This window comes from Oenanthe melanoleuca, chromosome 12 (genome assembly GCF_029582105.1).
Source record: "Oenanthe melanoleuca isolate GR-GAL-2019-014 chromosome 12, OMel1.0, whole genome shotgun sequence".
NCBI lineage: Eukaryota > Metazoa > Chordata > Aves > Passeriformes > Muscicapidae > Oenanthe > Oenanthe melanoleuca.
Window position 1 is genome coordinate 3,290,028 of NC_079346.1, and position 70,973 is coordinate 3,361,000.

Sequence of the window (70,973 nt, forward strand, 5' to 3'; positions counted from 1 at the left end):
CTTAGTCACCACTGAGAAAGTGGGAGAGCACAGTGAAAGAACGTCTGCGCTGCAAGATGTGTGGCTGTACCAACTTTTTTGCCTTCACTCATCATTCCTTTGCTCCATCCTTCCTCAGCTGCTCATGGCCCCCATGCAGAGGAAACAGCCCGATGTGAAAGGGGCTCAGCAGAGACAGTGACAGCTCATGCCTGGCGTGTCAGCATCGCAGCCAGAGCTGCCACAGGCCCTGGGGAATCTCAGGGCACGACTGCTGCTTTTTGGGAAGCGCCACTTTGTGAGAACGCCACTTTTTTGGGAACGCCGCGTTTTGCCACCTCAGGAGTTTTGCAGGACCACAGCTCGTGCTTGGTGGAGTCGCTAGATCACTGAGGGATTGATGGGAGCACTTCTGGAAGCAGCCCTACAGCAGCGCTGTCGAAACACCTTGGCCTCTGGGCGGGCCGCTGCCCCGACCCCGAGCCTGGAGCCAACTCACGGAGGCGGCAGCCGAGGCATCCGTGAGGGCACCGACAGCCCGTCCCCGGGTCAGGGCACGCAGCAGGAGCTGCCTCCCGCTGCCCGGCCCCTCCGCTGCTCCCAGCGCAGCCACCGGCCGGGCGAGCCGCCTCTGGCCGCCCTTCCCCTGACGGAGCGGGGCCTGCCGCCCGCCGTGCGCCGCCGTCCCGCCCGCGGCAGCCCCGCTGCTCGGGGGACAAGCCGGGCGACGGACGAGCCCTCCGAGGGGGCAGGGACGGGAAGGGAAGGGGCCAGCCGCGGGCTGCGCGGAGCCCGAGCGCTGCCGGCGCGGAGGAGCGGCCCGCGGGGGCTCCGTGCGGGCGGGGGTGGGACCGGCGGGGCGGCGCAGGGGGCGCTCCCGGCTCCCCCCCGCTCCCTCCCCGGCAGGGCCGGCGGCGGGGCCGCCCCCATTGGCCGCGGCGCGGCAGCAGCTCCGCCCGCCGGAGCGGCGCGGCGCGGGGAGGGAGAGAGGGAGGAGGAGGAGGAGGAGGAGGGAGGGCGCCGGGCTGCGCTGCGCTGCTAGTCCGGAGCGGAGCCTGGCAGCGGCAGGAGCGGCGGCGCGGGGTGCGCAGCAGCCGGAGCCTGCTGGACGGAGGCAGCCCCGTCCCCCCGCCCTCCCTCCCCTCGCCTCTTTCTTTGTGCGCAGGGCAGGGGCGGCCCCGATCCATGGTCATGGGTGACAAGAAGAGCCCGACCAGGTGAGCGGGGGCGCGGGGGCGGGCGGGGAGAGGCAGTAAGATGGAGGGAACGCGGCGCGGCCGCCTCTGCCCCGGCCCCGGCCGAGGGGATGGCGGCGGGTAGGCCCTGGCTGGCAGCCGCCGGCGTGTGCTCGGCCCCGGCGGGGGGAGGCGGCGAGGGGCGCCTAAGATGGAGGGAGCGAACGGGGAGGGGGCGGCGAGCCCGCGCCGCCCCGCCAGGTACGCGGGGGGCCGGGGCGAGGGGGGGGAGCCGCGGGCGGGGAGGGAGTGAGGGAGGCTCCTAAGATGGAGGGAGCGTGGAAGGGCAGCAGGAGGAGGAGAAGGAGGAGTGCCGGTGTCTCCCAGGCTGCCGCCGGTGCCAGGGCTGGTGCGGTGCGAGCGCAGCCATGGCGGCTCCGCTCTCTCGCACTCCCCGCTCCGCGCACTCGCCGCTCCCAGACAAAGGGAGGTTTAACAAGGTGGAGGAGGGAACGCGCCTCCCAGCCCGCAAACTCGCCCACCCACCCTCCCACCCTCCCGCCGCGGGCGGGGGGACGCGGGCGGCCCGGCCCGGCCCGGCGGGTTCGGCCCGGCGGGGCCGGGGCGGAGCTCGGCGCCCCCCGCACCTCTCCGGGCCCGGCCCCGGCCGGGGTTTGTCGGCTGCTCCCGGCCCCGCGGGAGAGCGGCGGTGCGAGGAGGCGCTGGGTTTCGGGGCTCTGTAACATGGTTTCTCATGTGTGTGTTTTCTTTCTCTCCTCCTCCTCTCTCTCTCCTCCTCCCGCCGCCTCTCTCCTCCTCCCCAAACACACACGTACACACACACGCTTCCCCTCTCCCTCCCCCTCCTCAAGGCCGAAAAGGCAAGCCAAACCTGCAGCCGACGAAGGCTTTTGGGATTGTAGCGTGTGCACCTTCAGGAACAGCGCCGAAGCCTTCAAATGCAGCATCTGCGATGTCAGGAAAGGCACCTCCACAAGGTACGTCCGCACCGTCCAGCGCGGCTCCTGCTCCGCGCTGGGCTTCGCCGACTTGTTGATTTTTTTCGCTGTTGCCTGGATATCGGCTGGTTGCATCCCTTCTCTGCCCCGATGAGGTCCCTTCTGTCCCCGTTCAAAAACTTGTGGATTTTAAAAATTCTCTTTCAAGCGTTTAATTGGAGCTGGAAGACATGTTTCGTGGATGTGGCTGCAACCTGAATCTTTTTGTTGTTCTGTGCTTTTTTGTTGTTGATGTTGCCGGTGTACAGAGAAGCTTTTGGAGATGCACAGCCAGCCAGAAATGCTCTGACTGTGGTTTGGGGCAGATGATTTTCTGTGGTTTCAGTGGAGGTTTACCTGTATTCTCTACGGGAGTAGAAATGATTTAGGGAGCAAGAAAAGAAACGGCTGAAATTAAAGATGCCGTGAGAACAACTCCCTCCCCGAGATGTTGATCTCTGCTGACTGTTGTCATCAGAAAGGAATCGGCTTTGTGCTCAGTGTGGGAATGGTGCGGGTTTTTGAAAGCTTTAGCTGTCAGGTCTCTCTGATTGCCTTGCTCTGAGAAACTGTGGAGTTCTTTGTGAGGTGGTGAGTCTGACATGCAGTAGTTAATTTAATCTCAAAAAACTTGCTATTTCTCAGTTAGAGAGATCGGAAAGTTTGTCCTGGAGGTATCAGTTGGTGCTAAAACAGGCATGTGGTGCTCTGCTTTTCCTTTCTTTCTGTGATTTGTTCTACCATGTTGATTTGTGATTTTGTTAATATTGTGCCTTCCAAATTTGAGTTCCCATTGTGGTGCTCTGCCAAAGAAATAGTCTGTGAGGTTCCTGTTATGAAAGGCTTCGTGTTCCTTGAGTGCAGCTGTGTATTGAGGTGCTCTCATCAGCAGGCTGTTTGCATGACTTGGCTGTCTTGGCTTGATTGACAAAGGAGGTGAAAGCGTGTTGGATTGTTATTGTTCGCACTGTGCTTTGGACAATGTGAAGTGCCTACATTTTTAATGGGGAGCATGTTTTCGGGCCATTGAAACTCTGAGTTACAGTGTTTTGTGATGCATGTCAGCTACAAGTATCTGTGCTTTTTACAAAATGTACAGAGGTGTTGAACTTAAACCAGTTGTAAATAGCGTGGTTAGAGCGTTGAGTAAGGTCGGGCTTTGGGACAGCAGTGTTCTGTGTGCACCTGGAGCTGATTCTTGACTCCTTCAGTCTCTTTGAGTCGTGCAGCTGAGCCTTCCCAGCACGTTTGATTCCTGGGGGTTTCTGCCTCCTTGGCTTCCCCGTTGGTTCAGGTGGAACGTGTCGCTCCTGCAGTCCCTGGTGCTGAGCTGCTCCTCCGGAGCGTGGCTGGCAGTCCCCGCACTCACCCGGTGTCACTGCAGTGCCCGGGTGTCAGTGGGAGCACAGCCCTAGTGAAATGTAGGAGCCCAGATGGGATCTATCCCGTATCAGACACTGTTATTTTCATTGGCCACCATGCTGCTGTTCATTTGGAGAGCAGCAGCCTGCTCTCACATGCCCTAACGTTTTTTTTTTTTGTTTTTTTTTTTTTTAAAGATAATTTTCAAACTGTTTGTTGCGGTAGTAGGATGGTTTGTCTTTTAAAGGGCCATTAAGAGCAGTAGCAGTCGATGATTTCAGGTTAAGAGCTGTAGCCTTACTTGCAGATGTGATCATCGGGTCTAGAACATTGTAATTCTGTTTAGCTTTTAATGGACCCTTATGAATGGCTTCTAATTTTAATTCATTTAATTCATCAGCTTTCTATTCATTTTTTGCTGCTTTTAAAATTGCTTTTGTTTGTAGAATTTGAGAAAGTATTTAAAATATTCAATGGCCCATCATGTCTTCTTGCATATTTGTATAATTTATGAATAAATATAACAGAAAGCAGGAGTGATTGGGTGTTGTGAGAGAGCATTGTGTGTTGGAAGTTCTGGGAGGTCACAGCTATTTGTGGTGTTACTTTGAATTTTATAGTATGTGACATACGAGTCAGTGCTGGGAAATTATTCAGGATTTTTTAAATAAATGACTGATGTAAAGATACCTAATGAGTTATGATGGATAATTTATTACTTTAAATATAAGGTGTCTGATGAGCTTGACTTTTAAGTTGCAATTTGACAAGTTGATGATGCTTTTCCACAGTTGAAACTGCCTTGCTTCATTGTGACTTACTTCAGTAACACTTACAGAAATTTATCAAACTCACTTTTAAAAGAAACCCAACCAAGTAGTGAAAGACATGGTGAGGCAACTGTTTTTCATCAAATTATTGTGTGCTCTCACAGCATGCCCAGGGATTTTTTTAAGATCTGGTATGACCTACTTCCCCCCTCCCTCCACTGTGAAGCCAGTTATTTGTTGTGGAATTTACTTTGGCTGATAAATATTCTCTTATTTATGAACTGGTGAGGCCCTTAGCTAATTCTCACCGTGTGTATATTTTTTCAGACTCAATATAATCTGTTGGCATGTGGGAGGGATGGCTGGCAGCAGTTAGTTTTATTTTCTCAGATCCAACTATCCCCTTTCCCTAGGATCTTATAAAAGGAGCTGCAAACAGTGGTGAGTTTTAGAGTTGACCTGCTGAGTCAAAATCATTGTAGAGGCTAAACAGTTAAATTGCACTCAGCTCTTTTTTCAAGGAGCTGTTTATAAATATTTCAGGTGCACTTTTAAATAAAAATTAGGTCAAATCCATCTCTGAAGAGTTGTTGTGCAAAGACTGTGTTAAACCTGTAGCACTTGAATACTGGATTTGTTACAGTATGTCACTAACTTCCTTTTCTCACCTGTATTTTTGCTATTTTATGGTTAAACTTTTATTACTTTCTATTTAGGCAAGCATGAGGTTTTTATACTGTTATTCTTCTGTGAGGATGGTGGCAGACACCAGCTCTGTTCAGCACAGAGCTCAGCTGGGTGAGATGATGATTTAGCTGGCTGCAGAGTGGGCAGTGGGGAGCTGTTTGCTGGTGTTTACAGTGCCTTACTCCTTTCCTGGGGATTTTTATTGATGTCACAGCACAGAAAACTGATGCTGGTCACCACTTTCACTTATGTCCTGTGGTTCTTCTGGTGGTTTGCTCTGGTGTAGCAACACCAGCTCCTGCACTCAGGAGAAGACGGGAATTGAAACTTCTGCCAGGAAGTTTGCTCCACAGAGGCATGTTCCTTTCCAATATCCATTACTTCTTCAAACACGGAAGGAAAGTTTACTTTGGATTTCCTAAGAATGTGAGGGCAGGATTTGGCCTTGTATTTCCTGTGAGTTCCTATTTGGGGGTAGGTGATGGCTCTCTGTTTCTGTTTGTTTTTCTTAATGGCATTCTTGCTCCTCTTCTCCTTTGGTTCTCAGATAGTTTACATATATTGTGTTCCTGTACACCTCTTGTAATTTCCTCTCTCCTCCCAGACAGGGCTGTGAAGTGTTTCTACATGGGACTGTTTTCAGGGAAACTGGTTTTTGAAACTTTCTTTTTGGATGAATAGGCAAATGGTGCAATGTGGTGCAGCTTCTCTGATGTTAAATTTATTCTAAATTTGGGATGAATGCTTTTCTATATCCTCTTACCATGAATATGCCTTGAGTACAAAGAAATGCACTTAAAGTCAGTGAAAAATGTGAAAGCAACAAATGGGTGCCTGATATGCAAATTAACAACATGATGGGAGCTTTTAGTACAGAATTGAGTTGAAATGTATGTGTCCTCTGCAAGGTATAAACTGAGCAAGCATTTCTGTTTTATTTGTTGCTAATACCTATATGACTGAAGTGCAGTGTTTGGAGTTTGCATCAAGTGATGTGAGTGTACACTTCATTGTGGAGTGCCCAAGGAGTGATGACAGTAGTGCTTCACCTTTTTGCCATCCTTATTTCTGGTTGGAGGCTGAGCTAAAACTGTTTATATTTACAAACCGAATCTTCTTATAGGGAACAAATGTCTCAGATATTGGCCTTTGTTTCCCTTTAGTTCTGCAGAAAATTCTCATGTTTGCAGGATCTGTACTACCACCTTGAAGGATGCAAACTACTGTCCATGTCACCATGGAAAAGTATTCTTTTCTGCATCTAAGTTGGGCTGACCAGAATAGGCACCAGATAGTCCTGCTATTCCTGGAATGAGGAATCAGGCTTATGATCTTGACCTTCATACAAATAATATGTGCCCTGCTTATTTGCCATGTGTTTGCAGGACTATTCTGAAAACTCTTGCAGCAATGTGTGGCTATGGTGTAGGTTGGAAGCCAAGTGGTTTAGTTTGGTTCTCTCAAGTTAGTTAGCTTTCACTTGAATTAAGGTGGGTTTTATTCAGCATCATAGCTGGTCTTTATGTGGCTTAATTTCTGTAAAAATTGAATATGTAACTTGACTAAAAAAAAACTTTTAAAGCAATGTTGGTGCTTTTACTCTGGTATACTTGTTTTGTTTAAATCTATTGTTAAATCACCCCTGTTTTTCCTGTTGATTGCTGAGTTTAAATGGCTGTTGGATTAGGAGTGAGGCATGGGCTGTACTAGCCTGGAGTTGTGGCATTGTTCCACTGGACCATCCACATCCTGAGGATGTGTCTCCTCAGGGACTGCTGTTCTGGTAGTGGAGGGTGCAGTGTAACTCTGACTGGGTACTGCTGAGTGCTGGAATGCACAATATCTCTTTGCAAAATGTTTGCCCACGTGCCAGGAGTTCTGGAGATCTCTATTGTCTCATACCTTATTCACCAGCATTGCCTAAAAGTAAGTGGCTGTTACTTTGTGGATTTGGGGAGTGCCTCTGCTAGGTCTGGCAAACCCACCAGGGCAGAGGAGCCAAGGGCAGGAGCAAACACCATCTGACAAGCAGACAATGCTGATGGTTCACAGCAAACCCTGAATTCTGAGGCTGTGGTTTGACAACACACCAAGTTTGAATCTGTGACTTGTATTGCAGAACCACATGTGTCTCAGCCACATGGCTTGGAGTATTGATCCATTATGAGCTGACTTCTGGTACACATTCATGCTACACTTATTTTTTAAACTGGCATGGAGTTAGTCTGTGAGGCTTCAACTGAGCAGATGAAGCTGTTCAGTTTCAGATCAGCTATATCTGTCAGCCTGGTGCAAGCATAACCCTGGCATAAGATCTGTGTCTTGTACTTTGGCTGTTTGAAAGAAGTGAGAGTTGTGTCCTGATTTGCTCTTTGCGGTGTTTGGCTCTGATTAATGATCTCATTACCATCACCCCAGGATTTCTCTTAGATCTCAGCACCTCTGGGAAATCATTCTCAGCAGGGAGAATCCTCAGTGTTAATGTGCAGCACCAAGGCAATACCCCTTTGCTATGGTTGTCAGATTTGGGTACCTGAGAAGCTGTGGGTGGCAAATTCAATAGGGAGTATGGTAGTTCCTGTGACTCACTTTGCTTCTGCCACTTCTTTTTTTTCTGAATGTCCTACTAAGGAAAAAAGCATGTTGTTTTCCTTTTTTTTTTTTTTTTTTAATTAGGATAGAAAGATCTTTTTGGTTAAAGTAAATAATAAAACCCTCAGCAGGGGTGTAGTATTTATGTTAAGTACCCGTTTGGGTTAATTATGGGTGGTAGGGTTTAATATCAAGCTCTGATTTCTGAGTGCAGACTCTCTGAAGATCTGAAAGATAAACTGCAATGCTGAATGTGTTGATACATCATTGGTAATATTCAGTGTGGATATTATTCATTTTTCCCTTCCTCCCTCCATAGGCTGCTTTTCTGGGAGATGGGAATCCAAATCAAAGCATGTGTGTGCGTGTAGGAGGAGAGGGCACACAACTCTCTCATTGCTGTGAACAGACATTGCGTCCACTGGGATGCCGACCCCTGGCTCCCAACAGGTCCTCGTGGGGAACTGGTAGGCAGAGGAATGCAGAGCAACCTTCTCTGCATGCCTTTCTTAATTGCCCTGATTGTTTCATGTTCCCATCAGCTGCTGCTGCAGAGAGGCTGCTGCCTTTGCACGGCTGGTGGGTGTGTTTGCACCCTGATGTGGGGCTTGTCTGTTAAGGGGAGTTGGTTAAACTGGAAATAAGGCAGTGTGCAGTGTTGCCTGGAGTTATAGTTGAGAGGAGGGAAGTGGTAGGTGCAAAGTGTGATTCCCTGTGGCCATCCTCTGCTCCTGTGGCCATCCCTGCTGAGTGTCCTGTGCTCAGTGCTCCCCAGCAGTGTGCAGCACTCTGGGACTCTGTTTTGGCTGAATTTTTAGGTCCCTGAAGAAAATGCATGAGACCCAAAACCCTCAGGGGTGAAAGGAGTCAAGAGATATGCTGTGGGCTGGAGGGATTGTTCTGGCTGGCTACATCTGGCTTTTGTGCTGTAACTTGGACACCCTTGCTGTAACTCCAGGCGAGTTCACTGCTGCTCTTGAATTGTGTGTCACTCATACTGCTTTGCAGTATTGATAGGCTTACTGTTCCTTGCTGTGGCACTGCTCCTTTTCTTCCTGCTCCATTGTTCTTGAACAAACAGACAGGTCCTTCCAGGGCCCCTCAGTGAGGAACACAGAAGTTCACAGCACTTCTGGGGAGTCCTGCTGGTCTGCAGGAATATGGCAGCAGAGTGAGACACACACAGCTCCTGCGTCAGGCAAAGCGTGTGCTCTGCTTGTCCTTTATTTCATGTGCCTCTCTCCTTGTCTGGGGAATTTTTCATAGGAGGAAACCCACTGACCTATTTTATGGGATTTCAGGTGGTTCTGTAGGTTAGTGGGTTCCAGTCCTGCAATGTAGGTCACTCGCAAGGTGCGCTGCAGTTCCGTAATGCGTAGCTCTGACCTGAAATAAGATTCACACAAACTCTCTCTGTCTGTATCTTGCAGCTGTACTTTCTCTTTGCACAATTCTTCACAAGGTAAAAGGAGAAATTTGGCCATTTCCAAAGGGAAGGGATCTTACAGGAGGGTTCATGAGTATTTATTTAAAGTTGTGTCAGGCAGGTAAGGGCAAATTTCCCTTACTGCACTTTATATTAAGGGCACAGTAAAAAAAGCAGACCAGGAACACTGAGTAGCCCATCCATGCTACCCTAAGCAGATGTCCAGGATTACAGGATACAACAGAAATAATGTGGAAATGCCTCTATTATGTTTATGTAAGTTCCTTTTGCAGCTGACATATGCTAAATACATTGATTGTCTCTGTGCACACAGATTTCCTTTACATCAAGCAGAACTTCTTTTGCACTTTTTTGGTACATCTGGAGGTACAACCAGATCCTTAACATTGCTCTTCCCATAACCCAGCTATTAATTAGGAGCATGTTCTTTGTAGCAGAGAGCTAATTGGTACACCAACAGAATCACTGCCTGTTGAACATGGGAAAGATAATAATTCTGTCTGGCTCAAATATAAGTGAGAAGAAAGCAACACTTCTCTTTGTTGGCCCACTGGATTTTGTTTGACTGTTCAATAACTCATTGTATTTCAAATCATGTGAATCTCAAGTTCTTAGTACAAAACCCAAAATTAATTGCTTAAAATTGGGTGTTGCTTTGATAATATTTTGTTCCCGAAGTTCTCTGTATGTTTCTGAAAGTTAAAATTACACCCAAAGCCCATCTTCTGTTAAGTAATACTGGAAATTTACAAGGAACAGGGCTTGTAGACATCTGAAATATGGATCTTGAAACCAGGAGACCTGATTTGAACTGTGTGTGGTCTTTTCTGGGATTGTGGAGTATACCCTTATGCCACAAGGATCAAGCTATTAAAAATTTGGAGAGGGAATTTTTACAAGGGTGTGAGGGGGCAGGACAAGGGGAATGCCTTCAAACTGGACAGAGGGCAGGGTTAGATTAGTTATTAGGAAGAAATTCTTCATAGTGAGGGTGGTAAGGCCTGGCACAGGTTGTCCAGAGAAGCTGTGGCTCCCCCATCCCTGGAATTGTTCCAGACCAGGCTGGAGCACCCTGGGATAGTGGAAGATGTCCCTCCCCATGGCACAGTAGCAGGAACAAGGTTTTCTTTAGAATCCCTTCAAACCCAGCCCATTCTATGATTCTCTGTTCAGAATTTCCAAAAACTTTAGTTTTTGGATCTTACCAGGTTGGTTGTCTTGAAATAAAATGGAAGTAAAACAAGTCAGTTTTGGATTTTGTTTAGGGCTAAACAAGGAATAAATGTTTAGACATATTTTCTCGAGCAGATTGTTTATGGGGATTTCAGAGTTATAATGAATTGTTTGTAACATGCAGAGGTGCTAAGTGAGACAAAATATCTTGCCTGAGATAAAGCTGCCTTCTTCAGATTTATATTTTTGAGTAGACAGAAGTGAGACTGATCATAATCTAAAATATTTTATCTGAACTAAATTATTTTGTGCATGTGGAACTGTCTGGATAATTCATGTGCAGCTCCACATGGTCGATTTGGGGAGGTGGACAGAAGATAAAGAACTGCTGGGATTTGGTGGCTTCAGTGATGTAAAGTTGATCAGAAAGCTGCCTGATGAGTGGTGAGTGTGGGTTACTCCCTGCACCCTGGTCCCATATGTGCAGCATTTATAAATTATAAGGATATTTATTAATGGAATAGGATTGCTCTCTTTGGTCATCTATGTAGTAAGTAAGTACATGGAAGGATTTATATTTTCTTTCATTTCTGTTTGCAGGTGACAGTGGGGCTTGTATGATGTTAATGTGATTTCAGCCTGTGTAAAAGATGCTGGAATTCACCCTTTAGCAAGTCAGCTAGCTAAATATCCTCGGGATGCCATTTTTAATCTGTATGATTGTATTCACTGTCTGTGTTATAATTTGATCAAGAAATTTATGCCTATGGTACGTGTTTCATTCCTTTGTTTAATTAAAAAGAAAAAAAGATCTAGTTTAGCAGAAGGACATAAATCTTACTTGTCCTGGGTGGACAAAGCATGCTGATCTGTTCAGGTTGCTGGAAATGTGTGTCTCTGCTGAAATATTTTGCTCTCATTATATATCTTGGAGCTCTTATTCTGAAAGTGCTTTCACTGTTTTTTTCGGAAGTGGCACAGAGCACTTTCTCTTCCTGAGATGAGATTTCAATAAGAGAGGCAATACATTGATGGATGATGGCCCTGTGATGGAGTCAATCAGCCAGTGCAGTCATTTGTCTCCTGGGGATACAGGGTAGAGCACATCATTAGCAGCAGAAGGGGAGGCTTTCCTCTGTAATGCTAATAGGGCCAGGGAGCTGGTTGGTGCCTGTTTGCTGCCATTGCTCCCTTATTACAGGTGCCTTGTGAAGAAATAAAACCATTTTCATTTGTTATCTATAGGTGTGGATCAATTTAACAGAAATATTTAATAAGCTTTAGAAAATGTTTGTGATTCAGCATAGTATTAGCAATTTGTAAACCTGCATCATGTAAAAATGCTTCCCATAAAAATGGTGAGTTATTCTGGGGGAGTTGTGTGTGGCTTATTGGTTTTACACACAAGTAGCTTGGCTGGTGGAGAAAAGACAGGCAGCTGGCTGATTTGAAGGGTGGTGGGCCTTAATTGGAGGAGAAGTGTTGAAAGGGAAGCCTGTGGGTTGCAGAAGTTACTGCAGCAGTCTGGTGGCACTGGGTTCTGTCAGAGCAAAGGGCAAAGCACGAGGCAGTGAGGGAAGGTGGCTTGTCTGAGGGACAGCTGGGACTGAGCTGGATCCAGGGTAGCCTGGTGTGCTGGGCATCATCCAGCTTTGCCCACAGAGGATGAATTAACCTGCAAGCTGCTGTTCCTCCATGGCTACATTACTCCTTTAATGGCTCTTGGGAGCCACAGCAGTGATCCCATCAGGAGCAAGCATGAACTTCCCTCAAGGTGGGCAGGAGTGCTGCTGTTATGGGGTACAGGGCTGCAAACCTTGTGTAAGCAGAATCTGTGTCCAGAGATGGTCAGTTCTGACAGAGCACACACAGAAGTTGTAAATTTGGAGGGAAAGGTTGTTCTGAGTGGCTGGTGGGTGTTCCTGTACCCTCCAGCACTGTGAGCAGGGGGCTGGCAGCTCAAACACACAAAAAAAAGCTTTAACTTGCTGTGAATCTGGACATTAGGTAAGTCACTTGCATACATTTACCTATCTGTAAAGTCAATGCACTGTGAAGTCCACATACAGCTTGTAGGAGGTAAAGTTCAGTTTTGGGAAGCAATTTAGGTTCTGAATTGTCTTCTCAAAAACTGCAGGTGATGTTAGACTTAACAATGTTTATCTTTCTTTCTCTGAACTGTATAGATAGTGGTTAAAAAAAAAAAAAAGAGCAGGGACAGCCAGAAAGCAAGTGATGTTGAGCTGCTGGAATGGTGTGGTGGGTGCTTTTGTACAGTTCTTTTCTCCTGTGTACAGTCTTTGCTCCTGAAATATGGGAGGAATGGCTCAGCTGTGTGGTACTAAAGGCATGGACTTGTCAGAGTTGTGCAATTTTACATAGGGGTTAGCAGAGTGAGGAACATGCTTTGTCATGGGTGTGGAAATACAGGGCTCTGGCAACAATTAAGAGTCATTAATTAGGAGTACTTATTGCCGGATGTGAGTCAAGTTAGTTGCAAGTTGCTTAACTTTTGAGGTCAAGAAGATCTGATGCATCTGAGACATGCTTTGTTAGCATCCATGGGACTGTGGGGCTGTCCACAGGGACAGGCTGGAATAGCAGAGCACAAACTGGAATTTTGAGCTTCATTAGATGACTTACTGACAGTGACAGTTTGGCAGCACCTCTGCCAGCTGGGACCACACATTTGCATTCAGAGCTGTAGACCTGTGAAGGGTTCCTTGAGGCTCCTGGGTTGCATCAGCTGGGAACATACAAGTGCATGCCAGGAATTTACACTGCTGGGCTGAGACACACTGAATCAGCATTTAAAAAAGCAACAGTGAAACTTTCTGGTAAGGAAAAGCTGTCCTGTCTCTATGAAGAGGATAACATTTTTTTTCCAATTACAAGTTTAAAAAATGGATAGAAAAATTGACAAACAGAACATGGGTAGAATATCATGCACGTGTGCTGCATACCTGCTCTGTGAATGCATGGGAGATCAAACCTTCATGTTCAACCTGTGCACTTATAAAGATGTAAAGCACAGGACAGTGCTTGTGCTGCCAATAGCCCAACATGTCAAGCAAGCACTGGAAAAAGATCTGTAACAGTTTACCTGTTATAGTTCTCAGGGTTTTCCCTAATGTGCAAGGACAGTGAAGGATAGCACTGAGCAGTAGTTTGCCTTTATTTCCATCTCTCTAGTTTTTCCTCTCTTGCCATTTTTTTTGAGTTTTAAGCCAGACTAACTTTCCCACTGGCACTCTGAATTCAAAATTCTGCAGTTGTACAGCTGTGTACTGAACTTACTTGTTTATAAAAGCTGTCACAAGCGTGAGTGGTTTATTTATTTTTTTTTCCACAAAGGTGTAGTGTGAGGAGCAGGTTTACTTAGTCACGGGTGTGTGAGAATACAGACATTGTGCTTAGAAATGAGTTTAATAACAGCTGGTTGCTTTATTTCTGAGTGTGCTGGCATCTGCAAGTCTGTCTTGGTTCAACAGGTAGTTGATGCTTGGGGAGAATGTGACCTTTTGCTCCTTGCATTGATTTTTTGAGTCATGTCCAGAGGCTGCAGAAGTCAGTGCAGCACTTTGCTGTCAGCTGCAAGGGCTGGTTCAGGCCTCTGGGACTGATGCACTGAGAAGAAAGGGAATAAGTTGACATGAAACTTAACATGGTTGTCTTTTGTCATCTTGCTTTTTTTCCAAGGCTGTTTATTCAGGTAGATGTTTTTAACAGATAAAAAAGATATGAGAAATATGTTGAATGCAGTCCTAAACAAAGACTTCAGGGAACAGCATGGTCTGTGTCTGTGTAAGCAGAGGGCTCCTCAGACTACTCTTTGCTCTTGGTCTTCCTGGAGCCTCTAAAGTCTGAACAGGGCCTGAGACTGCTACAATTCTAGATCTGATTCTTTTCTGTTTGTTTTTGGGTTTATTTTTTTTTAAGAGTTTGCCTTGGTGACCAAACATTTTCTGAAAGTGAAACAAAATACCCAGAAAAACCCAAGAGATTCACCAAATTTTGCAGGGCTGCAATTTTCAATGAGCCTCATCTGTGTGCTCACTTGTATCAAAACGATTACATTCCTTCTCCCTGGAGTTGTATCCATGTCTTTGCTTGTATAGCCGGGATTATTAGTAGGTAAGACAGGTCGATTATCGTGGCTTGCTGCTTTCCCTGCTTGTGCCAGTTCAGGGTATTACTGTTAACAGCTTTTAAAGTAAAGTTCCTCCTGGAGGAATTGCTGGCTCCAGACAGAAAAAGTTTTCCAACCAGTTCTGAACTACTAGGACTGTTGAATTTTTTGAAATGCTGTTCATTGCTCCACAAAACTGCTGCGAGTACACCTTGAATCATGCATAGCCTAAAGAGCATCCTGGGGGTAGGGAGACATAAATAATTGTTTAATTGCTCTGCTGTGTAGCTTACATCATGTTGAGTGTATAGAAAGGACTGAATCTAAACAGTGTTTTACTGTATCAGTTCTCTGAGTCTGAAGATGAGCATTTATCCCAGTGAAGTTTAATGTGGTGGTAAGCAAGACATGCAAATGTGTCTTGACTTAAGTTTGTTAATAAAAATGTTGCCAATCTCTCAGCTTTCAGATGTTTGGTAATTATGGTAACTGAAGTCTTGAATAGTTTTAAAAGGAAAACATCATTCTATTGGAAGGAAAAGCTTTATCATTAACATGTTCAAATTGTTAATAACTTTTCATCTTTCATTAGATTAATGAGAAAACATGTCTTCTGTGGTTGTTAGCAGATAGGGCAGAAGTCAGATAATATACTTACATTGTTTTAATTAAGAATACATTGATAACTCTAAAAATTCACTTTTGACATCCAGCTCTTAGGCTTGAAATTAATGTCAAACTTGGGCTTTTTTATACTGCAGGAAAATACACTCTTTTCTCAAAACATGCAGCTAAAGCAAGCTCATGAAAATCAGTAAAACAGAGTACAGCCATTGGAAAATATCATTACAGTAGTTAAGTAATTAGCCCACTGCCTGACTTAGCAGGAAGGATAAATAATGCATGTAGAGCTGTGCTGGAGCTTGCAGGGAAGGTCCTGGCTGGCAGAGTGGCTGGGAAGGGCACAGGCAGAGCCCGTGTCAGAGGGGGGTGTCTGCTGGGTCCAGGAGCTTTCAGTGCCTGTGAGGAAATGCAAACCAGACCTCTTTTCCCCATGAATTTGAGGGTGACCATTGGGAAGAAGCCTTCCTTTGCTGTGTTAGCACAGCTTGGCTCCTGCTGCTTCTCAGAGGTGTCCCATGGTCAGCATGTCCCAGCCCCTGACAGAGCTGTGGGCCTGGTCAGCAGGAATATTGGCTCTTCTTGCAGCAGGCAGATGAGGAGTTTGATTTGTCTTCCTTTCAGCTAGAACTGAATATTCTGAATCTGTCAGTTGCTGTCAAGAGGATTGTACTTTGGATTAGTGAGCTCCTGGAAGCAGTTTGAATCATTGCAGTTAAAAGCACGCCGAACAGCAGTCTAATTAATAGTTATATAATGTACCCAACAAGCTTAGGAAGCCAGGATGTAACTTGGAAAGAAACACAGCCCCGTGCAATCCCTGCATTGCCTGAGGATCACTGTGTGTTTGTAGGGTGATGCTTTTTGTGCCAGGACCATCATGGTCAGGGCAGGTTTGTTGCTGGTGTGTCAGTTCCACCACAAGACTTATGGGGACATCTTCCTGCACCTTTCCCCTTCCCTTCATTTTCTCTGATGCCCTTTTCATCAGGCCCTGGTCAAACCAAGAACATTGCTCATGTTAGGCTTGTTGGAACTATTATTTGCTTCTGTGTTTGCAGAAATCTTCATCTGCTGTGTAATTATGGATGCCACATAAAAACTCCCCAGCTCTTGAGAAAAAAATACATTTCTGGTGTGGAGTTTTTCAATAGACATTTCAGGGCAATTATGCAATACCTTTCTGCTATGCAGTACCTGTCAACCCTTAACCACTTGTGTTTTTAGGGGAGCTGAAATGGCTATTGAGCCTTCCAGAGTAGCTTCTGCTTTGTGACAAGCTCAGACCTGTCAGGCAAAGCTGTGTATTTCAGCAAGGCAGCAGGTGAGTCTGTGCACCTCAGACCACCTGTCTTGTAGGGATTGGATTGGAGGTGTAATGCTTTCAAGTTTTTTATATTAATGTCTGTGAATATCTTATGCACACAGAGGTGGTGATCGAAATTCTGAGGTGTTGCTCTAATTCTGGGTGAGTTTGATAAAAAATTAATGTAATTTGCTTCCTTTAGCTGTCTGCTGAACACTTCAGTTGCCTTAAACCTTTGGACTCCAATGTCTCAAAATGTTTTTTTCTCTTAGCTGATGTGTAGGTGTGGTGTTTGGAGGCATGGTTTAGTAGTGGACCTGGCACTGCAGGGTTGGACTCTATTAAAGATCTATTCCAACCTATGGGATTCCCTGAAAAAGGGAGAATTTTGCTGGTACAGAATTTAGTATTCCTGTTTCTAAAAAAGTATCTTATCAAATGTGATTGGTTGATTGGTGATTAATTAGAAAGTAATTTTCATCTGTAAAAAGAACTACTTTATTTTAAAATGGAATACTACTGCTAAGCAGTAAGTACTGCCCCCCTGGTTTCTATCTACATTGCTTCCCCAAGTCAGTTTGCTCAGTATTCACTGCCACTGACCTTGGATAATTAAGAAAAAAGTCTGCTGTTCTGAGAAGATAAATGCAGCTTCTGTTTGGAATGAGGCTGATTAGCTCAGTTGTGAAAGTGTAATTTAATGTCTGTAGTTTCTGGTGGGATGGATGCTGCCTCTGCCAGGCTTGATGTCCCTCTTCTGCTCCCTGATACCCAGCTGAAGCTGTTGCTGAAAATCCCCTGGGCCTCCAAGATCTGAAACTTGCAGTGGACCTCTTCAGTTTTCAGTGAAAAGGAATTAAAGGCTTCTTTTCCTTTCTGAATCACTGCCACTTTCAGCATATTCCCAGTGCAGCTGCAGTGGTGCAGTTTTGCCCTGGGTGGGGATTTGAGATTCCTGCTTGGAGCAGCAGCTGGGGCAGGGGCTGGTGCACGAGGCTGTTCCTGTTCCACAGCAGGGTCAAGGTCACTGCCAGCCCTGTGCTCAGGGAGACCAGAGAAACACCAGTGGAGAGAAAAGGCCAAGTCACACAAAAAAAAAAAAAAAAAAAAAAATAAAAAAAAAAAAAAATTTTTTTTCAAACCTGTGGAAATATTTGTCAAAATTTGTCTGTTGGATAAATCCCTTGCTCTCTTTATTTTTCTCTGTGCTGCTGCTTGGGCTTCATTTGTTACTTCTGTTTTTGCTCTCTTAGTTATTTGCATTGTTTGTGATTTAAAATACCTACTTGTTTACAGTGTGAAGGCTGTTTGTTTTTTAAACATCTTCATGATGATCATGCAGTTGCATGGTATTTTAGTGGGCTTTTTTCTTAGTCTAGGTTTTCCACGAGACACTTACTACTGTATTTACTCTGGTACAGTACTCCAGGCTGAAGATGGTTCATAAAGTTAAAGTTATGTTTTAGTGATGTTTTTTGTTTTTCTTTAGCTGGTGTCAGCCTCTTTAGAGAATATAATCTGGTGGTATATTGTGTAGTTTGTCAGGTTGTCTTCTGTTATTACACTGTGGAGGACTGTTCCTGTGAGATCTTTGGGTCCTGATGTGGTGGCAATAATTATCAATAAGATTTTGAATGGCATGTGGAGTCTCAACATTTGAAGCCAGATCTGCAGCCTTGAGAATCTTCAAGTCATCATAATCTTCCCCCCCCTACAAAGGTAGAAACTTATTTGGGAAATTGCATAAGACTTGTTATGCAAGCAGTCTCTTTTTAGCCTCTGTGTAAAGTGTATTATAGAAAAAAGTGTTAGGTTTTTTTCAAATTCAGGCAGCAAGTGGTATAAAAATCTCACAACTGAGATGTTTTAATGAAGAGAGGCTTTAATGAATGTTGTTTTGTGTTTGGAGTAGAGGTAAGGCAGAACTGCACACAGCTCCAGCAAATGCTCACACCTGTTCCCACAGAGAGATTCAATTCCCACCATGCATCCAGTTCCAAGGAACAGTGATTGAGTGGACAGACTGTGGATAAAATCAACATAGGTCTGTTAATTGAAATGCATTTTTCCTGGAATGTTGCTAGTAAACAACTTCTTAAATGAAATCTATCCTTACCTTACTTTACATCTCATTTAAGGATTTGCTGCTTACCCTGAGTTCTAGGTCATTTTTCACATGTCTGTGCATGTCCTGAAGTAACTCATTTTGTAGACATCTCTCCCTTTCCTCTGCAGGCTGGTGCATGGCTTAGTTTTTGAGTTTCCCTGGGAATCTGGTTTTCAGTAGAATGAGTTGGTGCAGTGAAGTGTTGCTGAGGTTGTAGGAGGACACTGACCCCTAGTCCATTTTACACCTTTAGCTCCACAGCATTAAAACACAGTGTGGCTGCTTCCCAACATCAAGGACCTTATGGGTTTTACATTCCGGTTCTAGCTGTGTACCTTGAATAAATCTTTTTAGTTGAGGAAGAGTTGTTTCATGTAATATGTGTGAGTGGAAGAGTTACTTGAACAAAAGAGACTTAGAATGAAGCTGTTAATTGTCACAGCTGGTGACTTTTTCCTGTGCATTGCTGCCAGCTGAGAGCACTTTAAACTCCCATCTGAGGTATGAGAAGGCCCATGCCTCTTATCTGCACCTCCCTGAGTAAGGAAAGCAGTTGTTCAATTATTCTCTATAATTAGTGTGCTTCAGTGGGTAGGCAGGTATTAGTTATTCACAGCCTCTTTCACTGTCTCTTGCTTTTCCAGGAGTGTTTGCCTACCAGTCTTCTTCTTCCTTCTCTGTCCGGAGGCATCTGGATGAACCTTGCCTGCTAAGACCTGGGTAGTGGGTGGGCTGTTCCTAACAGTTGTGAAAAGGGGGAAGTTTAGATCAGTACAAAAACCAGTCCAGCTGATATAAGAATGTCTTACCTAAAGAATTTAAGAGATGCTGTGATTGCAATAATGAATAAAATATTTAGAATAACTTTTCCAGTTTTCTGTGGTTCCCATGAAAGGAGTCTTGCAAGTCTGAAGACCTATTTTTCATCTTCATGGAGTTGATTTAGACTAAGCTTTTATCTTCCTGTAGGTATTATTGAACTTAAACCAGCAGATCATCACAACCTTACACTACTGTTGCTGCTGCTTTCTATAAAATGCTTATTATGAAGTATTGCAAGATCCAAAAGGTTTCTCATCACTTGTAATCAGTGAGGTTTGTTGTGCACCTCTGTGTGGTGTGGAGAGTATGTGCATATAGAATTAGCATAGTTTATCTGCATGGAGAACTTTATGGTCTAAAATTCTGAGAGAAAACTTAGACCCTGTGTTATGGGAATGATACTCTCTGTGACTGAGGGGGAATATATGACCTGATATTCTTGCTGATATGAACAAAGAAATACAGAAGAAGATTTTGTTGCTGGAACCTGTGTTATAAAAGAAGGTGAGTGTGAAGCTGTTGTGGTTTTTTGTTTAGGCAGTGAAGAAATAGCTTATCAGAGGCTTTGTGTTCTGGTTTTTCCCATTAACAGGTCAGCTTCTCGAGACTTTATCATTCAAGGTTCTTTTATAAGCTTATCAGGTATTTTGTGTCATCACATGTCAGTCATTGAGATGGTGGCCTTTGAGACGACATCAGTTCAGATTAAAAATCCACTTTCCTGAGAAAAGCCTTTTCTTGGAGACTCCTTTTACCAGGTATTTTGATGGGAATGTCCCTGCTTTGGTGAAACTTGTGTTTCAGCTCCTGCTGTAAAGAAGAGGGGCCCATTGGGGCAGAACAGTGATGGAAAAGCACATTGCATTTTTGCTGGCTGGGTGTACCTGAGGCTGGGAGAATGAGGGTTTTATACCTTCATACAAGCACACCATTCCCTAAGGAAGTAGAGCAAAAATGAGCACTGTTGCAGGTGTGAAAATGAGCAAAAAATGTTTAGTATCCAGGTTTTCTGCTAAAAAATGTATTTAAAAGGTTCATGTTACTGTTCCTTCAGGCCTGATCCCTCAGTCAGTCTTTGCCTGTGTAAGGCAAAGAAGTTTGCTTGAACTTGGTAGAATTGGTGTCACTGAGGTTAAACTTCATTGTGGGATGTATTGTCTGAAACACCACCAAAGTGCATTTGTCTGTGAGCAAAGAGGCCAGATGCTTCCCAAGCATTTGGTATCTGTACCAGCATCTCTGGGAAATGTCTGCAGCCTCCAGGGAGGGAGCAAAGGATTCTCTTCTAACTCACACTGGTAGTTTTTTAACCACTCTGTTAGCAGCATTTAAGCTACATCAAGCTTTGACTGTGTAACTTGTTGGCTTTTCCCTCTTCACCTCCACCACTTCTTTGAGCTTAATGTGACACTTGGGGTCAAACATATGAATTCTTTTCAAGGAAGCCCTGAGGTGATTTGCTACCTTTTCCTATAGAGAAGACTTGAAGTTTGTTCCAGGTTCACAAGGACATGACTATCTGTGTTTCAAAGAGCAGCATGGAGTGGCTGGCAGGCTCAAGGGCTGCTTGTTGGTTTTGGATGGAGCTTCCTGCACGTGCTGCCCTGGCTGCCACCGGGAGAGGGAAGAGCTGAATAAACAGGGAAACTGTGAAATAAACAGAAACAAAACCAAACCAAGCCCCTGCCTCGGGGTGTGGGCTCAAGTCAGTCAAGCAGACTTTCTTTTGTTAAAAGGAAGCACATAAAAGCTTTTCTGCTTTTGTTTTTGTGCCATAATGATAATTTCCATGTGTTTTTCTGTGGTATTTGATTGCTTTCAATTTCTTCCATGAAAACTTAGTGGAAAAGCAAAAATTTGTGTTGCTGCAGGTGAAGGAATTGCTTCAACCTTTCTTGCTGCACATACCCCAGTGTTTTTTGTAGAAGGGATCAATTTCAGGTAGTCAGCTTAAGCCTGCATGTTTTTCCAAGTTGCTACTCAGCTTTTAAAGATGTTGTTAGATGTTTTGGATTCCAGGTCAGGCCGTAAATACTCATTCTGGGGCTTCAGTACTCAGAACCTTCCTCACAGTTCATCATGAGTGACAAAGCTGCCACTGCACTGATGCCAACCCCTCTGGCTTTGTGGGTTCCTCAGGGGGGAATAGGTGGGTTTGGGAAGCAGGAATGGCAGGAACAGGCAGAGCTGTCTCATGTAGGCAGTGCAGACAGATGGGGGAGGCTTGTTTGGTTTGGATCCTGGCACTTGCTGCTGCTCTGAGTGACTCCGGAGATTATGAAAAGAGATGGTGATGAAAAATATTTTCTTGTTTTTCCTCTAGATGGTTCATATGTGTGTAATTGCTCACAAGGTTATGCTAACCCCAAAGCTTGTGCTCTTTTACTCCCCAGTTTTGGTGCAGAGTGCGGGTAGGAGCTCCTTAGGAAGTGGTTGCTCAACTCCGTTTTCCGCAATGCGTTCGCGTAAAAACAAGGTTCTGTTTTTAGCTTGCTTTAACTTGGAAATTCTAGTGATAAGCATTTAGCTGCACAAATCCAGTAAGAAATTCGAGGAGGAAGCAGCATAACATAGTAGAATCCCACTGAGTCATTTTTGTAAATCTCCAGAAGCGAGTAATTTCTCTAATCTGGTAGATGTGTATCATCAGTGGGGTGTAGTCCCAGAGCTCAAAAAAACTTCCCCTGTAGTTAAATGGAAATAAACCCAAACCAAGGGGTATCCTAATAAATAGACCTGAGATTGGGGTGCTTGGGTATTGTGATGCTGCAAGCCGGATAATTGACTTAAACCAGAACCCAACCTAATGTAGCTTAGTTTTGTCTTTCTTTATTTTGTTGCTGTGTTTGCTAAACTAAAATAGTTGGTATGTGTTTGTTAGCACAAAAAAAAAAAAAAAAAAAAAAAAGTAACATTGTCTAAAAATCCCTGGTTTTGGTTACATAGTTGGTAATTCTATCTTTCCCTGCTCAATTCACAAAAAATCTGTCACGTGACATCAGATATAAAGTAGAAGATCTCAGTGTGTCAGGGCAGTGTGTGTTGTCTGAGGAGGTTGTAGAGGATGTGCCATGTGCTGTTCTTGAGCTTTCTGTTCTCTTTTGCTGTACAGAGGAAATGAAACTTCAGCTGTATTCTGAATATTCTTTTCTTCAATTTCCAAGTAACATCTCTGCCAGCGTTTGTGTTTCATTCATCTACAAACCAGTTTCACTTTCATGACACTTCTTAGTTTCACATGATGGTAAATTTGCATTTATTTGCTATTTGCACGTTGTGTGGTATTTCCTGTTGTATATTCATCCTGTCAAAATTTACAGCGGGATTTACAGGGTTGATGCATTGTCTCACACCTAAAAATAAATCAGTATATCTTTTATACAGAAAAATACCCAAGCCTCATTTCTTTCTGTCCTGACTAATTGCCAGGCATAGAGACAGTTTAATACCAGCCCCTTAAATCCATAAGTGACGACTGACATGGTCACAAATAATTTTTGAGTCCATATCTTTAAATTTTCACTGTCATTATTTAGTTTAACAGAAGGTAGGTTATATAAAAAGAAATTACTCAGATCTATATTCTTCATGTGTAGCTTTTGAGTCATTGCAAGACAACAGTCAAGCAAGGACGGATGTTTTGTACGAGAAAGCCTCGTGTTGACTCTCCAGCCTTTGGTCAGAGGAAACACCCAGACACTCATTTCTGTACCTCCTTTTCCAGCAGGGCTGGGAAGTGAAGGAGCTGGAAGTGTTGGGGGCCGTGGGGGCCGCTCTGCCTGTGCAGATGACAGAGTGCATTAGGCTGACAGACCCACACGTGTTGCGGGTCAGGCAGGCTGCCAAGAGCTCCGCGCTCGGCCGGCAGGGAGAGAAGCATTAGGAATCCCAATAATCCACACATCAGTCTGTGTGCTGCCTGGTCAGTGGAGACCCAGCAAGTGAGCTGTGGAGAGATTGTGGGTATTAAGTGGGATGGGTAATGAAAGGCTGTGCTGGCGCTGATGTGAGAGTCTTTAAATGGAAAATGACTTTAAATGATGGTGCCAGGGCAGTTGGAGTGATTTGCCGCTGGCGCAGGATCACAGTGTAACCGGTAGTTTTCAGTGAGACTAACCACTTCTCCAGGGTGGAACACCAGAGTTGTTTGAAGAATTAAGAAGTGGGGGGAAAAGAACTCTTCTCTGAATTTGCTAGCTTTCCCTCCTTGGGACTTGTACCAAATTGATGTCAATTCAGGATTTTGGTTGGGTGTGTTCATGTACGTAGAAATAAGCACACGCCAAATGAGTAGATACAAAGCTGCAAGGTAGGAGTCATCAGGATGATAACAGTAGTAGGACAATAAAATCAGCATTTAGGCTCAAGATTATCTTATCTGAGAACTTTCTTGAAAAATGGTAGTTTGTCTGGACAAGTAGATAGCATTGTTATCCATAGATCAGAAGTTGGCTCGTGGAGAGCTCGGAAATGTTTCTGTTGTTGTAATTAGTTATTCCTGGCTTTTTGTTGTGTAGGAGAAGGCTCTCTGTTCTATTTACAAAGGTAGCTGTGTTGCCCTGTCCTACAACACTCTTGGCACGTACAGGTAACACATGCTGGTACTCCAAGTGGGAACCAAAGTTTACTAAGTAGCTTCTTCTAAGGATTTCTAGCTAGTGAGAGGAAGAGCTTTCAAACTGAGTATTGTAATATTGCTTCCTGGCAAATTTTGAAACCATCTGGGTCAGTTCCTCACGCCCAGGAGTAATAGTTCTGAAAGCAAAAGTTTCAGTGCTCTGGAGCTGTGTTGTTCCCACGGTGCCTGCACAGCAGCTATCGACAGCAGCCTGACTTTCCCTGCGGCTTTCCCGGGCAGCAGCAGCGTGTGCAGGATTGCTGGAGCTGGACACCCCCAAATGTCACTGGTACATCTGTGTTCACTTATCACATTGTGTTCAGAGAACACAATGGAGAAAAAGAGCTCCTCTGAGCACATGGTGGCCTTTTGAAAACGCATGTCTGCTTGCCCTGCCCTTCAGAGCTGCTTTTATTTCTTGGCGTGTTTAGAAAAGCAAGCTGGGTTATTGAGCAGTGGGGTTTTCTCCAAACCACTGGCAGTGACCTTTTCACTGCTGATGGTGCTGGGACAGAGGTGTGAAGGGGTAGGTGGGGTACCACTTACTGGTACCAGTGGGGCCAGCTCCCTGTGCTGCTTCTGGGCAGTGTCTGCTCCACCTTGCAGCAGCCCTGATATCTCTCAAAGTGTGTGGCTGCTGCAAGCTGGGGTTTTGTCATGAAGCTGCATTCCTGGCTGTTCAAGGGCTCTTGAAATGCTGCTTTCATATGAAAGGAAATCCTACCATTGATGTTCTTTTAATAAAAAGGAGGTTTGGCTTGCTGGAAAAGCTCAGTTTTTGCTCATTTAGGTAAAGCCTTCAGTGTCTGATGTAGCTGAATTAAAATTACTGCCTCGCTCAATTGGTGCTTTTCTCTTCTTTTTTTATGGCATCCCTAGAGATTTAGGGCCTATTAAGTCTATTCAGAATCTGTTGTAGAAATGGTAGTTTGTCATTTTGCTTCTATCTGGACTTATGCTGGTTGGTAAATGATAGAGAAGTCTGCATTCTTAAGTGTACAGTATTCCAGTGTCATGCAAGCATAGCAGAATTTTGCTCTGATAAACTGGCTCACGTATTTTGGGGGCACTTTGCAAGCATTGCTTAGTAGAAATTCTTTCATTGTTTTTAAGAAAAGCCATTGTGCTTCTCTATCCAGTGATTTGGTATTCAAGTGATTTGCATTTCTCAAACAGTAAATATTATGTGTGTTTATGCACTGTTCTCCAAATTCTGGACTGGTTATAAGGGAAGGATCAGGTTGAGAATTTAACTGACATATCTCTTGTTTTTGGTAGGGAGCATATTTTCTCTGCATTCCTCCTTTTTGTTACTTGTTTTTCAAGTTTGGTCTCTCTCCTGCTGTGATTTTGAAGTGTGAGATTTGAGTGTCCCAAAACCTGGAGGCAGATGCTCACAGATGGGACATGTCAAGCTGGATTATATGTGACAATTTCCATATTGGTTGGTATTTCAGTGTCTGAAACAGAAATACATGTATTGGCTGCAGTGATAGGGTACTTTTATAATACCAAGCCTGGTATTCCTAGTTACTAGCTTTAGTGCTAAAAATTCTTACTTTCCTCATATTTTTGTTATTTGAATTTATAATATAATAACCATGAGCAGTTGCTTTGGGGAATCTACAAGTTAAATTTTTATCAGACTCATTTATCCCCTCATACTGCTCAACTGCACTTTGTTACTCACCAGGAAGTTTTGAGCCAGTGTGCTTTCCTTAGGATTACACATAACTTAATAAACAGTTAAAAGAAGTATTTTAAGTAATTGTTTTAGTTGTAAATCCATGTATTTTATGATACACATTTTGGTTGCTGTCAGCTTTATGAACTGTTTTCAAATTTTTGCTAGTGAGAGCAGCTTATTTTTGTCAAGCAAGTAAAATGGTCTTAGTTTTATCATCATTCTGGTGCTTGTAGGCAAGTAAATTTTGTGCTGAGATCAGTGATTTTCCATAACAACTTTGTAAGTCTGTGTAAATCATGGAACATTTGGTATTTTGCAGTAAGGTATGGCCATAGATGAAAACACCAGAAGCAGCTGCATGATAAATTCTCCTCTTTGGGAATATGAAGTAGTGATTGGAATTTTCAGTGATGGATTAAACTGAAGCTCCAAGTGGATCTGTGATGGGTCAATAGCATGAGCAGGGCAGTTCAGTAAGTTTCCAGAAATTAAGCTTGTGCAGCACTTGCAACATAGAACTAAAATTATTGGTGACCAAGGCAATTGGCATACCTAAGTGGAATGACTTTGGAGTCTCAAGGCCATCTTTTCAAGTTTGAGCTCGGGATGATCTTTACATTTCCAGTTGCATCTCATTTCAGTTATGGTTTTTGTGTATACTCACACAATTTTTCTGCTGCTGTAGAACTTCTTCCCTGTAAATGCAATAAATGAATAGGAAGCAATGCTCTTTCTGGAAAGCATAGGCATGTACCAAACCAGTGCTGGTGGCAGAGGGCAAGAAGGAGAGTTGTAAAGTTGTTTTTGTTCAGCTGGAATTTAGGGTGATGTTGCAATTGGAAATTGATGCCATTTTAATCTATTACATATTGCAAGTTTTGTTTTAAGCAGAAGAGATGTATTGTGCTGTATTTTCTTAATTTATGATTTTTTTTAAATGGACCATTAAAAATCTTAATTGATTTTTATTATTTTTTTTTAGTAAAATAATAGAGCAAGAAATCATCTGAAAAGCTGTATTTCTGGCTATGTAGAGCCATAGAATCCTGGAATGGTTTGGGTGGGAAGGTATCTTAAATGTCATCTTGTTCCACCCTCCTGCCATGGGCAGGGACATCTTTCACTAGCTCCAGGTCGCTTAAAGCCTCATCCAACTTGGCCTTAAACCACTCCCAGGAATTGAATGTTTTCTATACAGTCATGAATCAGAAGGAGTAATTTTATAGTATTTGTAAGCCTGATCAAGTTATGATCACTTGGGCAGTTCTGCTTTCTAATCAAATGAGAAAAAAATGTTTTAAAACATGGTAAATTTGGTGTTTTGCCAGTTTTTTACTAATTTTATACTTAATTGTGTCAAACCCCTTATTTAAGGAAATGTTACTTTTTAAATGAAATCAGAAAAAGCTGTTTCACACATTTCCCCACTCTAGTCCTTAAAAGCTGTTCTGTTGGAAGTTAACTGCAGCAGATAAACACAGAGCAGTCCTTAGATAGAGCACACAGCTCTTCAGCACTGTCCTGCTGGGTGTGGTGTGTGAATAGATTTATTTATACACACCCAGAGCTCCTGCACTGCTCACTGACAGGGAGCTGTGGGGGCTGCAGCTCCAGGGATGGGGCTGGGACTGGCTGGGAGCATCCAAGGAAGCGTTTTCCAGGGATTTGGGCTAGTCAGAGACAGCAGTAGTGGGATGAGCCTCTGCTGGGCAGCCTCGGGGCTTTCACTGGCACTCATTAATACAGATTAGATATGAAATTATCTGCTTAGATGGGTGCTACAGGTGAGCAGGCAGGTGAGGCTGCCAGCACCCACTGTGCTTCCAGGCAGGCTTTTCCTCTGAAAGGAGGAGCAGCAGCCTTTCTTGCAGCACTTCAGCATGACTTTTGTTTTGCCTCCCGCCGACACAGTAAGTTAAATTTCACGGTATTAGTGCTTAAGTAAACGTCAGGCTCTGTTCCAATAGCTGATACTCAGCATTGTTACTCATCATCACTGCTATTTCCAGTCCTCACTCTGGTAGCAAAGAAGCCTGAAGAACAACTTCTGTTTAACTCTTGCTTCTGGCTGGCTGTTCTCCAGAGTGTACAGGAGCTGCTGCTTGCTGCTGTCTGAAACTGCTTGGGATCAGAAACCCTCTATGGAGACACATCAGGATAAACCTGTGGTCCAAAACACGTGCAGTACAGTGTCAGATACCTCTTCTTGAATGATTTTATAGTGTTGTGTGATAGGCATGCACAAGGAGCAGAGCCCATGGGACTTGGTAGAACAAACCCAGGTTTGTGGTCACTCGGGTTCAGCCCTTTTTAACCAGAAAACTGCTCTGTGATGTATCCATTTCCCTGGGGGGCAAAAACCCCAAAACAAACCAAAAGAGAGGCCAAATGCTTGCAAAAATGCAAACAGTGATGTTTCTCTGCTGAACATTTTCCAACAAAATCCCAAATAGCCCCGTTTTCTGGCTCAGGGCTCCTTTCTTGTTGGCAGCCCACCAGGTCCTAAGTCCAGCTGTGCAAGAAGCACCATATAAGATGTTTCTTAATTTGATAGGAGGTGAATGGTCCAGATTCACTTCCATGATTGCATCTGTGATGGTGCCAGCAAATGGCATTTGCAGTTTCTACTTCTGTACTGTATTAGAATGGGTGTGTTGAGGAATTCTGTGACTTCTTCATTTTGGTCAAACTGCTTCCAGAAACATCTTACTGCCCTGACTTTAAATTTTTTTAAATGGGATTATATGGAACAATGTATATTAACAGGGAACTGTAAAAGTATTGGAAAACCTATTACACTGTGCTATTGAGCAGACATAGTGGAAGAGTTTATAGAGCAGTTCTGGTACTCTCTTAGAACTGTTTTGCATGTTTTCACTAAAAATAATCAGAATTGTGAGCTGCAGAATCTGTGCAGTGACAACTCTGGGAATAAATCTCTTTTATTTATACACTTTGATTTGTAAACATATATTTTTAAATATTATAAAAAATATTATAAATATTTTTAAAAAAAGTAATGCTGAGACTCCTGTGACAAGCAGGAATGGAGTATTCTTTTTACAGGCATCATTCAGAATCTCAATTTTACTCTGATGGCACTGACCAGACACTTCCCAGCAACCAGGAATTCCTGTCCTGTTCTGTGTATGCAGGTGACAGCTTGCATTTCATTTAATAATGTTCTCATTCTTGTTTGATTCAAAAGAAAAGTGGGGAAAATAGGAGAAAATATGTTTTCATGCAAAAATACAAAGAACTGGCAGCTTTGTGTGAGCCCAGTAAATATTAGCTACTGCCAATATTTTTGAACTTTTTAAAGTTTGCAAACATAAGTATGGGATGGCATGGGGACAGGGGAGGATTGTTCAATCTGTGAGAAGTGACCTGCAGTCTGTAAACTTCTGGTGGACAAGAAAAAAGTTTAAAACACTCCTCTGAAATGTGAACAGCTCAAGGTTTGTTGTCATGGCCAGGAATAGTTGTCAGCAAAGCTGAGGCTTCTTTATCTCTGTTGGCTGTTCTTAGCTCTTCCAAGGAGGTGGAATACAGGAGCTGGATGGTCAAGGAGGATTGAACAGTTTTTGGAGTTGGCTGTACACTCTTAAGTGTACTTAGTTTATTTTGTGGCAAATAGTTGTTTTCTTTGTGTGAAGCTGTTGTTTTCTTTCATGTTTTTTTCTAGAATATTCAGACTTACACTCAAAGTCCTTCAAACTTGTTGCTGTGCCCAATACCTGAGGCCCACAAGTGGATGTTCCTTAGATGGACTTCTGTGTTTTTAAACACCTGTCTTCTAAATAGAAACACAGTGCTAGCACATCAGTGTTAAAGAAAAAATCTGTTCTTCCATCAAAATATTGTTCAGTCACATATTTCTTGCAGTTTGTCTTTCTAGTCTTCTTTTTCTGTTGTTATTGTTGCTTTGTTTCATGGATCACGTGGAGCACTTGAGATAAATGTATGCAGCTTCCATACTGCTCTGCAGTTCTACTCTAGGACAATGTGTCCGTTCATCCTTGTTCTTCTTGCTAAAAAGGACCATGTGGTCATCACAAATGAGCTGGAAATATTCATGTAGGAATGGGAGCTCACCCCATCATGTTTATAGCTCAATTTCTCCAAAGCTTTCGTTCTTCTGTATGTAAAATTCTTTTGAGGAGATGTGAATTTCATTTGTGCTCGTGGGTTAGTTTCTAATCTTGCTTCATGCTCAGAAGGATGCTTGTTGTGTAAGTGTTTTGGCAGTGTTTTATAAACACTGTAAATACTTTTAGTCTTGTTTTCTTGTTTTTCTTTGAGCAAAGATATATCCATGTGCCACTGGGGTTATTAAAATAATCATGTACTTCACACTGCACAGTGCCTGACACGCATTTTCTCAAAGCACCGCGGAGCCGCGCAGAGGTCGGCTGGTATCGCCGCGTGCATCAAAGCCAGAACAGCATGAAATTATCCAAATCCTCCCCACTTCACGTTCCATGAGGCTTTTGACTCTGAAATCCCACTCGATGCCACTTTCATTCTTCTGATAACATAGTTGTAGGGGAGTCAGAGCAGTTGTAATTGGATCCACGTTCCTGGGGATTGCCGGGGTCCCTCCAGGTCTGTGCTGCTGCAGGGATGAAGCCCAGTCACTTCCCTGTCCGTGGTGCCTTCCCTTTTCTCAAGGCAGAGGGGCCAGAGAAATCCCAAACAGACACAGAAATTAGAGTCACATGAAAAATGAGGTGCATCTTATCCTCCTCTATCCCTCTTGAAATCCAGGTCTGAGTAGCTCCTGTGCTGGATGTGTGATGATAAGCCTGCTTGCGGGGGTTATGAGTGGAGCAGCAGAATTCCTGGGTGTCCATGCTCTGGATTTGGTTCTGAGGCATGCCTTAAAGGGACACTTTGAGATGCAGAAGGAAATGCAAGTATGAATGAAACAGTACTTGCCAAAACCTTAAAGTTACGCTTTGCTTTTTAATTTTTAATTTATTAAAAGAGCACTGCAATGTAGGCAGTGAGCCCTTCAGGAAAGTCCTGCATTTATTCCACTTCCCATGAATGAAACATCCCAGTGTCACTTCACATGGCAATCTGAGGGTACAATATTTGCATATAGTGTGTATATATATATATTTGTATATTTGCATATAGTATATATTTGCAGGCACAGTGTTTCTGTGAAGTCTGTTACTAAAAGGTAGTAAAGATTGTTTGTGTGCATCATTTACAGGAGTTGATGGTGAAGAGACCCAGGTGCCACAGCCATTCTTAGAGCACACAAATATATTTCAGCTTTTTCATGCAGCAGCATGTCCTTGCTGCAGAGGTCATGACTTGTGCAAAAATGCTCCTGGGATGTAAACTACAGTTCAATTAATGTGCAACAATTTATTTGTCTGTACATAACTTGGAAAGCACATTTTAATTTTGTTTAATTGCTCTTAGTTTTAGAGGGAGAGAAGACAATCCTCTTCATGTTGTAAAAAGAAAAATGATGTGCATTTATTCATCACATCAGTGGTGGATCTTTACTCAGGCTGTCACCTAAATTAGGGGGAAAGTGCCCAAGCAAAGCATAGCTTTACTATCATAAAGAAGTCCAGGTAGGAGAAAACACACCTATTTCAGATACTTGCATTGAAAATTCAAGAATTAAGTGTAACACTAAGTATTGCATCTCTTCAGATAATTTTTGGGAAGTTGAGGCTTTTTAGCTGTGAGTTATGAGTAATGTTGATTCTTCCAACCTTCTAGTAGGCTGCAACATAGTACTTGCTTAAGCATGAGTGCTAATTAGAAAGTCTGAAGAGGCTGAGCTAGAGTTTGATTTTGTTGACTTAGATGTATTCTCTGTGTACCTGAGCACTTTAATGTTGCAGAAAGTCAACTGATGACATTTTGGGATAAAAAATGGTTAATAGTTGTTTCTGTAGCTGTTTATTCTTACAAATAAAGTTTAGAACTAGTCGCAACTTTCTGTTCAGATTGTTTTGTTTAAGTGATAACTGCTTTAATGTTATAGTGATGTATTTGGGTTGAAGCATTTGCTTTGGAGGTGGCCAAATAAATCATTTTTGGTCGGCAGGGAAACTTGGAGTAAGTTTTGGATGTTGCAGCTGCTTTATTCAATTGTGGTTCCTATGGTTATAGTTTGCTGTGGTTGAAAATGTGCTGCTCAACTTGCTTTGCTTGGCTTCTTAGTAAAGAGCTTTTAACCAGTGTGTCCTGGCTGTAGTGGCACTGTGGGCCTTACTTGAAGGATTTTATTACTCCTATTATTATTACTATTACTGTGCCAGTTACTTAAATTACCTGTTTTTTACCCTTTTCCTAAGCTTGCTGCTGGCATGGGTGAAACAGATTAGGAGCTGGAAAGTTGTTGGGTTATTTGCATTATTATAAAAAACAAAAACTATTCTAGTAGTGCAGCAGATCTTGAAAGATGCTCAGTGTAGACCAAAGTCTCAGCAGCTTTGTGCTCCCTCCCTCATGGCAGGAGGGATCCCATGGGCAGGGCTGGCTTTCCTTCCCACAGCTCCCTGGCTGCTTCCTGCTCTCTTCCCTTCCAGTTTTGGCTTTGCCCTCACCAGCAGACCATCCTGGTGGGTAAGAGTGACTATGTAAATATGGATTTTGGAGAAGTTATGCTGGTTAAGTCAGTGACTGGCTAGAAAATGATAAAACTTAATGAATGCAATGTGCTGTCACAGGCACAGATAAGGAGCAGAAGAGCACAGGGCAGCATCTCCACAGGAGTGCTTTAAGACTGGTCCTTTTGCCATTCCAGCCTTCTCTAGGGAAATACGGTGGAACATATTTATGGGTTTGGTTTTTATTTCAATTTGCATTTTAAAATTTGTATCTCAGTGCAGCAGTCTTGCAACAGGAAGGGCAGCTGGGCAGCTGCACAGGTTGGGCACAGGGCTTGGAAATCACATCACAAGGAGCACATCAGAGTGGTGCAAAGTGGGAAAATCTCTCAGATTTGTGAATTGGGATTTCCCGTGAATGGCTCAGGTTTCTGACTCAGCTGGTTGTGTAAACAGCAAATAACTGTAAGTCTGGGCAGAAGTGGCAGCTTCAAGCAGTGAGGTTAATCATGTATAATCATGCAGGGAGATGGTATCTGCCCTCTCTTTGAAGATTTCTTGACATTTTATCTTTTTTTTCAGTAGGCGGTGAGCAGGTTTCTTGACACAAGTTACTGTTGTCAGCTTTTAGTGTGGTTGCATCAATCTGAAAATCTTTTCCATGTAACCAAACTGCTTCTTTTTACATATTTATTCTCAGTCATACAGACAGAAATTGCTGTGTACTGTATTTCAAGGATGCTAAATATCTTCAGTGTTCTGTGAAACAGGTAGCTGCTTGATCTGATCTACAAAATACTTCAGAAGCACAGTTATTTAAGGCTGAATATGAGATCATTGTTCACTCAGATGTGTATGCAGATTGTAGCATCAGCTGAGTTACAGTTTCTATGTTGTTTTTTTTCCTATGAAAAGTCGAAATGCCAGAGCTGTCGAGATGGATCAGAGGCCTGATTACAACCTGTTGCATAGATTTTATAATAATCTGTGGCTGAGAAATGAAACACTTTAGTATATCTGGCTTTAGTAAGAACATCTTGGTGCCATTATACAGGAAACCAATACCAGGAGAGCCTTAGCAGATATTTGGATTTTCCCATGACAGGGAGTAGCAATTCTCTGGGTATTCCCTTATGTGTATCATCTCTCAGTGCAAATGTTATGCATGAGCAATTAATGTTTTATAGTTTTTTTTTCAACACATCACACCACTAAAGTAGGTGCTTGAAACCTCTCTAGATGTTTGTAGTAAAAGCTGGGTGCAGGTACAGAGCTCTGCAGCACAAACCCCTGGGGTTTTGTGTGCCAGCTGTGGAGCTGATGGTACTTGGGTGCAGCTTTCACTGGCAATCTGTTGTAGTCTGATCTATGTGCAAAATTTGAATTGTATTTATGAACAATTTAACAGCTCTAGATAAGCCTGTGCAACTTTTGCAATTAGTATTTGGTTTATTATGGATAACTCAGGGAGTTGATTACCCTTTTTTTGTTCCTCTCCCACCAGCTGTGTGGTCACAGGAAGCATAGATCTTTATGGAGTGTTGAAGGGATTAAATCGATCATGAATAGTCAGAGTATTTGTGATATGCCAGGAGGGAAAGTTTTTGAGTTGCCAAGAGAGGACATTAGAGTTTGGGTGAGGAGTGAAGGAGAGACAAAGGTACCGATTCCTGTGGGATGTGTGAGTATCAATAGCCAAGGTATTGGTTACATGCACAGCTCCTCTCTGTGTAAGCCACAGTTTGCAGTGGGAGCAGCCTTTGAGAGCAGTTTGGGTGTGTGTTTTGTTTGGGCACACTGGGGACAGTGGTGTGAGGACGGTGTGTCGGAGGCTGGCACAGCTGTCCCAGCGCGAGTGTCAATGCCCACTTGTCTCCTGTGCTCCTGCCAGCCCAGCCCTCGGGACAAAGGCATCTCAGTTACCTTCTCTTGTTCCTTGTTATTTGTGCAAGGTTTGCTGCTGCTGAACCAGAAGCTTACTTGAGACATTAAACTGAAGGATATGAAGGAGGCTGATGTTTATCAGGAAACTTTTTTGTCACATTCTGTTCCTTTTCTAGAGCATAGGCACAGTGTATGGCTGGCAGCTTCTTGAAAGCTGCTTTTTCACTATGGTCCCCCCCAAAATTGGCTGTGATTTCATGACATAGATGAAGCAAGGGAGCATTATACTTAATAGTTAGATGCTAAAACCTGATGAAACAGCAGTTCAGAGTATTTCTTTCTTTTAACGTTTCTGTCTTGTCTGGTTACAGCAGTAGTACTTCACATCAAATAAGGACATCCATTTGGCTCTTTAAGTGGAGTGTTCTTCCCTGGTTGCTGAAATAAATCTTCATACTGCTCTCAGTATAGTTATTTTTACTATGTAAGACTGACTATAGATCTCTCTTTTCATTGTCATTGTAGAAAACCTAGAATAAACTCTCAGCTGGTGGCACAACAAGTTGCCCAGCAATATGCAACCCCACCACCACCTAAGAAGGAGAAGAAGGAGAAAGTGGAAAAACAAGACAAAGAAAAACCTGATAAAGAGAAGGAAATTAGTCCAAGTGTTACAAAGAAGAACACTAACAAGAAGACTAAGTAAGTTTGAAGGATGCAGTGTTAAATGTGATGTGATTTCAGTAGCACTGTGCATTGGTTAATTGTGCAGCTAGACCAACATTCTAATCTCCCTCTTCCCTCCAATTCTCACAGACCAAAGTCGGATATTGTGAAAGATCCTCCTAGTGAAGCAAACAGCATACAGTCTGGGAATACTACAACAAAGACCAGCGACTCAAATCACACTTCAAGGTAACTCTAGACTAAAGTTGAGCCTGTGGTATCTGAGAGCTGTGCTAAAAAGCAAACATTTCTTTTCTTGATGTAGGAGCACTTGAACACTCTGCTAGTGAGGATAGATTCAGGCTTTGGAAATAATAATTCTGTTGTCCATTCTGTTTTCATTTCTCTGCTAAAATAATTTTATTGTCAGTTGGGTATTAATGCTTTTGGCTGTAGACAAAGTGGGGGAAAAACATTAACCAGCAATCATATCAAATTCTTATCATGGCTCGATAGCAGTAACAAAGGTTACTTTTTTACTTCCTTATCCGTAATTCAGTCACTCTAATTGTCAAGATAATTTTCCAGGTATACAGGAACTAAGTATACATTAACAGATTTGCTGGGATCTTGCTATCAGCAAAAAGCACAAGTGGCTGGTTTGATATTTGTCTAAGTTTGAAATGAGTGTATGGAGAGCAGTTTATTCCTAGTCTTGCCTATACTGTTCTTCCATTTTTTAAATCAAAAATTCAGCATCACAGAACAGTTTTTGTATTATTGAACTTGAGAGCTACAAGAGGCAGAGCTGAACTGGGCTTTGCCTGTGTGGGCTGTATAAGAATTGCATCTCTCTTTAACATGTGCTGTAATAGGTGTTTTATAGTGAAGCCACATGAACTGGGGCAGTATTAGCTGCAAACACTTGTAAAGCACATGGGAGATATGGTTGGCACTGCTGTTGGCAACAAGTTGGCAAGGTGTGATTGCAGAAAACTCTTTGTCTTGGAAGTTTTTAAGTAATAGCATGAAAATCTTTAAAAAGAGGGAATACCCTTGGCACAGTAACCCACTGGAATGTAGTGAGGGCAGTGTGAAATCTGCTGTGCTACAAGACTGAGCTGTTTGCAGGGGCTGCTGTTAACTCTTCCTCAGCCCCCAAAGGGTGAAGTGTCCATTCCTGATTTGGTTACAGAGAGGCAGCTTTATTAGAATAACTCTTTTCTTGTCCTATTCTTCTTTAAATGGTACTTATTTTGAGACTTAGGATGCAGGAGACTTGATGTACTTGACTAATGACATAATATTACATAGAGAGATTACATCAAATAATTGTTTTTACTCATTAAAGGAGTCACTCTGTCTGCTGCAAAATATTTTAGTCCGTGTTTTGTGGCAAGCTTTTGCCAGGCCTAATTAAGCCTTAATAGTACCAGGTCTAGCTGGGTATTTTTAAAGGATACCTCATCTCCTTTACTACTTAAACTGTCTTTTTAAGTGTTTTGTTTAGTGGAACTTTTCTGGCAATTCACTGTTCTCAGGAGTGCTGTCAAGAGTTTTTTCTGATTTTTACAGAATGCTAAGTTTTTTTCATGCCCAGATTGCTTAACAGTTGTTCTGGGCTTTTTGTAAATTGTCTTTTAGGGCTCTCTGGATTTTTAAGAAATCCTGTTTAAATTTGTTGGATACCATGCCTGTTTCTGACAAAATATCTTGGTTTATACCATGCCTTCCTGTGTACTTTCAGATTGAATGTTTTGAAACACTTCACTTATTTAGCCATAAAACTTTTTTTGCTGTAAACATGAAGCATCAGGGTGTTTAATTTTGCAAAATAACATGAGTAGGCCAATCCCTTTCTTCTATAAGAAGCAAAAATTGTATGCATGTGCTGAAGAGATTGGTGGTTTCCATCTGTGCTTAATCAGCTCTTTGTACAGGGGAAACCCTGAAAACCTCCCAGAGAAATGACTGGGAGGCTCAGTTCTAAAAGTGGTAATGTGAATGTTTAATGTTTGTGAGTGGGACTATGGGGAAATCCTGTACCTCAGCCCTTCCATGTAACTTTGTCATGGCATTTAAAGATGCATGGGCAGTTCAATTTTTTTTTTTTTTTTTAATTTTTTTTTTTTTTTTTTTAACTAATTACAACTCAGAGCTGCCTTTTAAAGAGCAGTAGCTGGAGTTCATGTCCAACCCTGTAGGAAGGTGGAGGCAGCAGGCTCTGTTCCGGTATCTGGGCCAGCATTTTGGCTCTTTCTGAGTACAAGAGGAAACAAATGACCGAGGCAAATTACAGGAAGAGCTGGGTTTCCTAGAGGAACTCGGGGCTCGGGGAGGAAAACACGTCCTCGTACTACGCTTCCGGGAACAGCGGCGGCCGCGCGGGGGATCTGCGGGACGGAAACCCCAAAAGCTGCTGAGCCAGCTGGCCTTGCTTGTGAGCCACAAGTGGCATCACTTCATCTCCCCGTGGCTGTGTGTGCAGCTTGGCAGCTCCTGTGAGTAGGGCTGTGCAGCGTGGCTGCATCTCCCTGCCCTGGGAACCCAGAGCACGGCTCCAGGCTTGGAAATGCTGATCCCAGAGCAAAGGGGCTGCTGCAAGTAGGTGTTAGCCCAGTGCAGCAGTAGTTTGGGTTTTTGTTTGTATTTTCTGTCTATTAAAAATGCATTTCCTGTGATGCTTGCTAAAAATTGCAGCAGCCTCCTAGGTTAGATAAGAAAATACTATTTTTGGTGCGGTAACTTCATTTTTGGTGAGGAAGTTTGCAGAAATGCAGTTGTTCTATTTTGGAAGCTGTACATCCATCCTCAATGCATTTTTCTCTTCTGTCTGATTCTGGACTACCACTTGGATAACTGCTGCTTAAGGACTTTTTCCTTGTTAACTTACCACTCACTGCAAGCCATTGCGTATTCATAGCGGGTAGAAAATGAGCTTAATTCCCTCTTTCTCTGTTTCACTGCACTAGCCTTGTGTGCTGCAAGTGAGGAGGAGAAAAGGCAGAGTGGTTTAAAAGCTGGAGCTTGATCCCAAAGTAAACTAACCTTCCCTCCATCCCTCTCAATAAGGCAGCTCTCAGCAAGCTACTTTTCACTGATGTATAAAGACTCTCCTTTTTAATTTCCCTATTGGGAATATTCCACTGCTTAAGCCTGACCCTTAATTAGGAGCAAAAGCTGTAAATTACAGCAGTCGCTGCAGCTGACTTAGAATTTGCTGTAGCTGGAGGAGTGTCCAAAGCTTGTTGAAGCAGAGATTTGGACCAGCCCATGAAATGTGCTTGAATGTCAGCTTCCTAGAGCTTCGACCCTTATTAGCTACATTACTAATTGAATGATAGCACAGCATGCAAATTACTGAGATAATCCTGAGCAATAAATACCAGCGGGTTCTTTTCGGGTGGTTTGTATGGTTTTTTTCTGCCCTTTTTTTTCCCTAACCAAAATCTCTGGCTGCAAAAACTACCGTTGTACATTCTGGATTTTATTTACAATAGTCTCGATTCCAGAGGGAACATTTTGAGCCATTTTATCCATAGGCTGATTGGGCATCTGATTTGTATAAGCTCAAAGCAGCTGAAAGAGAAGCCAAGTTGTCCCAGTGCCTGTGTTGTTTGCAGCTGCAGAGTTCCAACATGGGAATGAAAGAGCCGTGGCCGAATGCTTTCATGTGGTTTTGTATTGCAGAGTCACAGCCTTGTCTCATAACATCAGGGCACATGATGAGATGGTGAATTTAGATAAGAGAACTCTTTCATCTGCCCCTTGGGGAGGAGATCCTTCACTCTGTCTGGCTCCTGTCCGCTTGGCTCTGCTGTGATGTCCTCCTTTCTGGCAGGGTTGGATAGGGAGAAGCCTGCAGGAGACTTGCCGTGCAGAGCTCTGTGAAACAGGTTGTTCTGTGGGGCTGAGTGTGCTCCACAGCCCTCAGAGGCACAGGGAGCTGCCTGGCTCAGGAGCAGGTCACACCTTCACCCTGTGCTCTGCAGCGCTCTGCCTGCCAGGCTTCTCCTCCCAACCATTGCCATCTGCGCAGGCGAGGGAGCACGAGTCACACCGAGTTTGTTTTCAAATGCTTTTCCTAATAAACTTTCCCTTTCTCCTTTATTTTTATCCTTTTATTAAATATCTCTCATTCGTTTCAGACCCAGACTGAAAAATGTGGACAGAAGTACCGCACAGCAGCTGGCAGTCACAGTGGGAAATGTCACAGTAATTATCACAGACTTTAAAGAAAAGACTCGCTCTTCATCCACGTCGTCTTCTACAGTGACCTCCAGTGCAGGATCAGAACAACAGAATCAGAGCAGCTCGGGCTCTGAGAGCACAGACAAGGGCTCGTCCCGTTCCTCCACGCCCAAGGGGGACATGTCGGCAGTCAACGACGAATCTTTCTGAAAAATTGCACATGGAGTTGTGGAAACTATGAATCAGGGTATGAAATTCAAACACTCCACCTGCCCACGCTGTTCAGATCCTGGAGAGCCTCTTCTGTGCTTGAACACACTTCTTGGACATCGACCTCTGACTGATGCAACCAGGATCATTTCTGCTTGCCGTGGGCATCTGGCCACCAAGGAATTTCTCACCCTAGCGATTACTCTTGACACTTTTATGTATTCCATTGTTTTATATGATTTTCCTAACAATCATTTATAATTGGATGTGCTCCTGAATCTACTTTTTTATAATATCTGCTGTGCACAATTTTCCATGAACATGACAACTTTTTGTTTTGGGGTAGGGAGTGGGTGGGGTGGGAAGGGGGCTTTATTTATTGCATTCACAAACTCCATCCTCTTTCAACATATCCTTTTTAAGTTCAGTTCTTCTTCCAGTTATACTGTGTACTATCAGTTTTGATATAAATTATATATAAATATATATATAAATAAATATATATAAAGGGTTATTTGAAACCAATACATGGAAACGCTGGTGCTTGAAACACTGTGAAGTGATAAAACAAAATAATTGAACAGTTCAAGATCTGGGGCAGTCCCCTTCTGTGAAAATACTGAAACTGAAATGGAGCTGGTCTTAGGTGAAAAGTGTTCCTGAAGGTTTGAACTTGGATGGGACCTGTTCTCTCTATCGTTCCTCCCCCGTTTCTTCCCTAAGCAATGGCTAGAGTGTACTAGACACGGTTTTCATTGTTACAGCTTGGGATCTGAGATGAGAGGGGATTGCTCCAGAGAGCTGGTGTTTCCCCTAGGGTCACTTCCCCTAGGTTGGTGATGTGCAGGTCCATGCCCAGCTGGAGCAGAAGCATTCCCAGCCAGACTGCTGGTGTTACACCACGGATCCGTGTGTTTGGTAACACGAGCATGGCTGTGTCATGCACAGCCAGTCCCACACATGTTGGTGTTGTTAATGAATTCCAACCAGCAGCCTCAGTGCCTGAGGTGACTAGAACTGGAGTGGTTGCTGTGGGTTGAAGGCAGCAGGGAGCCTGGAGCAATCCTGAGTCCAGGAACCGAGCTGGTGCTCGCTCTAGCCACATGTGGGTCGGTGCTTGTCAGCCCTGTTCCATCTGTCCCATCCATGCTGTTGGGGTGGCTCTTATCCTTGAAGTCCATCTGTATCCCAAGAGTGGTTTCTGAACACCATCTTGTCCAGTGATGGGCTTGTCAGCATTTAGACACTTCCAAGTCTCCTGCTGTGGGAGCAAAAGTAGGGAAAAGTTTTTGTGCTGGCAAGTGAGCGATGCGTGACTCATGCTCATGACCAGCATCTCCTTCATTCTTACTCTAAAGCTATCCAGACTGATTTCTTTTCCTGGCCTGTTGGTGTTGCTTTACAGTTTACCTTCCATGCATTATCCTGCTAAAACATTAGGCTAAAGAGGTGAAACAAACTTTTTTCAAAAAGCAAAACAAACCCCAAACCTCTTTGGCTTTTCATCTTTATTTAGTGGCCCCAGGGTGCTTTGCAGTAATTTCAGGCGCAGAGGCTGTGGCTTCATCTGACATCAAATGCATAACTTTTGGGCTTGATGAAAGAGGGCCACATTTTGACAACTTTGTGCCTGCTTGTTATATTTTGAATTATTTGCTTGGCAAGAGAAATTTCTCTTTGTGGAGGCAACTGATTTAAGATTTCTTTTAAAATCTGTGTGGTTTTGAGTAGCAGACGTAGGTTCCTTTCACACTGGCGACAGAAATGTGTGAGTAAGGGATCTGGTAGAGCCCCTGCTTGAAGGCATGTGCAGTGGCAGTGCCTTGGCAGCAGTGGTTTTATTCTGAACATGTTAACATGGGCACCCCAACTTAATTCTGCTTATATTCACAGTATAGGCTGTCTTTTGTAAGCATTTTTAAAAGTATTAAAGAACCAAAGGAAAACAGATGCTTCCTATGAGCATCAAGACAATTTATTATACATAGTTTTAAATACTATGAATATCTCAATCCACATTTTAACATTAGTGGGATATTGCAAAGACATTCCTTTTCCAGTTTTTACTATTCCTTTAAGGGTCTCAGGGAGGGTAAACTGGTCAGCCATATTTATTTATTTTACTGAAATGTATTGGAATAATTTTTTAAGAGAGATTTTTTGAAGATGCCCCTGAACTTGTATATTTTGCACTGCCTTATAAATGATCCATTATCAATTAGGCTTGCGTGCATCTCGGCCGTGATCCAGCCAAGAGCGTGAGCGAGTGGCAGGTCCTGCCGCCTCAGCAGGGTTCATTCTGGTGCTTCAAGTCAAACCACGTGCTCACCTTCTTCATTGGATCTGGGAATTTGTGCAAAAAAAAAAAAAAAAAAAAAAAAAGAAAAAAAAATAGCATTGTGTGTACCAGGAAATTGCTTCTTTTTCAAGTGAAACTAGACCTGTAGATCAGTTAAAAAGCTTTAACGCCGTACCCAGCTACTCGTGGTAAAGTCGGTAACATCTGTCCCTTGGTGTGCCTCCTCGGTGAAGTAGCTTGCTATAAACAGATGGGAAAATTTCTTTGGAAAAAGTGACCTGTAATTCTGCAATCAGTTAGGAAGTGCCCAGCCTCCTCCGTAGCTGTTGTGTTGTGGGTTTGAATGAAGCGTTTGCTTTTCTCACTTAGTTTCGGAAGCTGGCGCTCCTGCGGCGCTGCAGGTGGGGTTCCCTCCGCCGTGGCCGTGCTGGGGAAGGTGTTCCAGAACCAAACCAAGCAAACACTAGTGTAGGGAAGGACCAGATTCACGGTGTTCAGTGCACAGAACGCAGGTAAGTGAAGCACAGTGTTCCGATGGCGAAGTTTCGACTCTTACACAGACACACACAGACACCGACACAGCTTGCCTGACTCGCTCAGTTGACGTAGTTCTGCAAAGGAAAGGTGACAGCGTTTTACACCACCAGGCTATTTATTTCAATTGGAACTTTGCTTCAAATTGGACAGATCCAAAATTTGGCAGCAGCTTCTGTGAGTTTATTTCCACTGAGATGTTTTCACCTGCCTTACCAAGATCATTCTCAGTCTACTTTTTTAAGCTCTACCATAAACTTAAATTATTGAAAATTTATTAATTGCTGACTATATAATAACCTTTGCTTGTATGTAACCGAATGGTTTTAAGAGCCAACATTTAGAGTATGACAATGGAGCTGAACAGTTTTTAATGCGCAAGCAGTTCTGTTCTTGTGTATGACTTGTAACCTTAATTTACTGTGTAAAGATGGTTACATTATTTCCTTAGCTTTGTTTGTTGGAGACAAATATAGAATGCTTGTTTAAGTATGTCAAAACATAATCTTATCTTGTGGATTTTTATGTTAATGTATTATACGAGCTCTATTTTTCATTTGCCCAGAAAGACAGCTTGTATAACGCTTCTGAAAGTTTTTCCGCTCTGTAAAGTCTTTAGAGCTGACAGTCCTGTTAGGTTTGTTTTAATCTTCATGCTAAAGTGTCAATGGTGGTTTTGTGAACTGGTCAGAAATTCACAGGTCTTAAATGTTTTTGGGAAATTTATATTGGACACTGCTCTTTGTCTAGCAAATAAAAGATGTTAATATATTCCTGTTACTGGCATGTGCACGACTGTTATTAGAAGCCACTTTATCATTTTCCTGCTTTAAATAGAAATGTCTATTTATTAATTCTGCTTGTAGTTTTTTCACAAATAAAATAGTAAAATTTAATTAAATCTGAAAGCTCTCTTTTTTGGGAGATGCCAGTATTCAGAAAAGGTGGAGAGTCCTGTTGTTGGAGCAGCTCCTCAGCGTGTCCAGCTCATTCCTGGCCCCCAGCTCGAGCACCCACTTCTGCAAACAGGTTGTGCCCATGGAAAACATCAGTCCAGGGAGTAAATCCAGTTTGTTCCCTGGGACTCATGACATGGGGAGACTTTGTGGCAGATGTGTCTGCAGAATTTGGGTTTCTGGTCCCTGGAAATAATATTTTTTCCTGTTTCTGTAGCTGCAGGAGTGGCAAAGCTTAGCACAGAGGATTTACTGAGAGCCCTTGGGAGTTCCTTTGCCTGTCTTGCTCTAAGTCCCAGGAGTAAATTTAATAAAATGTAATTGAGAGTCTAATTGTATTTTTGTAGCATAAAAATAGTGGTATTTTGCAAGCAGTGTTTTGGTGCACTGTCTAGGAAACAAGGTGATGTGAATTACTGTGCTCTTTCTGGTTTGTGTTTCCCCTCCACCACCCAAGATGGGAGATATGTGATATAACTGTTCAAATATGAAGTTGAAATTTGAAAACAAAGCAACAGATAAAAGGCTGGGGGGACAAAATCTTTTTCCTGGGAATAGGAGGGCAGTTCCTAAATGAGAAGCCATTTGGACACTTTTAGGTATGCTGGGGGAAGTGTGTGTTGCAAATAGAGGTCGCTTTAGAAAACCCCATGTGCAAACAGACACTTGAATGCTTTTAACCTCAGTTGGAAGAGATTCAGGGGCCTTTGTGCCAAGAATGAGAAGAAACAGGAAAGGTAGTGGTTGTTCTACAGACCTGAAAAGCACTTTCTTGGCATGCTGAGGACTGAGCAGAGGAACAATCCTTGCTTTGAGGAGTGTACAGACCCTGTCCTCAACCTGTGACCAGCCAAAGGTGCCAGAGCCAGAGTGGGGGCAAAGCATAAGAGCTGCAGGGAGAGGAGGAGGCTGCCTCATCTTCATCACCTGGATGCTTGAATGGAGCCAGCAAAAGACTTCCATGGCAGTGTGGTCTCCCTCAGAGCCTGCCCAGTTTGCTGGGATTTCAGCTGACTAGTCTGGAAATTCCTTGTCTTGGAGCCCTGTGAGCCAAGGGCCACCTGCAGTGCTGGAGCTGCAGCTGTCCCCACTGCTGGCTGTCACTGCATGAGGATGATGCAGTGCCACACTCACGGATTTGTGGGTCCCTCCATGATACACATGTTCAGATTCTGGCTGGTGGCTTGCCTGGCAGCAGGCTGGGTTGATTCCTACAGCCCCACTTGGCTTTTTAAAGGTAAACCTGAGTCTATAATGCTTTAAACAGCAGAGCTGTGAAACTTCACATGTGATTCACAAACGGATCAGATTAAAAGAATACCAGAACAAACTGAACTGGAGAACCAGCAGGATCTGGAAGGAGGAGGGAGACTGGCTGCATTTTGTAACATCTGGATGCCCTTGTGGCTTTTGTAGTAGCAACAAGGAGAGGGAAGTGTTGGGGCTCTCTACCTGCCTTTCTCTTGGCTGTTCCTTGAATATTTACATGCCCAAGTCTTGCTTGCCTTTGCTCCTGCTGTCAGCAAACACAGCAAGTCTTGTTTGCTGTTTTCCCTTACAATGATGGATTGCTTGATATGGAGCCTTTTCCAGACAGAGTTGGGGCTGATGCTGATTCCAGCTGAACCCATCTAATAGGAAGACACTGGAAACTTCAGCCGTGTTTTCTCATCGTTTATTCTCAGCAGAGGAAAAACCTGCATGCAGAGATCACCAATAACATCAAAAGTTGTTTCAGAATTTCCTAATCAAAGCACTTCACACCACTGCAATTATCCCACTTGCAAAACTTCCCCATGGCAGAGCAGGGAAGCCTGTGGCAGTGCAGAGCACTCTGTGCTGACTCTGGTCTGCAGTTGGTATTGATACAGGTAAAAGTGCTGTCTTCCTGCAGCCAGTGCTGCACATCTCAGCACTTGCTGCAGTCCCCTGTTGCTCCTCAGACAGGGATCACCCCTCACACAGCAGGGGCTGATCTGGCAGCCCTGGCTGTACAGGAAGCACGGAAGGCACGAGCCAGTTGTGCTTCCTAGATGAGGAATCAAGAAACAAATACTCCCTTGTTCTCCTCTGTCTCCAAACAAAAAAAAAAAAAAAAAAAAAAAAAGGAAAAGGAAAAGAGAGAGAGATTGCTCTCCACCGTGACTATGTGTTATTCCCAGGATACTGGAATTTCATTACTTTCTAATATTAATTTTTTCCATCTTCTTTTCTTTCATGGTTAGGAGTTGTCAAAAGTGTTCTGATGTCTTTAAGAGGCTGTTCCACCTCCCCCCTTCTCCAAAACCATTCTGAGAAGGACTGAAAATGGCACAGTGGCAACTAGAGAGTCCCAGTGTGAGAATCCCTGCTGCTCCACATCCCTGCCTTGGCAATCCTCCCTTCCTCCTGCCAGCAGGTGAGGCACAGGCATCCAAAGCTGAGATTCCCAGAAATACTGTGAAATTCCAGTGTTACACACACTTGATAACAGCATCTCAAAAGGTTTTTAGGAAGCTTTTTAATTGGCCTCAGCTGCTGGAGCTGGACAGAGTGAGAGGGAGGGGATTTGAGGTGTTTAAGCTGCTCTAAGTTTCTCTCATGTGTTGGAAAAAAACAGTTTGGGGGCTGAATTTGGGTACAGAATATCCCTGTGAGCAGGAGGAGGCTGAAATGCTGTAGGAACAGCACGTAGTGGCCCAGGTAAGTGGAATGGGAATGGATAAAGCTGATTTTTGTTCCTCCTCATGCTGTGCTGTCTGATTCATGCTGCCCAGGAGGTTTGGTGTGGAGTTGGCAGGAGGAGTTTTCCATGTTTGTGTGTGTATTTTAGGAGGGATTAAAGCTCACAGCAGAGAAGCAGAACCACTGAAATTTTAATTCTGCCTTCACCCAGGAATTGATACCTCTCTAATACATACAAGCTGTAATCTTAAATATAGATGGTGTATTTTAACACAGGTTGTAGAGATATTCTATGGGGCAGGCTAAAGGTGCAGTGAAGTTTAAAAGCACAGCTTGTTAAAAGTTGTCTCTGATAGGGATTTACTCTTTTTCTGACTCTCTTGAGGAATCTCCAGCATAAGCCAAGAGTAAATAGGGCCAACAATCCCTCCCACCCCTTTTGGGTGGTTATTGCTGTCTTACTCTGCAAATTGGCTTCCACAGCAAGTAGGCTGTCTCTGTTCATATGCTTTACTTTCCTATGGGGTTTATAAAAATGAGATGAAAAAAAGGCAGGAAAAAAGTAGCTTTCTATTAAATTAATTTCTTTCTGATCCAACAAAGAAAAAATCATGGAGCAGCAGAAGGAACTGGTTAGGGATCAAGGCAGATGCTACTCTCTGGGTGGGTTATTTTATACACCCAGATTTTTTTTAAAGGTTTGAAGAGACATCCATCAGCCTTGAGCCTCCCAATGGCTTTGGAAGAGGCTCCACAGAGCCTGGAGGGAGAAGCTGCCCTGCAGCCAGGGGAACCCTGTGGGTGTCTCTGCCCAGCAGCAAACAACTAGTGCCTTTCAATTTCTCTCACATACACAGTCCCTTTTCTTCATCCCCAGCAAGGAGAAGCCTCTGAAATCTCAAAATCTCTCTGCTCAGCCTTTGTGAGAGGTTGAGGCTTTGGCTGAGGGTTAGTGCTGCATCCAGGCTTTAACAGATTTGACAGCAGAGCCTCTGGAAGCCTGGCAGCATCCCTGCATCCATGCAAGGACTTGTGCTTGCTACCAGGAGACAGGGGATGGAAATGCATTTAGCTGCTGCTATTGTTCTCCTCATTCAACCCAAGTTTTGTTGGTGTGAAGTTAAGGAAGGAAACTGTGCACTGGAGTTAGGGAAGTGTTCCCTGGAAAAGGAATTCTCAGTTTCCTGGGGCAGGATTGTTGTGGCAGCGTGGATGTGATGGCTGTGACAGCCTCTGGCAGGGACCCACCTGGGAGCTGCTGTGCCACAATAGAACAGGGGAAATGAGTGATGGAGCCTCCCCTGACTGCACAGCTCCCCAGTTGTGGTGACACTCAGAGAGGGAAAGCCTGGCAGGGGGTGGGAGAGGCTGGCAGGGGTGCCAGGTTTTGGGAATTGTGTGCTGGCTGGTGTCTGTGACTCAGCCTTGGCTGCTGCCTGTGTTGGCTGCTTCCACATTCCTAGTTATCCCAGGAGGGTCAGCCATCCCCCTGGGTTCTGCAGGGTCTGCCATCCCCCTGCCATTCCCCTGTCATCCCTCTGGCCTCTGCAGGGTCTGCCATCCCCCTGCCATTCCCCTGCCATCCCCCTGCCATTCCCCTGCCATCCCCCTGGGTTCTGCAGGGTCTGCCATCCCCCTGCCACTATCCCCTCTGGCCTTGGCCAGGGGCCAGGCTGCAGGAGCAGCAGGAGAGCAGCCTGCATTCTGTTTCTCCAGCAATCCTGGAGCAGCCTGACGAGATGGCCCTGCTGGACACCCCTCACCAAGAGCTTTGTCAGCCCTTGCACTTGTTCCCTGTTATCAGTTTATCTCACCACACAGGTCCATCTCTGCTTTTGGGTCCTAACAAAGCCATGTATCCTCTGCAAGTCCTGTTAGAGATGCCAATCATAATTTTCCTTCTGTGCCAAGTTATAAATCCCACAGATTTATATATCCAAAGTCCTCATCAATCAGGATATTAGGTTAAAGGCAATGAGTTAAAACAAGTGGGAGGTGACTCCACTAGAGCAGTGACAAGCCAGCACTCACTCCTGCAGAGCTGGTGATTGCCCTGAGCTGGGTGTTGTGGGCTCACTCTGCCCTCTCTGCCAGCCAGAGAGCTAAATCAGTGCAGAAAAGGGTTTTATCTAAAGGATTCCATTGGGGTGGTCCCTTTCCTCCCCACATCCATACACTGTGTGAGAAGCAGGAGCTGGATGTGCAGCTCCCAGACCACCATCCTTCCTCACCTTGGGGAGGAGCCTGCCCTGGCTCACTGGAGTCACTCCTGCTGATGGGTTGTGTTGTATTTTACACATGGCTGGGAGTTTGTGCCTTGTCCTGCTGGACACTGGGAGATGTTTTTCCTAACAGAGGATCAGGAGTTTATTTGTAGTGGGTTAATGAATCTTCTGGTGCTCAACAGGTTTGGGTTTGCCAGAAGGGGGTTTGCATTCCCAAAAGTGGATCTCAAACAGCTCTGAAATCCAGTGATGCTTTTTTTCTTTTCTCTATCTAGCATGAGATCTAGCAAGAGATGCTTATCTCTTTTCTTTTTCTAGCACTAACAATACTCTCAATGTCTGGACTAGGGTAAATAGAGATTTTCTAACTGTATCTCTACATCTGGATTATTTCCAGGTTGCTGGCAAAGCTGGAGCTAATCTGTTCCTGCAGGGACAGGGGCTTGGGATCTGGTCACAGATTTGGTGACACACAGAAGCAGAGGGTGAGCAGGGAAAGCTGCCTCTCTGCTTTAGTCATCCCTGGCTTGTCATGTGTGTTTGGACCTTGAGATGCTCCTGCTGAGGCTTTCACAAGCTCTCTCTTGGGATTTTGGCCAGTGCAAGTAATTCCACTCGGGAGTCTTTAAACTGCTGTCCGGGCAGCAGAGCTCAGCCTGCAGCTCTGTGTGCATATATCCTTGCTATTCCATAGATTAAAAAAAAATAATAAAATAAACAGTGGTGTTCTTACCTCAGGCTATCCATTAGGAGTGTGATTTAGTGCAGGGAGGGCTATAAAGGCAGTTGATAAATCTTCTGTGCAGCACAAATAAAACCTCTTGCGGGAGGAGGAAGGGCCCTGGATAACGAAGCGGGGAGGGAGCAGCCCTTTCTCCCTCGTCTAATTAGGCTGTCCAGGAGGAGTTAATATAAAATAATAGATCTGGAAAGCCCAGATCTTCACAGCCTCAGGAAGGACTTCATCCCCTTAAATTACGAGGCTAAGACCTCATTCAGCAGTGCTTTGAAGGAGATCAGCTGGCAGCGCTATTCACGGCGGCTGCGGGCGCGGCGTGATTGCAGCGTCTTCTGAAGAGAGGAGCTCACTCCTGCTCCCATTCACTGCTACTATTTTTATCCTCCTTAATTTCTAGAAGGTATTTCCAAGTGGGAAGCAGAGCAGAGAATAGCAGATCTTAACTCTGCTCCGTGTAACAATTGCTGTAGGAAGGAGGGAGAAGGGTTTGAAATAGCTCGCGTCTATTTTTGGTACCACCAAAGTGGCAGCAAAGCACCCGGGGGTGTTTGCAGCCCTTGGCACCCTGGGGGTGTGGGGCATGGGGTGAAGGGGTCACTGCTGGCCCTGTCTCCCGTGGGGCTCCTGACTCTGCTTGGAGCCAGAGGTGCCTGGGGGTTTTTGGAGGAAGGGTGATGCTGGCAGGGAAAAAGGGATGTCTGTGGCTGTATCCCCCTCCCAGCCCATGAACCCCTCCTGTCTCACCCCTCCTGGGCCCCCCTTGCCTTTGCAGTGTGCTGGGGAGAGCTTTGATCCTTTCCCATATGGGAGGCAGAGGAGCAGAGGGACTTAATTAGGTGCAGTTACCTCACCCACGGCAGAGCAGCCAGGCTGCTGGCAGGAGGTCACAGAGGAAACCCAGGGACCACCAGGGCCAGAGTGGAGGAGCCTTGGACCTTGTGCTCTCGCCCACTGAGCTGTAAAAGGCTCAAAGTCTTCCAGCATCATGGAAAAACTCAGAACTGACCCCTGGATTGCTGTTGGAGAAGTGGGGTGAGGGTGGTGCTTTGGGAAAAGGGGAAGCTAGCATGGATCCTGGCTGGAAAACACAGCCTGGGACTGAGCATTGTGCAAGGGAGCAAATAGGGACAGTGATTTGTGAGTCCCCATTTCAGTTTGTCACCCTGGCCACACAGTTTTGGATGTGTAACAGGGCTTTTATCTTGTGATTACTCCCTTCTGCAGCCACAGCTTTTGCTTTTCTCTGTGCCCAGGTTCTCTGAAGCTGCTGAGCACAATGCTGGCACACACAGCTCTTGTGCTGGACAGAAGCATCCTGCTTCACTTGAACATGAAATATAAATCAGAGATCAAGTGAATTATTGTGCCATGCTGCTGCTCAGGCAATAGGGAGTCTTTAAATCAATCAGGCCCCAAATAAATAAATAAACGTGGAGCAGACATGCTGGAGTGCATGTCTGATTCCTATCAGAGGCAGTAATTCAAGGCAGATGCTTGCAGTTCTCTGCTTCCAGCTCTGTTACCTGGGCTGCTGGAGTCGCAGGAGACAGAAAGCAGATTTTTTCCTAAGCTTTCATTATTGTTGCCAAAGAAACCATTTCATTTGGTTGCCACGTGTGCAGCAAATCTGGTTCAATCCATCTGGATGCCGAGGGATGAAGGAGAAGCTTTTTGGGGAGGGAAGTCTGCAGGGTCCAGCCACCTCAATGCCCAGGATGTGCCTTGACCCTGGTGCTGTGGATGGGAGCTGCAGGAGGGAGAGCTGTGCTGGAAGAGGCCCCAGTTCAAGGGTTTGACCTGCACAGCAGTGTTGGACAGCTGGGTGAGCTGAGCCTGGGGGGCTCATCCCTCACAGACCCTCCAGACATCACCCCAGGAGCAGCAGCACTGCTGTGAGTGCCTGGCTGGAAGATCTTACACCCTCCAGCACTAAGACTTCCCTGGTTTTCCTTTCAGCTCACACTGGCACCTGGGAGAGAAACATTTGAAGTGTTTGATCTTTCTGGGCTGTGTTTCCCTCCTGAAGGCATCAGGCTTGGGACAGAGCTCCCTGAGGTCCTGAGTCTGCTGGGCACCATCCTGCTCCTTCCTGGCTGGCACCATCCTGCTCCCTTCATGGCCAGCACCGATCTACTCCTCCTCTGACTGCCATAACGCTGCTCCCCCCATGGCCAGCACCATCCTGCTCCTTCCTGGCTGGCACCATCCTGCTCCTCCTATGACTGCCATAACCCTGCTCCCCTCATGGCCAGCACCATCCTGCTCCCTTCATTCTGGCACCATCCTGCTCCCTCTGTGACTGCCATCATCCTCCTCCTCCCATGGCCAGCACCATCCTGCTCCCTTCATTCTGGCACCATCCTGCTCCCTCTGTGACTGCCATAACCCTGCTCCCCCCATGGCCAGCACCATCCTGCTCCCTTCATGTCTGGCACCATCCTGCTCCCTCTGTGACTGCCATAACCCTGCTCCTCCCATGGCCAGCACCATCCTGCTCCCTCATGCTGCTCAGCCTGGGCAGGAGCATGCAGGGTGCTCTGGGTGACTCCCCCCATCACTGCCCAGCCCTGGGGATGGCTCCAGCACCAGCAGTGAATGTCAGCAGCCAAGCCTGGGCTGGAGGGGACTGGGGTGACAGTCTGTCTCTCTCTGCCAGGGAGAGCAGAGGCTGTGAGGAGGGTGTGCTGCCCCAGGAAGGTGGCACTGGCTGGGGGCTTAATCCCTTTTCCAGGGCAGTTTTTGTCACTTGCAAATGGTCCTGTGCCCCTCTCACAGCCCCTGATGCTGGAGGTGTGGATTTGGATGTCTCAGGAGCTTTGCCTACAGCTGCAGTCTCTGCCCTTGTGTGTGCCCAGTGCTGGTGCTTTATAAATAAAGAAGCCCTGGTGCTGAGGGGAGGCTGCTGGCACAGCAGGGCTTTCCCTCACACCATTTCTTCTGTCCTGAGCAGACCTGGCAACATCAGCCCAAGGCGATGATATTTCACTAAGTCAGGGCCTCTTCTCCCTTAAGTTCCTCCAGGAGAGTGTTGAAAGTGAACCTTGGACCAGTGGAGCTGACACTTTGTGATAAAAGATAAAGTGGTTGCAACACTGGGGATTTTTCAGCCTGGATTTCTGAAGATTTATCCCCAGGGGAGAGCTGAACTGATGCATGGGTAAGGTTTTTCCCTCCTAAAACTCCACTTGCAACCCCAAAAGAATAAAGGTCAATCAGTTAAACTCACTCACATAATCCTGTGCCCTTCTGAGCTGGCACAGTCTGTGTAAGAACAAGGCATGCTGACACACGTACTGGTGCTGCACAGACACAGTTTATCCCACAGCAGGTTCACCCCTCAGCTCTGAGAGCCATTTTTGGTGTGTTCCTCCTCCAGCAGCTCATCCCAGCCCTGGACAGCAGTGTAAATCCTTCTTTGCAAATCATTGACCCAATAGGTCATAAAAGTTCCTTTATGGCCTGTCAAGACAAGCGAGGTTCTTTACGTGCGCCCTAAGTCAGCACAGTAAAACTTTTATGGTGTTTTCAATAACAGGAGCTACTGCACATGAACAGCAACTAATTTTTAAAGCCTTGGTATTTCAGCTGAGATGAGGTTTTTCCTCTCTTCTGTTGGAAAAACACTTAGATTAGTGTGCTCAGCAGTCAGAGCCTGGAGCTGACCTCTCTGCCTGACGTGGTGCTCCAGCTTCCAGAATTACTGAGCACCCCTGGAAAGGAACTTCTGCAAACCAGGCTGCTCTTCTGGTGACACCTGTGGAAGGGCAGAAACTGAGCCTCAGGTTCCCAAGTGCCTGGGGGAGCAGGAATCCCTAATCCCAGCCACTGCTGCAGCAAGGGCTGAGTGTGGAGATACCCAGAGGGAGAGGGCAAGGGGCACAGAGGGCACTCACCATCCTGGGACACCTCATTAGTGAATTCACAGGGTGTATCCAGAGTGCTCAGCCTGCTGCTTGTTGCAGTCATGATTTTGGTCCTCCAAGGCTGCTGCTGTGGCCATGAGTGCCTGCTCCACCCCATGGTCCAGTCTGGACAGAGATGGGATTTGCTGACCTGCACAAGGGAATTGCTTTTTTTGTGGTGGTGTTGTGTTTTGTTTGTTGGGGTTTTTTATAAGAGGACGACATCCTTGTCTGAGCTCTGCCAGGCCTGAGCTGTCCTGGCTCTGCATCTGACCTGAGATGTCCTCAGACAAGGTGACATGGGTTGTTTTCCCTGTGCCCTTTAATTACCTGGTGGGAATGACTGTGCCCTAAATTCACACTGCAGCAGCCAGGGGTTGTCATGTCTCTCTCCTTCACTGGAGCCTCAGCCACTTCATTGTTTCTCCTCACTCCTTTGCCCCCAGGTACAGCCTTTGCCTCTTTGGACTCAGGCTTGCTTGGACCTGTGCTGGCCATGCCCCCAGTGTGGGATCCACTCGTGCCCCTGACCCCAGAGGGTACAGGACTGGGGTCTGTGGTCCCTTGCCAGCACTGGGGTCCCTGCTGGCTGGAGCCTCAGCCCTCAGTGCTGCTCATGCATGGAGAGCAGATGAGCTCCAGGCACTGGGGTGGGAACTGATGCTGGGACAGTCAGTTCTGATTTCCCAGCCCTGACAGAAGCAGGGAGCAGAAGGTGAGAGAGGCCCTGCTGCTGGGGTTTGGTTTGGATTGATTGCACCACATTTTCATAGATAATCTGTCTGGCTTTGCTTTCTCTTTTCATTTTAAAATCCTCCTTTTATGAAACATGCAAACGTGGGGAAACCCTTCCTCTCCCAGGTCTGTCCCTGGACAGAGGACATGGGACAGTGCAGGGGCTGTGGGTGCTGCATCACAGCCCAGACCAGGGTCTGTGCCTGGGGAGGAGGGGATGCTCCTGCCCCTGGTCCCTGTGGGTGGATGTGCCTCTGGTGTCCCAGCTGTGCTGCCAGGAGGGCTGGAGCCAGTGCAGCCCCTCCATCTGTGTGCAGAATTTGGTCTTTTTCCCCGTGTCAGGAACGACAGTGATGCTGGAGCAGCAGCACAGCAAAGGCTGGGAATGCTCAGGGGAGCTCCAGGGAGGAACTGTTGCTGTCGATCTGTTAATTAAGATTAATGTGCTAGCTGATAAGGATGACTCTGCGCCAATTGCTGTTAGGAGCCAAGATCCTGCGAGGCAGCAGCAGCACATTCCTGCTTCCTCAGCAGTTGGAGCCCCTGCCTTGCAGCCTGAGGCTCAGGGCAGGAACTGGGATCTGCACAGCTCCCCAAACCCCCAGGGCCCTGGGCTCACCTGCTCTGCTGGGGAGATTCTCGAGAACTTGGTCCTGTGCTCTCTTGGCAAAGGAATGTTTTAGCTTTCCAGAGGGTGTTAAGGCAGAGCTTTGCATCCTCTCCTCCCAGCATTAGTGTGGAAATTTCTCCACCCAAAAAGTGCATGAAATGAGGGACATTGTTGAAAAACATATGTGTGCATGTATTTATTTTTTTGCCCTCTCAGGTGGGATGTCTGAGGAGGCTAGGTGTGCCTGGTACAGTAGGATGTGATGAATTAGGACTTGCTTTGCCTTTGCCACAGCTGTCAGTGCAGGATTTTGGAGCAAAGGCTGCTTGCTGAGCAGCACAGCACCCCATCCCATCCTGGGAAGAGCTGAATCAACATCTCCACAATCCCTGAGAGAACCCAAAAAACCAGCAGAGCAACTGGAACAGCTGCAGGTGACCATGTGCTCAAGGCTTCAGAGCATCACAGATTATTGAGGAGTTTATTTTAATGTTCTTTACCCACTTTGCTTTTACAGCCTGCTCATTCTCTTGGTTTCTGTGTCTGGTACCAGCTGCATTTAAGGGCAGAATTTGTGTAACCAGTGTTATTAAAACAAACAGGTTTGCCAAAGCCTCAAAGTTCACCTTTTTGTATAGCATCATTTTATTAGTAGAAGGTAGAAGTGGCAGGATTGAATTCTCCCTGAATCCCAGATGAATTTCCCTCCTGTCTTCTCCCCTGCCTGCCCTGACCCCTCTTGCAGCTGCTTTCATTTCCCTGCTGTTCCCCACAAAGGCTCTGGCACCAGCCCTAATGAGTAAATGGAATTAACCTGTGACACCTCCCAGAGCCTGCCAGCAGCGTGGGGACAGGGACAGTGGCCATCCTGCCCTGCTGCCTTGAGAAGCAGGGCTGGTGCAGCCAGGCAAGGACCAGCCCCAGCTGTTTGGGGCATCACCTGGGGTCAGGGGCACTATCTGCTGTCATGCAGAACAGAGATTTTACTGAAATAACACTGCCCTGGGGGAGGAAATGCCATTTTGCCTGCCATAAAAGCAATTCACCTTACATCAAAGGGGGAAGCTAATTTATTTTTTTTAAACTTTGAAGTGGGATATAATTTTGAAGCCTCTGCTGTCCCACAATTTGCTTTTCCTTACAGGCACTGCTCAATGGCCTCACCAGCATCCCTTTCCCACCCTACTCATGAGCTCCACAAGTTTCAAAGTTGAGCCAAAGTCTTCTTGCCCTGAGAGTCTGCAGCCTGCACACAGATGCCCAAGTCACACATGCAGGAGGAGACAACCTTATCCCTGCACCCTGCACCCACCAGTGCCTCCTGTGACTGCCAGCTCCTTGCAGAGCAATCTCCTAGCAACCCTGCACTGGCTCTTTGGATGCAGCCTAATTCAGTTTCTGGTCATCCAGAACAAAACCTCATGAAGGCATCTGGCAACCAGAGCGACAGGCAGGCTGTGGTGGAGTGCTGGAGCATCTGGCACGATGATCATTTCAGCAAAATCCCTGCTTGGGGCCGATTTTGAGGTTTTTATAGTGAGTGTAACATTCAGGTGAGGGCTCTGCAGCATCCTGCTGAGTGCTGGGTACCACCTACCTGAGCTGAGTGCTCAGAGGAATGATCCTGCTGCTGCTGAGGGTGCTCCTGCTTCTTTTTCTTTCATCCTTGTTTCCCAGTAAAAAGGAGTGAGAGAATGTGCTGATGGTGGTGATGCCAGCAAAAAAGGAGGAAAGAGAGGAGGAGTGAGGAAAAAAGTGGCATTTCTCTAGCCTAGGGGAACAACACATCCAGCTCAAAAAATTTGAAAAATTTGGCAGCCTTCCACTGCCAGTAGATCTTTTTGCAAATTGCAGCAGTGGAAGGATTTTAGCCACATCTGCTCTCCTGTCTGTAGGCGACTCACAGTGATGCCCAGTAACATGCTGGGCACTGGGAGCTGCTTTAGTGGAAAGTTTGAGCACTGCTGTCTCACAGTGCCAAGTTCTGACTTGGCAGGATGGGTTATGGAGCCCAAATTCCAGCATTTACTGACTGGTGAGCATTTGGCTCTGGGATCTGAGCACTGGTCTTTACCCGTGCTTCCCATGCAGAATCCATACAGGCAAAGCAGTAAGTCTTCCTGAAATAAATTAAATGCTGATGCTCATTTAGAAAGGATTTATAGGAGGCAGTGTGCAGCTCCAGCTGGCAGAGCAGGAGTGGAAAGTGGAGCAGGAGGCAGGGATGGGGCAGGGCAGGGGGCTCAGGTCACTGAACCCCACGTGGCAGCTGCAGTGGCTGGAGGGTGGCTCTGTGCCCGTGCCCTGGGGACACAGCTGTGCCATCCCACGGGTCACTGTGCTGCTGTTAACAGTGCCCAGCATTGCCCAGCTCCCTGGGAACTGCCTGGAGCTTCAAATGCTCAGTCAGGATGTTAAAATTTAAGTACAAGCCATTTCGTGTGGAGGGGTGAGAGCCCTTTGTGCTGTCACTGACTCAGTGACTCCCACCAGGGATGGCTCGTGCCACTGACTGGACTCCTGATCTGGAATCCCTCCAGAGGTGTCCAGATCCCAGGCTTGGAGCCAACCCTCTGACCTAGCACCAGCTGAAAATCTGAATTTAAACCCAGACACAAAATTTGAGGGTGCAGGGACTGAGGAGTTTCCTTTGTGCCACCCCCTCTCTCCAGCTCTCCCATCCCTCTGTGAAGTGGCTCCAGGTCCAATCCTGCACACACAAATCCCCTGGCACTGCTGATTCTCTGGAGCTCTGCAGGGGAGGGTTTTCCTCACACACAGCTCTGGGGCAGTTTATTCCCTTGGCATCTGGTTTTACCCTGCCCTGGCTGCTCACAGAGGGTTTCAGAGAACAAGGGGCCGGTTTCAGACCTTGCTATTACAACCTCACATTCAAGAATTACTACTACTATTATTTCCAAGGAAACAGGGACTCACACTCGTATCTTTTATGTGATTTCTCACATCCGGAGGTTCTCACGTGACTTTGCTGCCTATTTTTAGCTCCTCAAACATCTCTGCCAGGATGAAAGCTTTAAAGAAAACCCACCCTTGAAAGGGATGAAACAGGCATTTGCTTTAATGGTAAATTTGTGACAGTGACCCCCGAATCCCTACATTTCAGCAGCCTGGGGAGAGCAGGCAGGAGCATCAGGCTGCAGTTAACTGTTTCTGTGTTTGCTGTTACACCCTCCTTCTTCAAACAGCAAAGACTTGTTGTAAAACAGAGCTGTTTCTAGAACCAGATCCACCTACAAGCCATTTAAAAGCCTCCTACCTCAATTTTGCAGGTAAAATGTTAGTCTAGCAGGAATTGAGAGGAGGGATTTTCCCCTCCATCTGCTTTTTGGCTGGTTTGGGGGAGGAAAAAAAAGCCACCCTGGCTGTTTTCACTTGCAGCACCCAGCTTGGGGTGGGATGGGTGAGGATGGGACCCCTCTGTCCTCGTGGGCTTGGGGTGGCTGTGGGCACCCACCTGGCCCTGCCCATTCCAGCACATGGGATGCAAAACTTGGCATTTCCTTTGGATGCCTCACAGGAAGCATCCTATTTTAAAACCCCAGCCATAAATAACACAGTTGTATCCAGCTATCCGAGAGGGAGGAAAATTGCTCTCATTGTCACAAACTTTCATTTCCATTTTTGTCTCAATTTCAGCTTCATTAACACTCGCTGACCTGCCTTATCAATTATAGCTATTTCTAGTGTGGGCATTTTGGTAATTGGCATCAAAATGTCAGGACAGCCAGTTGGAGCTCTCTGGGTACAGAAACCTCAGCAGTGCCTCTGGCTGATTACAAGCCTCAGTAATTAGTGATCAGCAGAGTCCCACCCTCACTGCCACAGCTGCAAAATCCCCGTGGTGCCACACGGGGAGCAGAGCCCGGCTCAGTGCCCTCCTGGGATGTGCTGGGTCACTGAGCACAGAGCAGGGGCAACCAGCCCCTCCCTGGCACCCCAGCAGCTCTGCTGAAGGTGGCAAATTTATCCTGCATGAGTCAGGGCTAAATTTGTTCTCCTTCCCCCTCCCTCCATGGAACAGCTCTGGCTGCTCCTATCCCTGTTCTTCCCTGGATTCAGGGTCAGAGCCCTGGAGCTGTCTGAGCTGTTGGGGTGATGGCAGAGCCCATTCCTGTGGAGGAGGAGGAGGATGGAGGGGCTCAGCATCCCAAAACACTGGCAGGCTGGGGCTGCTGGGCTGTAGGAGGGATGAGCTGGGAGCTGGAACAAGCTCTGCCAGACAAGTAATTGGGGCTGCTCCAGCAGTGGGAGGTGGAGATTTTATAGGGCCTCTTGGTGTTTGGTTTCCTTTTAAATACTGGTCTCCAGGGCAGGATCTCTGCTGCCTGCAGAAATCACAACAGAGTGAGAGGAGCAAGCTTTGGAGCTGCCTGTCTGCAGCAGCTCAGTGGCAGGACTGTGGTTAAGGGCTGGCATCAGATGTGGCCAGGGCAGGTCACTGCTGAGCATTGCCTCTGCCAAATTTCCTTTTCCTTTGGGAAGCTGGGATGAGGAGGAGCCTCTGCCTCCATCTGAGGGGCTCTCTGCTCTATGTCCCTGCCCTAGGCCAGTCTCTTGCAGGGAAGGGGCAGCTCCAAGCACTGCTGGATGTATTTACCTTTCCATGCTGAAACCACAGAGCTGTGGAGACCTGGTGACCCCGTGTCACACACTGCCCTGCCACAGGGACAGGGCTAATTGAGACGTGACAGCCTGGGAAAGCAAACTTCTCCTCAGAGGTCAGGAAGGCAAAGCTCATGAACAGATGCACAACCTGACGCTGTGAGGAGCTCCTGGAGGAGCATCACAGGCAAGGGAAGGCACATCCCAGCCGTGGCTGCACCGGGCTGCCTGCTCCTCTGTGCAGACAGGGAATTTGGGCAAATGCCTGGCAAACCTGGGGGTTTTTGTGGCTGGATGCTGTGGAGGAGTGGGGTGGCTGGTTCCTGGGAGAAGGGCTGCAGATAACAGGCAGATAACACACGTCATCAGGTGACTTGGGAGGGAAAGAGAGTGGGTGATGGGAGAGCAATCCTGGACACCCAGAGAAACCCTGGACTCCTCGTGTCTGAGGCAAATTAAAATGGAACAAGAAGAACTGCCTGGCTGAGGTGGATTAAGTGTGTGCACCTCTATTTCCGTTCAGGAGCAAAAAAAGCATAAACAAAATGGAGCTAACAAAAAGCTGCCAGCATTTTGAAATGAGGCAAGGCTATAATTCCTAAAAATCTACCTGACCACATGGTGCAGGGGGGCCCTGTCCTGGCTGCCCTCTCCCATCAGCACGGGCAGTCAGTGAGCACAGCCTGGTGTCAGGGTGACATCCCAAAGATAAATGATCCCATTACTGCCTTCATTCCTGGGGCAGAGCTGCTCAGGGCTCTTCACTGCAAACCCTCCTGAGTGCTCAGGGCTCTTCACTGCAAACCCTCCTGGCTCTGTTCATGCAGGTGGGGCTTGCAAGGGCTCTTCACCTGGCACTGAAATTAGCCACGCTCTGGGAGAGAGCAGAGGCTGCTCAGTGTTTTACCAAGAACAAGCCACTGTCAATATCCCCTGGACTGGGAGAGAACACCTGTGCCTGGCCCTTCTGCAGGTGTTTTGTGGCACCTCCCTCTGCTCAGGTTTTGCAGAGGCAGAGAGATGCTCTGGTGCTGTGCACTGCAGCCATCAGAAACTCGCCTGCTGCTCTGGTTTAATCTTTTCCATTCCCCACCTTCTCTTTGTGTTTGCTGTGCCCCACAAGCACCTTTCTCACCCCCTGGGGTAGGAGAGCAGGTAAAACTGGCCCAGGTAAAAGTCTTTACCTGCAGGCAAAACTCTGCAAGCCACAGGCAGAGGCACAGCAGAGTTTGAGCTTGTGACCATCAGCACAGAGGGAAAATGGTTTTGGGGTCAAATCGTTCTCACAATCATCAGGTTTCACAAATATCTCATTGTGCCTGGAACTAATGTGAGTTAATTTGTGCAAAGAAGTCCTTTATGGAGGTTTGTGCTACTTTGGCTTTCTAGAATTAGAGATGCTTCCTGCACAACCATGGGAGCAGAGATCCTGGCTGTCTGATCTCTCCTCAGCCTCAGGACACACCACAAGATGTTGAGCACGAGCAGGGCAGGCTCAGAACCAGCTCCCAGTTCAGCTGCCAGCCGGGGGTACGGGCTTGGCTCCCCACCCCAGGGGCTGGCCCCACTTTGGGGGATGCTGAGAGTCAGAGATGTGATCTGAGTGCTTTAATTCTATTACTCATGAGCTCTGAATAGCTGCTTTAGACACCCTTGACCTTCTGCTGCAGAACAGATCAAAGGAAATCTCTCTGTGGTGATACACTTTATCTGATTCAAAGGGGAAGCATCCAATGAAGCACTTGTTTTGAAAACATTATTTTACGTTGTGCCCCATTAAATTGTTGACATGTTGCCCTCTGGCTATTTGGCATTAGTTATACTCAAACACTATCTGCAGCCTTAATCTAATTTTGCCTTTCCTCATCTTTATTCCTTGATCTTCATATGGCACTGCTTAACAAATCTGTTCAAGGACAAAATTGTTTCAAGAGGGGGTTTGATAAGGTGGGGAAAGGGCTGCAGAGCTGGGCAGGAATTGTGTCTGGGGTCCCAGGCACTGGAATTCAGAGCAGCCAGGAGGGATCTGGTTTGTCTGAGGTTTGTCTCCTTCCCTGCACGAGTTCAGATTTCTGCTGGTCACGAGCTGTGCCAGGAGGGGTAAGTGGTTTGTGCCATGGATGGGAATCTGACTCTGGGGTGGTTTTGGTGCCCCTTCCTTTGGGGAGCTGCAGAGCTGTGTGGGTGCCCTGGGACAGGCTCTGTGCCCTGTCCCAGGGGTGGCACTGCTCCAGGGAGGGGCTGTTGGTTTGTTCTTCTTCACAGCTTGTGTTACAGCTCTTCAGGATGGATCAGCCACACATTTCAACAAATCCCCTGCTGGTTCAGGGCTGTTGGGGGTGCTCTGTATCCCTCCTGAGCCCTGCCCGTCCTGTGCTTTGGTGATATTTTGCTGGGCTGCTGCTGAAGGAATCATTTTTTCAGCAGGCTGGACCCCAATTTCCATAATTTTTGGTGTAAACCCACTAAGAAATCCACAGGGAGAAAGAGGTTCCAGTGCCTCCCAGCCACTGAACCACCAGTCTGGAGGGAGAGCCTCTTGCTACCACCCCTCTGAGCTGCTCCATGCCTTGGAGGGTTTATGCTGGGTATTGAGTCATATTTATTCTGTGCTCCTTTGTGATAAGCCACAGGATTTGGTGGGGAATTTGGGAAAAGTGAGTCCTGCTGTGCTGGAAGTGTGCTGGATGCTCTCACTGTTTGCATTGCAAGTCTAGATTGGAACCAGGTGAAAAAACGTGCTCACAAAGCAGCCAGAGGAAAAAAAAAATAGCTTGATTTTAAAAGTGTTTCATTTTGAGGAAGGGAAGAGAAGCTAAACAATCAGTGCTATTAAAATTTTCCATCACTATCCTTTTCATGCAATAAGACTTTTCCTGTGCTCCAAAGCTCCAGCTCCAGCACGTGGCTCCTGGGAAACAGCTTTCATTAGAGGAGCATGGAAAAGGTCCTCAGAAGTGGACCAGGGGTTTGCAAAATGGGAACAAGAGTTTTCATGAAAGCCTTTTCCACCTTTGTAGTCCTTTCTAGGGGGTTAGAGTGGATCCTCTTTGTGCTGGCCAAATCATCTACAACAGTGGACATGGAATTCTTCAAATGACAACCTGGCAACCCTGTCAGTCCCTTCAAGAGCTTCAGACAGGGATCCTAGCAATTTTCTAGGAGTAAAGTATAAATTTTTACTTTCTGTTTCTAGTAAACTGTTATGGGAATAAAAAAATAATAGCCCCTGACAAGATAAGAAGACTCAAGATGTTGAAAAAATCCTTTGGTGATACAAAACTGAATGAAACCCAACAAACTGGACATGTTTAGCACCAGCTCATCTCCTTCTGACATCCAAGCAGTTGGAAATATAGAGATAATTAAAAGGATTTGCAAAGCCAGCATAACACTAAGAAGGCTATTTTACATTATTTTTATAATGAATTTTAGTATTTACACTATTGCAGCAGGAATCCAAATAAATGTTTGTGGTTTATCTCTTTTCTGCCTCCAGTACATTGACTTTGGTTAAACAGCTATATTTATCAGTGCAATGCTGGCTATAAAAGTGAAAGAAACAAACTATAAAATGTCCAGTGAAGCTGTGTATTTCTTTAGGTAGGTGGGTACATGGACAGTTCATAATTCTGAGGGTGGTAGCCACCTTTATTCACATGAACAATGTCATCTACAGTGATGGTCCACATTTACCAAGGTTTTTAAGACTCAAAAGCAATAGATATGTGTTTATCATGATCATAAAATGGTTGGGGATGGAAGGGACCTTAAAGATCCTCTGGTTCCAAACCCCTGCCATGGTCAGGGACATCACTCACTGCACCACAGCTGCTTGGGAAACCCTGTCCTCCCTGTCAAACTTTGGGAGGCACATCTGGGCACCTCCTGGGTGACCCTGCCTTCCTAAAGAGAATGAATAACACGAGGTGACTATAACTCTGCTTTTTTAAAGATTGAATCCATCACCTGATGTAAAGGGGAAATGGTACTGCAGAGACAAGAATGAAGATCAGCTCCAAAGCTAAGAAATGAGCCAAAAGGCCCCAGAAGAAGGAGTAAGGGGCCAGACACCAAAAGGACACAATGGTTTAGATGGTCTCCAGCTCCACAGGACTCCCTATGCCAGAAAATGAAAGATAAGGATGATTCTTCACTCCTTATGTTCTGCCTGATTCTGTAATGGTCTGTGGTGAATGGTCCATAGCTCTGCCCTTGAAGTGATGGTTCTAGTTGGGGTTGAACATCATTTGCTCTCATCCAGGAATTTCTCTTGAGCTGTGGGCCTGGAGAGCCCCTGTTACAGCCTTGGCAGGACCTGTCCCCATACCAGGAGCAGAGTCCAGGCTCTTACAGGGCTGTGCAAGCAGACAAATACATGGGGTTTTTTGGAAAGGAAAACAAAGGTAAAAAAAGAAAAAATTGTGGTAGAGTGCCTGGTTGAGTTACAGTAAATCTTAGGAAGCAAGAGCAGAGGGCAGCTCCTTACATCTGGGTTAAAACTAATTGATCACTTTCCCCCAGCACACAGACCTGTCTTTATACTGAGCCTGTAAAGAAAAGTTCCCTGAAAGTCACCAGAGACAAATAATCCTTCAGGAGTCAGTGCTGACACAGAATTACATTTTCAGTCATTTTTCAGTTGTATGCGTCTCCATCCTGTCACATTAGTTTGCTAACACTTCCAATGCAACAATGAGACAAACAGAGCATTGTGCTGGTCCAAGCCAAACATTCATCTCTGCTTGGCACCAGTTCAACAGGCCTGTCAAAACTGCTGGCGAGCTGGCCAAAGCTCATTAAGTGGTTGGATGCATATTTAGCATGGAAAAGAGCTTTACCAGGGCTCTGAGCAATGTGCGGGCTGGGCGGGCAGGGAAGAGGAGGGATGGGAGGAAGGGGAGCAGGGTGTATTCCTGGTGGATTGAACCTAAGCTGGAGTAAAAGAATAATGTAAATATCTACTGAGGGAACATATTTCAAGGCAGAACAGAAGTGAATTGCAAAATCCCTGGGCCCGAAGCCAGCCTTAAATGTGTCTCAGAAGAGACATCGATGTTAGTGCTCCTTGATGTGGATGGTTTCCTGAGAATGGCAGCTGCTCTGCTGAACTCAGCCTTCCTTCCCAGCCTGAGCTCCCTGGGTTTGGAGAGGTCTGACCAGAGGCTTCCCTTGCACACTGACTCCACCACAGTCCATGGAAGAATCTGGATTTTGGGACCCCAGCAGGAGCAGGGGTAAAGCATCCCGAGGTGGCAGGAGCCTGGCTCAGCCTGGCACTGACACAGCTGTTAACAGCTGGTGAAGCATTTCCTCAGGAGGAGACAAATTAAGAGAGAGATTTAATTGCAGAGCCTGAATGTTTGTGTTGCCTTCTGGTGTTGAGCTGATGTCAAGGAAAGAATGATCAGGGTACAAGTGGCACTTCCCAACTCATCCATGTTCCCGTGCCTTTGCTTTCTGAGCTGCTCAGTTTCTGTACATCTCTGCAGCAGGCTTTTCAACCTGCAGGAATGCTGCTGATTTTCACAGGCAAATGGTCAAATATTAAAGCAATTTACCTGCAAACATGTATATACATGACAGAAAAATTCCTTTCCTTCCTCGTGTATCCATGTTCATATACCAGTGTCCACATAAATCTGAATTTTCTAAATTCATACCTAAAACTCCCAGCACTGTTCCACTAAGTACTCACTCCTGGACAAGGAACAATGAATGACAAAAAAAAAACCAAAAAACAAAAAAAACCAAAAAAAAGTCGGGGGGTGGAAGAGAGAGAAAACTTACTGCTTAAGAAAGAAATTTTTCTGTGTGCACTGAGATGATCCAATATGAAGGGAAATAATTAGGATGCTGGAATTGAGAAATCTTTTATTGCAGATGAAGAAAGAAGCCATTCATGGACTAATTAACAGAATGCTTCAAGCAAATATTAACAATTAACCAATTCAGTGTTTAAAGATGTGGTTTATTTTAAACCTAGCACCTCTGACTGCTTACTTGCTTGCTTACCTGTACTCTTGCAAACAATTGCTCTGTTCATTCAGCTTGTCTTCTTCCCCAACCTTTTCTTCCTCTAATAGTAAGTTCTTGCAGGGCCTCAGAAGGGGTTCTTTAACTTGCAGTGATGCCCATCCTAATCTGTGCAAGAAATTCAGGATCATCCAGGACTGTGGTCTCTGTGCCAGGATCCATCCTTGCTGAGCATCTCCTGAGGTCACTTTGGAAGGTGCTGAGAGGTTAGTGCTGCTGGATTTTGTTGTAGTTGTCAATCAATTAAGAATTGTTGAGCTTCAGTGTCTGTGATTTTAAAATGCAAGCTAATTATGCTTAAAAGTGTACAGAACTACCAGAACTGATTTAAAGTCTGTGAAAGGGGAAGGAGTTCAGTCTTCCTTGTCTAAGTAAAGAGCTTAATGAGCATATCTAGGAGCAAGGTAATTTCCTTGCATCAGGTAATAACTCAGATGACTTCTGGTGGATGGAGGTGAAGGTGGGTCTGACTGTGAGAGAAGATGAGGAGGTCATGTTACCCTGGTTGTTACCAATCCCTCCTGTGTCTGATTCACAGGGGACAGGGTGGGTCTGAGCTCATTGCTTCAAGTCTGGCTGGCAGTGGCTTTGTGGTTACAGGTGAGCATGGTCAGGTGAAGATAGAAATTTTTTCTCCTCGTGGATTCACATCAGATGGAGAGAGGCAGAGATGTGCTGGAGTTTGATTAGCTCAATCACTCCTCAAGGCAGAACTTCAACCTCACAGCAGATACCCCTGTAATCTGCCTCTTGCAAAGCCCCTTTTTGGCTGAGTGATAAGATCCCATCCCTCTCCAGGCTTTGGGGAGTTAACAGGCTGCAATGTTTCATTCCCACAAACCGGAGACATGAGCTCTGAGAAGACGTCCAGAGCAGGATTTGCTTTATCTCTCTGGCCTTTGGGTGACTTTTACTCTCACTGTGGTGAGCATTGTTCCCTCTGCATGCAGTTACCTGACACACTTACCTGACACTTAATCACTGCCTGGGGTTGCTGTTCTGCTGGGTGTGCTCAGCAAAAGAGTGCCTTGGAGGCAGAAGTCTTTGGCAAGGGTAAAAACCCCCTCAAAACTTGGGTTTGGGAAATTCTTTTTACCTCCAATTCTCAAGGGCTTATTATTGAAGGACTCCAGGCTCAATTAGACCATAAAAGCTGCCTGACACTGTGATTTATGAGATCTTAAAAGTGAGTGCTGCTTATCGGCCACGGTGTGCAGCGAGGGCCCCGCGCTCAGTGCTGTTCCTGCAGGATGGAGCCTTGGGAATTCTGCTGGGGGAAGGTCCAAAGCCCACCTGAAGGGCTGGACCACACAGAGCAAGAGGGAATGAGCAAGAGTGCAGCACTGATGGATGGCAAAGGCACTGCTGCTGCCTGTGCATCCACAGGGAAGGATTTCAGGGATGCCCAGCTCCAGCATGCTGAGATTCAGAGCTGAGGATGTGCCACTCAGGAGTGTTCTTCCTTTTTGCAGCATTTGGGAGTTTCTTCATTTCTAAAGGCTCTGCATTATCTGGAGTGACTGGGAAAGCACAGCCCCATGACAAACATGCTAATTCTGATGTGTTTTAGCTTTTCTCCAGCTGACAGAACGGTTGAAACCTGTCCCTTCTTACAGCTGGCCAGAAACCTACTCCAGTAATTTATTGTGGGTTTTAAAATCAACATCTTTAAACCTATTGCTTCTTTGAAATCTCTGGTGCTCCTCTCCAGCACTGCAGCCAGAGCTCAGTCACAGCTGCACACTGAGATCCACGAGTAGCAGCTTGTGAGAGCTGTGCATAAATCTCTGCCTGTCCCTGCCACCCCTCCCTGCCATCCCCTCCTGTCCCTGCCTGTTCCCACCATCCCTCCCTGTCCCTGCCTGTCCCTGCCATCCCTGCCTGTCCCTGCTTGTCTCTGCATCCCTCCCTGCCATCCCTCCCTGTCCCTGCCTGTCCCTGCCATCCCTGCCTGTCCCTGCTCTGCCTCCTGCTCTGGACATCCCTCTGCTCTGGCTGTGTCCAGGAGAAGATGATGTTATTGCTGTGACTCACAGCATTCCCATTCTGCCTTCCCCAGCCAGGACTGGGTTTCTCAGCCCACAGGGAGGCAGGAAGGTGTTTGACAGCCCTGTAGTTAGATGCCTTTGTGACAAGCCCAGTCTTAACAGCTCCAGGTCTAAGGTTGCTTTTAAATGTATTATAATTTTTTTTTTTTCCCGGGGTTCAAGCATCTTAATGTGCTATGAAAGAAATACCTCATGACTGAATACTGTTCTTCCACAATAGATGCCATAGCATGCAGCTGCTGGCTCCAGCACAACATCTGTTAAGAATCTACACATTACAGCTAATGGGATTTTTCACCTTAAATGAGGTTTCTGTGATCTGCATAGTTTTGTTCATGGTCCTCAGGTGATGAGGGAAAATGTAGCTGCAGGACTTTGATCTCCAGTGATTCTTATCCCCAACCACTGTTGAGAGACTTAATTGTACAAGATACAAAACAAAGCCACTGTTAAAGCAGCACTTAGATATTTTAAGAAAACTTGGATTTGAAGTTACAATAACAAACTACAAAGGGTACCAAAAAGTATTCCAACCTCTTGTCTTCACCTTTTCACAGTTCTAAAGCACTAAACCATGTCATGTAACACCAAGTTATGGGACATAAAATCATTTCCCAAAAGGTTTTTAAGTGTCTCCAAACTAGAGCGTTCAATCTGATAGTTCATAGCCAAAGTACAAAGTTATTTTTTTACTCATGTATGTTTCAGGTTGGAGGATTTTTTTTTTTAATGGAAAATAGATTAAAAGGAAGCCCAGGTGGTGACTGAAGCTGGAGTGTCCTGGAGGAGGAGAAAGATGTGGCCCAGGCAGATGCAAGGGGAGGGGGATGCAGGCAGGTGACAAGGGGAAATAAAGTAAGTGATGCTGGGGCTGGAGTGGAGAGCTACAGGATAAACAGAGATATAAAACAGCAGGAGACTAAAACTTTGTCTCTGGTAATAAGATTTGTATTGAGGAAAGGGAAGAGCAGTAAAGACTTTTAAGAGTTACTATGAAACTTCAGGGTTTTTTAAAATATATTACTTTGTCCTTCAAAGAGACTGACTTTATTTTTATTTTTTTAATAATGCAATAATCAATAATAGATTAAATCTCCATTCCATTACAAATCCTTTTGCACAGTAACAACAGAGCCAAAATCTCTCGTGGTACATTAGAAAACGTAATTTGAACCCAAATCTGGCTGGAGTGTGCTTTATTCCAGGCCTAGCAAGACTGTCTGCCCAGACCTTTCCCTTTTACAGGCTGTGCACTTGATGAAAGCCTGTCTGGAAAGCCAAAGCCTGTGAGTCTTACCCAGCCCCCTCCCTAGATTTAGCCCTGCAATAGACACTCAGAGACTTCAGTGCCTGCAAATTAATTTTCAAAGCCTCTCCAGCCTCTGGGATGGGCTTTGCTGCCAGCAGGAAGAGTTCCTGGAGTGCCAAGGATGCCCTGCAACATGACCAGAAAAAGAAAGGACTGCTGCAGGGTCCAGCTTGAGGGCTCCTGTGTGTCTTTCAAACCTAACAGATTTCTTCTTGCCTCTCTCTGCCCTCCTCCCCATGCTCAAGAAAATTCCACGCACTCAAGCTGCTCTGGCTGCCCTGGGTGAAGACGAGGTTTCTATCCATGCAGGATGGCTCAGAGAGTGGGAATGGTGAAGGAGAGCTGTCTCCTTCCTCATCACAGGCATAGTGGGACAGTGAGGGGAACACAGATCCCTGCTCTGCCCTGTGCCTGGGAGGTTTTCGTGGCAATTATCCCGTGGCAGGCCTGCTGCTGGGAACGTGCTATCTCCTCTGGAAGCAGAAAATCCCCCTTTCCCATGCTGTCTGACTGCATCTCTCCTGAGTATTAACACTAGCTCATAAAGAAGTGTTTGTGAAGGGGAATTGAAGCCCAGAACTGCTTGCTTGGCAAAATGCACGGAAAGCACGGGGGAAGGAGGAAGAGCATTGGGGGACCTTGAGCTTCTGACAGTGATGCTGAAACACATGTGGGAGATGTTCCTTCCAGTGACATCTTAAAAATGCCTACTAAGCACAGGCCAGGATGCAGATAAGTGTGGGGCTGATGAATGCTTGCATGGGGGAGCAGAGCTGGACACCATATGGTCAAAAAAATTGCAGCACAGAGTGAGTCGAGCATGTTTTTATTTCTCCAGCAAAGTCTTTGCTAATTTGGGATTTTGCTGCTTGGTCCTTGGAGTGGGGATGGCTCCCAGGGCTGGGTGACAGGGCTGAGCTGTGCCTGTCTGTCCTGGAACCAGGCTGCCTCTGGTTCCAGCAGCTCCTTCAGACCTCGCCTGGTTCAGCTTCACTCCAATATCTGGTGTCTCAGTGTCTCTTACCAACGATGTGAAACACGAGGGTGACTCCTTCAGCAGTGCTTGCACAGTCCTGAGCTGAGCAACTGAGGATGTGCTGCTCCTTTCTGGGAGATGTGTGCTCTCCTGGACAGAGGTTGATAAATCCCATCAAATACCAGATGTTTTATTAATCACCAGAGTAAACTAACACATAAAACCTGTGGAGCCCATTGCCAGGAGGGCAGGTCAGTGCTGCCCAAGCCTGGGGTAATGTTTGCTGCTTTCCTCTCATACACTGTGTTTTTCTGCAGCTCTGCAGGTATCAGACCCTTTGGAAAGGGAGTGTGTGTTTGTGTGTGCACACGTGTGTGCAGACTCCAAGCCTGGGTTCTTTGAAGCTCCTTGTCCAGAGGGTCCCTGTGCTGTGTGTGCTGAAGGAAAAGCTGAATTTAACATCTGTCTGGCTGTGACACAAGGTTTCCACGTGAAAGTGCCTCCAGTGAAGCAGAGAGCAGGGTGGAATTCCTGCCCTCATTGAAGTCAGTGGGAATTTTGCCACTGACCTTGATGGATCCAGGCTTTCACCCCCGACTATACAGTAGCTGATCCTGCCCTTTTGTCCATCAATCTCGTGGCAGCAAGTGCCTCTATAAATCGCTCCTTGAAAGAGAAGAAAGGACAGGACATCAAAGTCTGCCCTGGCAGTGTCCTGCAGAGGCTGCTGCTGCTGCTGGGGCTTTGGAGGGAGATGCAGCTCCCGACAGACCCAAAGCACCCGGCACCGAGCCTCGGCAAGAAATGGGGCAGATTTACTTTGCCCGGCAAAGAGACGCACTGCTCCAAAAAGTGCCACAATTGATTTTTAGCAGCGGTGTGTCAGAGCAGTGGCTGTGTGCGCTCTCATGCACAGCAGGTCACAGAGTGAGCCCTGGAGCATCCCCTGGTCTGCACTCACTCAAGGGGCTGCTGCCGGGATTTTTTCAAGAAGCATTTGCTTCTTGGCTTAGTCAAAGCCTTTTTACTAATTTGGTTGTGACATTGAGGCAAGATAATGTCTCTGCCACGAGTTCGGTATCCTCTGGTCCAAGGGGAAATCCGTGGAATTATTTGGGAGCAGAAGGGGATGCAGATGCCGTGGGACACCGGCTGCAGGGAGCTGCCCATCCCACCAGGCAAGGGCTGCCTTTACAAAACACCATCCAGATAGTGATTTGCAGGGCTGAGAAAACAAAGGAAGGACCCCGGCGACAGGGCAGGCTGTAACCACTTTGCAAAGCACTTTCTTCACCTCACAATGTCCTCAGGGCTGCTGGAGATTTTCCCCCATCGTGAGCCCCCACTGACTTGTGGGCCTCTCGCTGGCAATTTGGGCAGAATCTGCTTTGTTAGATGGCCTCCTGCTGCTCTTTTCTTTCCTTCTCTCCCCACCCCTTTCTCTTTTCTTTAAAAGCTTTATTGCAAAGCAATAAGTCGTTTCCCACCTCCCTGCCTCTCCCTTCCCAGACCCCTTTCCTAAATCACTGGGGATTTTTTTACCTATATGTGTAAGTTGACTCAAACAACATTCACCCTACTGTCAGTTCTCAGCCAATAAAATAAACAGATTGTTATGAAAGTCAGAAGTTTAAAAAACTTGTGGGTTTGGGTTCCTTTTTTTTTTTTTTTTTGCAAGGAGCCTTGTGCTGCTCTGTGTAATGATTGAGAGAGAAAAATGCATGCTCAGGACCCAGACAGTGCTTGGGCAGAGCTAATTAAAATAATAATCCAACTTTTCACAGCAGCTGAAGTGTTTGTAGGCTCACCATACCCCTCCAGAGCCCCAGGCACTTCTCTGGGTGAACCCAGAGCATTCATCACAGGGCAATGGGTGCTCTCCTGCTCTCAGCTGCTCATGTCCCTAAATGCCTTTGATACAGAAGCTGCTAATGGATTAAATGGATAATTTTGATCAGCCTGGGGGCCAGAGCTGCAGAGACTCTGATGTTGGGCACCTGGACTGCAGGATGGAGCAGGACCAGGGGACAAGGCAAAATTACAGCAGGGCTGTGTGATAACAAGAAGGCAAACCCCACTGGGATGGGGGCAGTGGTGCCTGCTCTCAAGGGCCATTTGTGATCATCCAGAGCTGTGTGAGACCCTCCTATGTGCCTCCTGCTCACCAAGGTGACCCCCCAGCCTCCACTGCTGTCATAAGGCTTTGTGTTAATTTGTGTGGAATAAATGAGCCACTGGAGTATAAAAACGTGTCTCTGCTGCTCAAACTGAGCAAAAAAAGTGACATGAGGTCTAGGGCAAAAGCCCTAAGA

At 45.7% G+C, this 70,973-nt stretch overlaps 1 protein-coding gene across 1 annotated transcript; it reads left to right on the top strand.

Moving 5' to 3' along the window:
• The first annotated feature begins 968 nt into the window (after positions 1 to 968).
• Positions 969 to 42,618, top strand: RYBP (RING1 and YY1 binding protein). The gene is made up of 5 exons (XM_056501909.1): positions 969 to 1,196; positions 2,027 to 2,152; positions 34,464 to 34,640; positions 34,755 to 34,853; positions 38,753 to 42,618. The coding sequence occupies exons 1-5, from the start codon at positions 1,165 to 1,167 to the stop codon at positions 39,003 to 39,005; spliced, it is 687 nt and encodes a 228-aa protein (XP_056357884.1). The 5' UTR covers positions 969 to 1,164; the 3' UTR covers positions 39,006 to 42,618.
• Positions 42,619 to 70,973: the final 28,355 nt, after the last annotated feature.

Excerpts from the sequence above, each read along its gene's own strand:
- RYBP (XM_056501909.1), top strand. The coding sequence starts at position 1,165 with ATGGTCATGGGTGACAAGAAGAGCCCGACCAG. Across the intron at positions 2,153-34,463 it reads AGGAAAGGCACCTCCACAAG|AAAACCTAGAATAAACTCTC; the intron begins GTACGTCCGCAC and ends TTGTCATTGTAG. Across the intron at positions 34,854-38,752 it reads GACTCAAATCACACTTCAAG|ACCCAGACTGAAAAATGTGG; the intron begins GTAACTCTAGAC and ends CATTCGTTTCAG.